Source organism: Vigna umbellata, chromosome 3 (genome assembly GCF_029865625.1).
Source record: "Vigna umbellata cultivar VRB3 chromosome 3, Vumbellata_1.0, whole genome shotgun sequence".
NCBI lineage: Eukaryota > Viridiplantae > Streptophyta > Magnoliopsida > Fabales > Fabaceae > Vigna > Vigna umbellata.
The window spans coordinates 12,091,278-12,163,366 of NC_142167.1; the positions used below are offsets into that span (position 1 = coordinate 12,091,278).

Here is a 72,089-nt window from a genome sequence, read left to right on the forward strand (position 1 = left end):
TGAACTGATGTTTCTTTTCAGCAGAATCTCTTATCTTATATATCTTTATTCCGTAGCAATGATAAATTTGCTAGTATGCAGTAGGTTGATGTTGCGCATATTAGGTTCGAATCTAGGTGTATGTGGACATCTCAATCATCTCACAATAAATGAAACACTATCCGTGTAACAGAACTTATAGAATATATAAATTAATGCAAAGTTCTGGTCATATTCCCATAAATAGAAAAATAAAAGCCATCTTTCCCCTGAACACAGATATTTTATGTATTGGAAAAAATAATACTGAAGCTTTATTACTACGATTTCTTGATGTTAAATTTAAGTTGCTTAAAATATTAGCAAGTCTGTTTATGATTTTTTTTCTTGACCGTTATCTTTTAACATTTTATGTGAGTGTGGCAAAACTATCCTTAAAAACATGGTCAATTGAAGTCATTGTATGTTAGAAGTACAATCGTTACACTTTTTTGACTCTGGACCACCAATTTGAATATCGTATGGCTAATGCTATGAAGCATGGAATCATGCTCTCTTACTAGAAATTTTGTGAAATGTTATGCGTATTGTTACGTCGAAAGGAAAAAGGAATTATTTCCTTTAATGAAAATTACATGTTTGGATAATGACTACTGATGTGAAAAAATTTCCCAGTTTGTTATTAGAATTCAAAGATCTAAGTTTGTGTAACCTTGCATCTAGTGTTATGAGTTATTCCGTTGATTTATTTTTTTATTTTTATTTTTTTTTAATCCTTCTATGGATGGTTCTATTTCGGCAGTTTTGCTCAAGCCGCTGCTGCAGCTCAAGCTGGTGCATCTGTTATTCAAATTTTTGTTGGTCGTATAAGGGTAATTTCTTTCGTTATTTGTGTCATAAGAGTGTTTAACAGGTTAAGTTTTAGGGTATTCTTTTTAAACTTCGTAATTTTTCAGGATTGGGCACGTAATCATTCTGGTGACGCAGAGATAGAATCTGCCCAGCTAAGAGGAGAGGATCCAGGGTTGGCATTAGTATGTTCTTCAATAATACTCTTTTGTTAATTGCCTATTGCTCTATTCTTAGAATTGAAATTTGTTTATTTTTGTGAATACTAACTTAGAGCTTTTGATCAAATAAAAATTAACTTATAAAACTCCTGGTGAAAATGTAGATATAGAGGTAATTTATTTTTTCACAGTTTAAGTCAGTAATACTGGTATATGATTTGTGGAAAACAGCTTGGCTATTGCAAGAATCAAATCTTTACTAAAAATAGTTATGATGATCACCAACAAAACCTTTGCTTGAAATCATTATTATTGTTTCAGGTGACAAAAGCTTACAATTATATTCACAAATATCGACATAAGTCAAAGTTGATGGCAGCCGCTGTTCGCAACAAACAGGATCTATTTAGTCTTCTGGGGTATTCGAAGACTTCCTTTCAGTCAGATCCAATTTAATACCTGATCGAAGTTTTATTTGTATGATATACTATCAATTTATTTTCTTTTTCCTCCTTGTCTAGGGTTGACTATATCATCGCTCCATTAAAGGTATTGCAATCTCTCAAAGAGTCTGTTGCTTCTCCTGATGAGAAGTACTCTTTTGTTAGGAGGTTATCCCCTCAGTCTGCTGCAACGTACCAATTTCGTGAGGAAGAGGTATGGTTTCAGCTTCTGATTTCATTTGCTTTTCACCTTTACAAAGTAGAAATTTAGTTGAAACTGCAAAATTAAGTTGGCGTCGATATATGTCCGCCCACCTCATAATTTCAAAAACATGGTGGCATGCCCATTGCTCCTTTTACTCAAATGGAAAATAAAAAACCAATTACACGAAGAGCAACTTCAAACTGCATGTTGTCTGTTCTCTAATGTTGTTATTTCAACAAGGTGTTATGTCTCCCATCAAGAGGCTCAGGAAAATCGAAATCAACCGACCCTAACTTCGGTCACTTTATTGGCTTGAAAGTTTGATTTCTATCAGTGCCAATGTAATACGAAATGTGAGCGTACTGCCATCCACAATAACGCTATTTCCAGTTTCCTTTCTCACCTCAATCATCAGCCGGATAGTTTAAATAAAATCTCATTTTTGTTCTGAAGTTTGTCATATTTGCTAATTAATCGGACAGCTTTACTAATAATTTTTCATTCTTTTATATTCAGCTTGTTCAATGGGACCATGATAGCATGGTAAATGCCATGGGGCCTGCAGCTGTGCAGCTTTTGGCTGCTGGACTGGATGGCCATGCTGATCAAGCAAAGCGGGTGGAAGATCTATTTGAGAAAATTTGGCCACCACCAAATGTATGATTTGACGTCTGTCTTTTTGTCGAAAGAGTGTTTTTCCTGATGGAATAAACGTAGTAGCGAACAGATGAAGGGGATATTCCGTTTTTCTCTTTCCCTCTGACCTTTGAACCCTTAAACAATTTCCTTAATATAAAGCACGCGATTCCTAAATGCACTTCTGGTTATCTTTTCAGTTTTGTTGCAGTTGCATATGACTTGTTTTATTTCAAGAGAGATATTTTTATACTGTTTATCTTTCGTGTACCATTCACTTAAATTTCCGGAACTTCAATTCAGTTTTAACTTGAAATAATACCGGATACTCCTATAAAGTAAGGTGCAAGAACCCACCCTCCAAGGGTGCCAAGATCTGACTTCTTGAACTTCGAAAATTTCTTAGACTACATTTTATTCATTCAGAAATGAGTTTCTCACAATGTAAAACATTCTGAAAATTTACTTTTAAGTGAACGGGAGGTAATCAAGAAAATTATGGGGTGTAGGAAGAAACACCTGCTGCTTAGTAACCACGCTTGAGCCACAGCAAATTGGGCCACATTTAAGATGCCTTTGTTGAATCATATAAAAATGTTGAGTGTTTCATCCTCCACCTCCAACATATCATCTTTCATCTCCAAAAATTCCATTTTTAATCTTCTGACATCTCAATCTGCACCTTCAACCTTTTCAAAAGATTTATTTTTTAATTTTAATAAAAATATTTTTATTTCCTTCTCTTTCTTATTAAAGACACCTTAATAAATATCTTTTTATTTTCTTTTCTTTCTTACCAAAGCCACTCTACACCACCTTAATAATAATTTAATTTAATTTAAAATTTAAATATTATTTAATATAATTTTATATTTTAATGATTATCAAAATATGATTTATATTATAATAATAGTTATATTAAAAAATAAAAATAAAATAATTAAAATAAAAAATAAAAAAGTGAAATAATAATAATATAAAATTTGATTTGATATGTTAAAATATATTAAAATAAATTAAACAATTATTAAATTTTAAATAGAAAAAAAAAATATGCTAACGATCATTCAATTGAATATGCTTTAGACACTTATTAATTCAACAACACTTCTATATTCTTAAACAATCATTCAATTGAATATGTGTTAATATAAACTTTTCTTTCTCGAAGGTAGCATGCCTATTAATAAATTTCTCTTTTGATTATGCAACAGGGTTTCTTTTTCAACTATTGAATCTTACAATAGTAGCATCTTCTATTTAGAAAAAAATCAAAAATAAAAAGAATAAAATACAAAATCAATAATTTGATTGATTAGATTTAATCATCACTTTGTTACCTTTTCAAATATGTAATGTTACTACGCAACAATATTTTAATTATTTTATAAAATTAAGAAAATAAAAAAGAAATAGAGTCTCTAATGAGATATAACTCTTTAATGAAATAAAAAACAAACATTTATATTTTATTTGTGAATAATTTATTATTTATCCATTCAAATAAAGCTGAAATAGTAGTGTTGTATATTTAAAATTTGCAGTCAGTCATCTTCTTGAACGGTTCGATATTAATCAAATTCATCCATTTTTTTTAAATGTTGTGAACATACTAAATTATAAAATTTGACATCTAATATTAATTATTTTTATTTTCACTTATGTATAATTAAAGTATCATACTTACCCTTTTTTCTTTCAAATTTATTTTAATTTTTTCAAGAATAAATTTTTAATCTTTAATCATCGCGTGCATAAGTAACCTTTTATGTTATTTTAGATGTATCAACTACTTTTTTGAAAGGAAGACTTATAACAGATGATTGATTTGTGAAGCTTTGAATTTTAATTCAGCTCTTAAATTTTGAATTTTCAGCAACTTTCAACAATTTGTTTCGTTATTATCGACTAGTTTATTGAGCAGCAAGTCCAAAAACTGTGATTCTATGTAACACTCATGATGATGTAAATTCTAAAAAAATAAAATCATGATTTCTATTAAATGTTAATTAGTTGGCACTCTGAATCATCCCATGTTGATGTTGGTTCAGTGTGGTGGCCATACATTGTTAATTTAATTGACACCGGTGTCCCTTAGTGAACATTATCTGTATATATACTGAAACACAAACAAAAGGTTATGTGCTTAGAAATTGTCGTGATTAGCTTGCCCTAGGACAGGTTCATATGATCAAAATTAATTAGTCATTCACTCATTGGTTGCATCAAACATTATTGAATAAATGTAATCATACCAAATAGTAATTCCCGAGAGGCATGTGGAAGCTGCAACACCACCCATTTGCTCCACGTGGATTGTGGAAACATGCAACAAAATTTATGTCAAAGTATAACTGGGTTGGTTGGTAGGGCATATCAATTACATCATTAATTGTAACGCAGGGAGAGCCAAACCTTAAGATCTGCCTCTGCTTTTGTCTGCTTAATTTCTTTGGTGGCTTCGTGAACAATGAAAATTATTGTTGACCATGATAATGAGAAACATTATTTGAGGGGAAAAGAATGTCAGCCACAAGCAGAAAATACAAGAAAGAGAAAATGAAAGAATAATGTGAATGTGGATTAATCAGGAGCTAATTGATGATCCTTCACGTATGGCCTAAAACTGTCACCAAAATGTTTGGTAAATAGAAAAGCCACGGTAATGTGTGTTGACAGTTGCATTATTGATGGACCATCTGACTCAGCAATGACTCACACTTGTCATTCAGCTATTAATCACAATCATAGGGAAAACTCTTTTTCAACCTCAGATTATGAATCAATATATAGTTTTTTTGGTTGTTGTTTAGTGATGCAAATTATTGGTAAACTCCAAACTTCAACCCACCTCTCTCACTGAACTGTAATAATGCATTTAATTAAATTTGTTAAGCTTAACTTTCTCATTACAAAAAAATAAACTGTTCTTGTACAACATTAACTCATCATTTAATGCTTGTTTATTTACATTATTAAAATATGTTTCAATCAAAATCAACTCTTATATGCAAGACCAAGTAATAAAAACTATGATCTTGAATGCCTCAATCCAAATAAAACTGATTCATCTGTTAAATAAGATATCGAGGTTTTTGCAATAATTAAGTGGTATAAACACACTATGTTATAGTAATAGTATCATGCCTATATACAAGATCAAACTCAAACTTTTAGTTAAAGAAAAGTGTTGGACAAGATATGAAGTTTGAATATTTCATACAAGTAAAATGAAGTTAAAAATGAAATAAAATAAATTATTTAATAAAGATTATTGTTGACAAATTTATAAGTATTACATCATTTTATTTATATAATTATAAAAATATACTTCTCATATGTGCTGATGAAGCTTAATAACATTACAGGTAAATATGAATATAGCATTTTTAAAATTTTAATTCAAGTTTAATATAAATCTAAATAATTGGATTGAAAAGAAATTTAAGTTATATTAAAAACACTTTGTTGTTAGCATAAAGCTAAAGAGCAGAAATTTTGATGTCTCAAAGTCAAGTCTCAAGTGCTCTTATTGCAGGAAGATCTTCATGAAGACTTGTTTTTATATTAAAGTTTTTATAGTTCACGTGGTTTATATTTGATTCTATGTATTGTTTGCCTTATGTTGCGTTAAAATTTATCTTGAATCAGAAAATCTCATTTTATAGTTTACTGTTGTGTATTCATTAAATGCATAATTAATTACCATAATTGGATAATTGATTATCACACGTTAATTAGATGTATCCTTGAGTGAGATATCTATAAATCAGATTGGAACTCTCATTTTAAAATACGAAATACAAAATACGAAATAAGTGTATTTTGAAAAATCTTATCTGCAGTATGCGGTGATAAGTGTTATAACGTTTGTTGAACCCTTGTGTTGTGGCTTTGAGACTTGGTGTGTTGGCATAGAGCGAGAACTTTCACAGGGAGTGTGATTGAGTGCTATTGTTGTTGCTGAGTTAAAAGTCTATCATCCTTTGTGAAACATTCAGAGGAGGTGTTCATCCTTTGTGAAGATTCAGAGGAGGTGTTCATCCCTTGTGGGTTATAGGGGAAGTGACTTTCATCTCTTGGGGTAACAAGAGAGGTGGTTTCTAAACTTTTACAAATTGCTTCTTTGTGATTGTAATTTGTAATTGTTTTGTGAGTGGTGAAATTGTTTATCTTGATTTGAGATAAGCAACTGGATATAGGATTGGTAAGATCCGAACCAGGATAAAATCATTTGTGCAAATTTCTCTCAACCTTACTCTCTTTATTTGTTATTTTTATTTGCTTGGTAAGTTTAATTGAGTAGAAATTAAAAGACACACGTTCGTATTAAAAATCCTCTTGGTTTGTTATTCCACGTTAACCATTCCGCTGCAGCCGCTCTGACAATTGGCATCAGAGCTTGATTTGATAGTTATTCAAATGGCAGGATCATATCAAACTTTTGCAAAGGGTGCTTCTATCAATATACCACCTCTATTCACAGGTGAAAATTATGCATTCTTGAAGGTAAAAATGTAAATATTTATTGAGTCTATTGATTGTGATATTTGGGAAGTTATTGCATTTGGTCCGTCTATTCCTACTGACAATATGCAGGAACCAAAGCCCTGTGTTTAGTGGATTGCTGAAGAAAAGAAAAGGTTTCAAAATGATGTGAAAGCTCGAAACATTATTTCATCTGCTTTAACCGTTGACGAGTTTTACAGGATCTGTGTTTGTAAGACCACTCAAGAGATGTGGGAAGTGCTGAGAGTGACCCACGAAGGTACATATGACGTAAAGAGAGCGAGAAAGAATACTTAATCCAAGAATGTGAAATGTTCAGGATGAAGCAAGGAGAAACAATCTCAGACGTTCAGAAATGCTTCACCAACATCGTTAAGCATCTCATTGGACTAGGTAAGTCTTTCGAAAATGATGAGCTTAACATAAAAATATTGAAATCTTTAGACAGGTCGTGGCAACCAAAAGTGACTGCAATTTCTGAGTCACAAAATCTCAACGTAATGACTATATGGCGGTATTATTTGGGAAATTGAGAGAGCATAAACTTGACCTTGGAAGACTAGATGAAGAAGAAGCAAAAACTAAGAAAAAAATGACTCTAGCCTTAAAATCTGAGGTAGAAAGGAGCAAGAACAAAATAGAAAATGAAGACCCAGATGAGGAAGAAATTTTGAAACTCATGATAAAAAGGCTCAACAGGTTCATGAAATCAAAAGACAAAGGAAGATTCAAATACGGAAAGATAGAAAATCAAGGATCTTCCTCAAACTATAGATGCTATGATTGCGGAGAAAGGGGGCATTTAAAAGCTGACTGCCCAAATCAAAATAAGGGTGAAGAAAAGAAAAACTTCAAAAAGAAGGTCTACATTGCATGGGAGGATGACAATGAAACAATTTCTGATCTGAGCGAATCTGATGAAGAAGCAAACATTTGTTTGATGGCAGACGATGACATTATTGGAAACCAAGTAAGTACATCTAGCGATTCTGATAATTATAGTCAATATAGTGAAGATGAATTGCATGAAACTTATGCTGCTTTAATAGTAGAATCTGAAAAGTTAGATAAAGCTCATAAGAAATTGAAAAAGGATTTCAAAAATTTAAAATTAAATTTTGAAAATATTTTTGAAGAAAATAAAAATTTAAAATTAAATTTTGAAAATATTTTTGAAGAAAATAAAAATTTAAAATTAAACTTTGAAAATATTTTTGAAGAAAAAAAAGATTTAAAAAATAAAATTTTCTATTTAGAAAATGAATTTGTTTTAGTAATGATGAATGCATATCTTGCATAAATATAAATAAATTACAAGAAACAACTCATGCTAAAAGTAAAAGTAATTCAAATGTTAAAACGGTTGATAAAAATGTTCCTAAATACAATTATAATTACTATAATTATGATTATGGTAATAAAATTGAAAATGTTCCTAAATATAATTATAATGATTATAATTATAAAAATAAAATCAAGTATGTTCCAAACTATAATCAAAATTATTATGATTATAATTATAAAAATAAAAATTATACGAACCCAAATGATGTTACTTGATTTTATTGCATGAAAAATGACCATACATCAAATAAATGTAGAATAAAACATTATGGTGTTCCAAATGGAATATATGCATGGATTCCAATTATAAAATAATCTTTCTCTAACTTTAAAGGACCCAAATAAGTATTTTTGGGTACCAAAATATTATTTTTTTCTATTTTGCAGGTTATTTCAAAATTAAGGAAGAAGTTTTTGGGTGTGACCAAAATTTGGTAAAGTGTGGTTTGTCAAATTAAGGGGGAGTTTTTAACTTGAAAAGAAAATTTTGATAATTTTTTTTAACTAGTTCTGTTTCTTCCTTAAAGAATCAAATGCAATTTAATTCTGTTTAAGTTACTCAATAAAGAGGAGTATTTCTTTATCTTGTTTTTATTTATTTATTATGATTTCTAAATTTATTGTATTTTCTATGTTTTGAATTATGTCTTTTGTTTCCCTTTAATAAAAATTATGATAATTGTTATTTATTTGTTTATGACTTATATTCAAGGGGAGTTCTTATATTTAAGGGGAGAAATTTTTTATATCAAACATGGCGTCTTTTTAATAATGATAAAAAAGGGGAGAAATATGTTTAAGGGCTTAATTATATTTATCTTTTGTCTACTAATCCCTCTTCTTTATGTTATGTATGAGTTACATATCAGTACAGGTTACAAAAAACTTTAAATTAAAATATTTTTTATCATCATCAAAAAGAGGAGATTGTTAGCATAAAGCTAAAGTGCAGAAATTTTGATTGCACGAAGATTTTTGAGAAGACTTGTTTTTATATTAAAGCTTTTATAGTTTAGTATATTTATGTATAGGATGTGATTTATATTTGATTCTATGTATTGTTTGCCTTATATTGAGTTAAAATTTATTTTGAATCAGAAAACCTCATTTTATACTCAAGTTGATTATCAATTTATAATAATCGATTATCAATAATCAATTATGACAGTCATAATTGATTATAATGAGCAATTATAAGAATTTTCAGACTGGGACTCTCATTGTAAAATACTAAATACAAAATATGAAATAAGTGTATTTTGAAAAATCTTATCTGCAGTGTGCGGTTATAGGGTTTGTTGAACCCTTGTGCTGTGGCTTTGAGAACTTGGTGTGTTGGCATAGAGCGAGAACTTTCACATGAAGTGTGATTGAGTGTTGTTGTTGTTCCTGAGTTAAAAGCCTATCATCCTTCGTGAAACATTCGGAAGAGGTGTTCATCCTTTGTGAAGATTCAGAGAAGGTGTTCATCCCTTGTGGGTTATAGGGGAAGTGACTTTCATCTCTTGGGGTAACAAGAGAGGTGGTTTCTAAACTTTTACAAATTGTTTCTTTGTGTTTGTAATTTGTAATTGTTTTGTGAATAGTGAACTGTTTATCTTGATTTGACATAAACGACTGGATGTGGGATTGGTAAGATCCAAACCAGTATAAAATTATCTATGCAAATTTCCCTCAACCTTACTCTCTTTATTTGTTATTTTTATTTGCTTGGTAAGTTTAATTGAGTAGAAATTAAAAGGGACACGTTCGTATTAAAAACCTTCTTGGTTTGGTTTGTTATTCTACGCTAACCATTCCGCTGCAGCCACATTTGTAATTGAAATTTAAATATTTATATTAAATTTTAAATTTAATTTCATATTTTCTAAAATAAATGAGTTTTGATAGATATAAATCAACATAATATCAATTTATAAGTGGGATTTAATATAAAATGATTTAAAATTAGCATACTTTTTTTACCAAAACTTTTGAAATTAAAAAATTGTTGGAATCTCTATATTTAAAAAATGTGCAAATATTCATAATTTTAAAAAATAAACCAATTTGTGATATTTAGTATATGCTTAGGGTAGAGGTATAATGTTTCTATATGTCTTGAATGTAATTGCATGTCATTTACTAGCAGCAACAAACGTCAGCGTAACTTAAAAGTTAGTGTATCTGTTCAAATCTAAGATATTTTTTAAAATTAAAGACATTTATAGTTGGAAAGGCTAACATAGGTTTTCCTTTTATAAGAAATGGTATGCATTTATTAAGAGTTGAAAAACAAAAGGACGTGAAATATAATGTAGTAAATCAAATAAATATTATATAATAGTTAGTTAAGTTGAGCGTACTACTTAATGCTATACACTTCTAGGTATGCACTTTTATCTTTAGACTATTAAAAACTATGAAATTGAATTATGTAAAATATATATGATTAAAATAAATTATACATTGTGTCAAACTATATTTTATATTTTAATTAATGTTTATTCATCTATGCATTTATCTATCTCTACATATAAAAATGATATCTCTTTCTTGTTGTGTAAACAAATTTTATTATCATTTTACTTTTTATGATATAATTATTAACCGATTTTTTAAAACATATAATTATTAATTGATTTTTTTAGAAATAATTGTTAATTTGAAATGTTCTCTATAAAACTATCATATTTTTCTTCTCTTTTATTTCTTTATTATAATTCATATTTAGTTATTTCTTACTTTTGTTATTATTGTTTTTTCTTATAACTTAATCAATTTACATATATTATTAACCTATAATATAATATGAATATTTAAAAAATGTGGATACAAAACATCTACATTTACGCTAGTTTCATATAAAAAGATTAGATACTAAATATATTTTTGTATTTATAGTATTACTTATTATTATGTTGAATAGAAATTGCAATCCACTAAAACTTGAGTGTAATTTTCACATAATGTGATGTGTAATATCTCAATATATATTTGTTATCTATGATTTTAAATTATTTGGGATTTAAAATCTATTTTAAAATTGATATAGAAACTTATTTACAAATATAAAATTATTTTATTTTTAAAAAGTGAGAATTTCACTTTCAACCCAATTATTTTGGTTTAGAATAACTCAAGTTGATTTTTTTTTAGAAAATTCAATTAATTGGGTCCATAATTATTATGAGTGGAATAAACACGAAGAAAGTTAAAAGAAAAAAAGATCTGAAAAAGAAAAAAAAAATCTGAAAAAGAAAAAAAAAGGTGAGACTCAATTATTTCATAAGCATATTGATGTGAAAGTATTAAGATTAGATACCTAAACTATATATTGAGAAAAAGAAGACAATGTGGAAGTTTATTTAAAACATCGGATAGTAGTTATATGTTTAAATGAAAATTATCCATCGAGATAAACATTATGCATCACGGTGGAGGTTATTATTTGAAACTCTACAAGGAGAATGTCGAAAAAGTAATATAAGTATATCTTATCATAATATCTTAAACTCTTATTTAAAAAAAAAAAAAGACAGTTAAGTTAAATAAGTTTATTTACGTTTATTATATTGAAGCAGAGTAGATCTAAAGTTTTTGTAGTCATACAGAAGATCATGCCTTCATATACATTAAAACACACCTACGCCCCTCCAATAAACTATTGCTAGTTCAAATATTCTTATATGTAGATTTGGAATGCTCATCACACTTTTGCTTAGTTTCTCACGTCTTCTTTTCTTTTCATAATTATGTTTAAAATAATCTGACGGTGCATTTTCTGGAATTTAATATAACATTTATATAAAATGTTAAAATAGATACCTCTTATATATATATATATATATATATATATATATATATATATATAATATTAGTTATGGATCTAGACGTTGGAGTATGTATATAACTAAAGTATATATTTATTATATTTTGAAAAAGAAAAGTATGATTTTGCATTCGTAATATAAGTATATTATTGATTAAAGATTTAAATATATTTTTAAGTCTTAAATATATTTAAAGTTTAAAATTAAAATGTAGCATTGTGTTTAAATTTAAAAACTAAAATAATATTTAATGGTTGATTAAATCTTACAAACAAACAGCTAATATAATAATAAGAAAAGAGAAAGGAAAGAAGAAAAAAACTGTTGGTTTTTGACAAAACTAAAACTTGAGATAGACTAATTCTTATTGAATGATTTGGTTAGATTTCAATTCCAACACGGTTAACACGTAAGTTCCTGTTATCTTTCTTTTTCAGTTCTTTATACCTATTATTTCTTAGTACTTTTTCATTGCCTTAATTGTCTCAGCCACCTTTCCATAAACAACATAATTTGGATTCGTGATTCGGTGAGATTTAGCATTGAAGAAAAAATATTATTGAAAAACAAGTTAGATTTTTTTAAACTGTTAAATAAATTATTTTACTTTTTCAAAATTAAGTTTTTAGTCAATTTTTTTTTCATGTCAAAATTTAATAAGATTTTTTACTCATAAGTTGTAAACTTTTATGTATTTGCAAGGAGATTTTATAAATCTTTCTACAATCATTAAACTTTGTTTGATCTATATGTTCACTCGTCAACTGATGAATATAATGATAATTTCTTTTATTCAATTTAATATATGAATATTTATTAATTTTTATGAGTTTCAAGATTTGTTGAGAATGGCTTTTCTGAGATCAAAAGTAAAGGCAATTATAATAAGATGAAATCAGTTGATTCTTTGATTATTTCAAAAGCACTGATAAAACTGAATTCAATTTTACTAGTATATGAGTTATGTTTACTCTTACATTATTAAAAGTTACATATAAAATTGTCTATTTAGTTTATTCAATCAACCAATTATAATCCTATATTATATAGATTATTCGTATTAGATATTATTATTATAAAAAATATTCTTATTTCTGAGCATTTTAAGAAAAATAGATATTATAGACTTATTATAGATTTTAATATCAATAGAAAATTTCGGAATAAAACCATGCAATAAAATATATTAATTAACTAAAAATATAAACAAATTATATCAGTTTAAATCTATCCTTCCACCTCATATAACTTCACATATTTCCAAACAAAACTCTGAAAGCTTTCAAGTTTTATTAGATATCAACTGAATGTCTTAAGTTTTTCCCTCGAATGATTATTTAATTAGTTTACTTTTATTATTTTATTCCTCTAAATAAAGTCTTTTACTAATATGATTAATTTTATTTTTTAAATTTAATTGAATTTTGGTCTTTCCATTTAAGGAACGTTTGATGGAAGAAAATATTTTAGTTTTTCCACAATCAAAATTCAGAAGAAGAAAAAACACGTTTATCTTGTTTATTTATAGAAAATGACATTTGCATTAAAAATAACATTTAAGTTACTTTTTAAAAAATATTTGTATGTTTTTCAGTTGTAATAAAAGTTTCATTAGAAAAATGTTATTCCTGGTAAATTATATCTTATAGAAAATTAAATATTTTAGTAGAAATGATATTTTGTTATTTTTGTTTATAGAAAGACTTGTACAAACAATTCGGTAATAGTTTTTATCAATTAACTATTTTTAGCGGTTATAACTCTCATGATACACGTTGTACATGTGAAAAAAATTTAATTGTCCCAAATAATTTCTTACATTTTTGGTATTAAGCTGACAGCAAGAAAGTGTCAAATTTGGGATGAGAGAGGATGGACTATAATTTGAAGAGGTCTAGCTGATTTCAATTTTTTTTAATTTCTGCTCTATTATGATATTTATTTAGCACATACATATAATATATTGTAAATCACTTATAATATTTCATTATAGGTGTTTATTATTATTACTATTATTATTATTATTATTTAAAATTGATAATTTAAAAGCTAAAAAATAATAAAAAGAGCATTTCACTTTCTAATTATTTTTAATCTTTGACATTTAATTAAGTAATTTTATTTCTCTTTCTTGTATTTTATTCTCTCTCACGTTTTTCCGTCCATAGAAGCAAATATTTAGTGTGAAGATAATTTTAATAATATAGTTTTAATTAATCAATTTTGGTAAAAAAAAGTTAACAAATTTAGCATTGTAGAAACATCTCTGCGATATTATTATTTACCTTTTACAAATTCTATCATGTAAATATTAATTTATGAAATGTCTTGAAAGAAAAGTAAAATAACGAAAAATAAGCTCTTAACTACCAATCTTGAATAAAGTCCTTTTATCTTTTATCGTTTATCGTTTGTTTTTACACATCAGTTTATCTTTTTCTTTCGTTAATCAAAATGTAAGAGACGAGTACAATGTAGGTATATAATTAAACTCTTAAACAAAAAAATACTCCTATTAAAACAATTACCACCTAAATATGAATCCAAATGCAGAAAGTTTTCGAAACACATTAACCAAACCAAAGTGTACAAAAATTTGCCGAATTACCATCCTTAACCACAGCCTTAATTTTCAACTAAGAACGAAACAAAAGACAACGAAGAATCATTGCATTGGAAAATTGTAGGACCTTGAACTCCAATTATGCATGTGATGTCCCCGACATAGATGTCTGAGTCCGAACCTCCACCTGGGGGCCCCATCCCATCCACCTCATCCACTCATCACAATTCATGTGTTTCATGTCACAGACATTCTGAGAAAATACTTTTTCAAATTATAAGAAACCAAAATTTTATAAAAACATACATTTTTCTGATTAAAAAATGTTTTGAAATTATTTTTTTTAGTGTTCAAATCTGTCTTTGATATCCCTATCAGTGCTGGTTTTCTTCAGACTCTGGGATCCGAGTCCTATAAAATGTTGCAACGTGAGGAAAAGCCTCTCTCATCCCATTCACTTCTGAACCCACCTTCTGCACACTTCCAACCCAAACCAATCCCCACACACATGCATGCTGTCTCTCCCAACAACTCATAACACACCATACCCGATTACTCCTTCTCTCTTTCTTTCTTTTCTTTCTTTCATTCACAGCCACTTCCTCTGTCCCTCATCTTTTCTTTCTCACCATGGAACATCATAAACCGTTGTTACCTACTTCCTCTCACGCCGCTCCAACCCCAACCACTCGCAAGGACCTTCTTTTCATCGTTTGCGGCTTGCTCTTCCTCTCTTCCCTCGTCGCCTATGGGGGTTACAGGGCCTCCGGCGTGCCTCATACTCACGTTTCATCACCTACATCCAACCATCAACAAGATCACCAAAGTCCCACATCGCTGCTTTCTTCCCAATGGTACCCTGTTTCAAGGGGTGTTTCTTCCGGGGTGTCGGAGAAGTCATCGAACTTGTTATTCGCCAGTGAAGGAGGAGCTTCCGAAGCGTTTCCTTGGGACAATAGCATGTTGTCTTGGCAGAGAACTTCTTTTCATTTCCAGCCAGAGAAAAACTGGATGAACGGTAATTCTTTTGGTTTTCTTGCTTCGTCTCTAACCCAACTAAAATTCTACGATTTGAAATCAACACGTTTTTCTTGTCTTCAACTTCTACCTAACCAATATCCAGGTGACACTTTATTGTATTTTATTAAGATGGAACGTTTTGATTATGTGTGATATTGGATTAGCCTGAATAGTTTTCTCGTATCGTGTAATAATTTGTCTCTACAGTAGAAATTATTTACGATCGAAACGTCTGTTTGTTTTATGTAATTCACTTTTTAGAGATACCATTTTGTGGTTAAACGAAAAGGGAATATGAATTAGGATTCCGTGGGTCTTTCTACTTGGAAAAAGGTCATGTCAAAAGTGAGAAGGACAATAATTAATCAAGGTTTAGCCAATAAAGAGTCATCTTTTTTTTCAAAAAAGAGTTTTTGATGGGGTCAAATCCCGTTTTGTCGGAATGTTTTCTTTGAATAAAAAAAAAATTGTGAATACTGGTGTGGATGTTTGTACCATTTGTATATGTATTTTATCTCATGCTAACTATTGTCCCTGTTATTTTATCTTTTTTTGTTGGATGACTGTGGCTTGGACTGGGGAACCTGATTTGCTCTGCTTCAGATCCTAATGGTAAGAACTCTTCCACCTTGCAAAGTTTGCGTAATTCGATTTAATTCGTTGCTATTTTTTTTTTTCCGATTTGAATATTTTGGGTTGAATTGTCACCATTTTCATTTATAAAGAATTGTCTCCTTGAACGGAACGCACTGATTAATAGCAGCCACATAAATACTGGGACCGAGTTAAAGTTTAGCGGGGTCTAGGGAGTTCGATTGGATTTTGACATCCTATTGTAATGGTTTAACAATCAGTCTCACAAAATTATCCATTACTACTAATATAGAAGCAATTAACTTTCCAAACGCAACACAACGTGGCAAATTGGCATTGCCAGAGGGCCCACATAAGGTTGAATATATGAAATGGAGTTAAATAACATAAAATGAAATAAGATGACGTGAGATTTATAAAAAAAATGGAAATAAAATAAAATCATTAGTTTAAAATATTTATAATAAAATAAATAAATAAAACCTGGTGCCTTTTTATTTTAGGAGAAGTAAAAGTATATTTAAAAAAGAAATCTAATTTGACTTGGTTTTATTCCTCCCCTGAATTCGTCTCAGGTCCTATGTACTACAAGGGATGGTATCACTTTTTCTACCAATACAATCCGAACGGTGCAGTTTGGGGTGACATAGTTTGGGGACACGCGGTGTCAAGGGACATGATCCATTGGCTTCACCTTCCATTGGCAATGGTGGCTGATCAATGGTATGACAAGCAAGGCGTGTGGACAGGCTCAGCCACCATCTTACCAAATGGTGAAATCATCATGTTATACACAGGTTCGACCAATGAGTCAGTGCAAGTTCAAAACCTGGCATACCCTGCTGACCCCTCTGACCCTCTGCTTCTGGATTGGATCAAACACACCGGGAACCCGGTTTTGGTCCCACCACCAGGCATTGGTGCCAAGGACTTTCGTGACCCTACAACTGCATGGCTCACCTCTGAAGGAAAGTGGCGCATAACCATAGGATCCAAGCTTAATAAAACTGGCATTGCTTTGGTTTATGACACTGAGGACTTCAAGACCTTTGAGCTTAAGGAGGGGCTGCTTCGAGCTGTCCCTGGCACTGGCATGTGGGAGTGTGTCGACTTCTTCCCTGTGTCCAAGAAAAATGGAAATGGATTGGATACCTCTGTTAATGGGGCTGAGGTCAAGCATGTCATGAAGGTCAGCTTGGATGATGATAGACATGATTACTACGCCATAGGGACTTACGATGATAACAAAGTTCTGTTCACACCAGATGATGTTAAGAATGATGTTGGTGTTGGTTTAAGGTATGACTATGGAATATTCTATGCATCCAAGACATTTTTTGATCAGAACAAGAACAGGAGAATTTTGTGGGGTTGGATTGGAGAATCTGACAGTGAATATGCAGATGTTACCAAAGGCTGGGCTTCAGTTCAGGTACATTTATATATGATATAAAAGTTTAATTTTTATATAATACACCTAAGAATTTCCGATTATTGATCAATATAAAATCATAAGTATGGTTTTTAGGATAAATATTGTAAAAACGAGTTAACTTATCGTATATGATAGTTTGTTACTGAACTTTTACTCATTTAAAAAACTGTGTTATTTTAGTTCAATGTGTACATGTGTTTTTAACTTTATAATTAGTTGGTAATAGCATTGTTAAATTTTGATTGTACAGAGTATTCCAAGAACTGTGAGGCTTGATACGAAGACTGGCAGCAACTTACTTCAGTGGCCTGTTGCTGAGGTGGAGAGTTTGAGATTGAGAAGTGATAAATTCAAAAGTTTGAAGGCAAAACCAGGGTCAGTGTTGTCACTAGATATTGAAACAGCCACACAGGTTTGTGTTCATGATATATAACAAGTTTCTAAAGCTGTCGAATTTTTAGCTATACATGAACAAAGTTGAATCTGAGTTAAGTGACATTGTGTGTACCAATGCAACAGTTGGACGTTGTTGCGGAGTTTGAGATAGACACGGAATCCCTACAGAAAACAGCTGAATCCAATGAGGAGTTCACATGCAGTAGCAGCGGTGGAGCTGCACAACGTGGTGCCTTGGGACCTTTTGGTCTTCTGGTTTTGGCTGATGAGGGGCTTTCTGAGTATACTCCTGTGTATTTCTATGTCATTAAAGGAAGAAATGGAAATCTTAGGACTTCCTTTTGCTCTGATCAATCAAGGTATTAGACTACTATCTGTTAATTCTGAACTTGAAAGTTATCCATACTAGACTGTCAAAAAATCAATATTGAAGAATCTGGTACATTGTTTTGGTAGGTCTTCTCAGGCAAATGACGTTCGCAAGCAAATCTTTGGGAGCGTTGTTCCAGTACTTAAAGGCGAAAAGTTTTCCATACGGATGCTGGTAATTGAGTTATTCCTTTAAGTTTTCTGTTGTTTTCTTGCTCAAAAAAGCTCATAGCTTATGCATGTTAACCGGATTAACTAATGAATCGGCGTTATATTATAATTTAGGTGGACCATTCTATTGTTGAAAGCTTTGCTCAAGGTGGAAGAACGTGTGTAACATCTCGGGTTTATCCAACAAAGGCAATCTATGGAGCTGCTAGATTGTTCTTGTTCAACAATGCTACTGAGGCCACTGTGACAGCCTCACTCAAAGTTTGGCAAATGAATTCTGCATTTATACGCCCATTCCCATTCAACCCAGATCAGAAGAGCTAAAGTTCAATTTGGAGATGAAAGATTTATAGTCACAAAGGATTGGAAAACATCTTGGGTTGGCAATATGTGCTTATCAACAACTGTAATGACCTTCCCTTAAACCCAGATAAAGTTATGGGTTCTTCTTCAACGCCGATTCTTTCATTTTTGCCCAGTTATGTTCATCACATGTTTATTGTAATTTGATCTCTTATCATATGCAATTTTAGCTTACTTGAGAATATGTTCCTCAAAGAAATATGATGTTAATGTTCTCCAATTCTCTGTAAATTCTTTTTCACCTTATTTTTTTGAGTTTTGAGACCAGGTATAGTAACAATTATTTATTGTATTTTCTTAAAGGTAAAATCATACTTTTGGTCATTCACCTTATTCTTTTTTATTTAATCTGGTTTTAATTTTTTAAACTTTTTTATCTGTTGAATATGATTGAAGTGACCCTTCTTTTCGTTTCAATATTATTTTCCTCATTCTATACATATTATAGGCTGCATTTAGTTAAATTAAAAATATCTTTTCCAACTAATTATATATGAAATAAAATATATGAATAAATATATATCAGATTTTCTATTTAAACAATAAAATGACTGCTTACGCTTAAATATCAAAATTGTTTTCATAACAATATTTATATTTTATTTTATGTGTAAAAGTTAAAATAACTTTTATGTAATTAATATATTTTAATTACTTATAAAATATTTAAGTCAAAGTTAGTTTTTTAAAATTAATGTCTAGAAATAATTTTAGAAAATAATTATATATTTCTCGCTGTTGATTACGAATAATTTAATATTTTATTTTACAAAATTAAATTTTGGTCAGCGTCATTTTAAATGAATATATTAAAATTAAAATTATATAATATGTACATTATAATTTTCTTATAAAACTTAGAAAATATGATGAACCACATTGATTTCTAAAAAAATACAAATGATTTTGCTGTTAAAAGTTATAAATAAATATGGATTAAATATTGATAAAAAAAATACTTTTTTTTTTTCTAAAAGCAGTAATTGTTGAAAATCAAGATTATATTTTTGAATAATTAGAATTTTTAAATATTATGTTGTAAATTTTTAGTCCATTCAAATTACACAACTACTATTGCAAACTACACTCTAGTGTGTGTGTATATATATATATATATATATATATATATATATATATATATATATATATATATATATATATATATATATATAGGTTGTTGCTAAATTTATTTTAAATCTGTGAAATTTATTTTTTATTTACTAAAATAAAATACTTTATTAATTATTCTCAAAATATATTATTGTCAGACCCCATTAAAATGCACCCAAAATCCTAAGTAGTGGGATCCATGTGCCAAGAAGAGAGTGAGCGTCTCAGTTAGTGAAAAACAGGTGGCTGCAGGAGAGTGGTCGTTCGTTTTGGGTGACGGCAGTATTTAAAGCCAAATTTCAAATGACGTGCCACTTCTCTGCATACCTTCCTTCTTCCTCACACTGCTGAAACCATTTTCTCCTCCTTCTCTCTAAGAAAACCTCACCATTTCCTCTTCCGATCACCTCTCAGGCACCGTCTGAACACTCCCGGCGACAAGAGCTTTCGTTTAAACTGATCGATTTATGATTCTGAGCCGGTGAGTTTCTTTCTCTCTAGTAGGTTCGTTTAAGTCTTGCATGCAACCCTCTATTTCTGGTCGCCTGAGTAGATAGTATAATTCTGAGTGTTTCTGGTTATTCTGTTTGGTCCAGTGCTCCTAAAACGGAAGTGTCGAACGTTAGTTCTTTGGTAGAGGGGAGCTCTATTCTGCTTCATTGAGCGTTCGGTTACGTATAAAGGTAAGGGAAACTTATATAATTTGATTAATATTCTTGTTTGAACGTTGGTATGTTTGCATGATATGTTGTTTGAATTATTGGATGAGTATGAAATATGTACGTACTGCTTATTTGGATGTTTGTGTGGATGACTGATATATGTTGTGAATTGAGTTGAGATAGGACTTGATATTCAAACTGTGGTATTCTGAGTAAAGGTGGTAGTATGGTCGAGAGTGGTTAACGAGCGTTCATATAGGATTAGTTAAACTTTGACCGAGAGTTTGTATTAACCATTTTGTTCCCCTTTGAGCGTCCGTCTATATTAAGTTCTTCTTCTACAAGGAATTCCGTTAGTGGAGATCGTGTTATAATAATATATATGTGTAATGAGTGTTCGGCCTAAGTGTAGTCCTTCTTTAGGTTTCATAAACAATTTAGTTCATGTATTATATACTACTTAAGGTCGTAGACATTATCGTTCTTTTTCAGTAAGACTAAGTGTGGAGTAATTGTTTATATATATATATATATATATATATATATATATATATATATATATATATTCATTCATATCTTTCTATGTAAATTATCAATGATCGGTCTTGGACCAAGCGTTCAGTCTTAGTAACGCTCGTTCCTGATAAGCACTTGGTCTTGGGTCATTGCTCGTTTTATAGCATTCGATTATACAGGGCTTGGTCTTAAACCAAGAGCTGGGTCTTGTTTTCTGTAATATATATTATTACCGTTCTTAGAATGAGAGTCTTCATTCAAATTCAATAGCGTCTGTTACTTCATAGTTTCTCATCAGTATTAGTATTGTGTGTCAAACAGTGTTGGTCTTTAAAAGGTGGTTGGCCTAGAGTCTTAGTACTCGGCCTAGGCTTCGTGACGTCCGTTTTGAACTCTTAGTGGTCTGTTTATTTAAGTTAATAAGTAACGCTCAATCATGTTAGTTTCTAAGAAGTGTTATTCCAGTCAAATTTATGCCATGATGGAGAGTACGATTGTATTTAAGTTGAATGTATTAATGATGAAGTGTAAGGGAATTTGAAATGTGATGTGAATGAAATAATGTCATTATGAACGAGTATTCCAGGGAGGAATATCTCAGGAAGTGGTTATTGATTGGTAAAGTATGAATGTGAGCAAAGCTTAGCGGGCGTTTATCCTAATATTCCATGATTAACATGGACGAAACGGATCAACCTCGAGTGACAACTGTTGAGGGTATCCCAGTTACTATTTTGTATGTACATTATGAAAATTCAATTTCGTTACATTCATATAAATGTCTCTTTTTTAAATAAATGTGTCACCATATTACGTTAAGAAAGATTTACTTGTTTTTAGTTGATTAGTATGCAAATTTTAATCAACATTTCATATATTTAATGTATTTTGAATTGGTATTTAGGTGACAAATAAAAGTGGAGATATGAAGTCATCCATAATTAAATATGCATAAAAAAGTCAACATAAAGTACAATCAATAGAAATTTCATTAAATATATAAAATTTTAATTAAAATATATATACTAATGATTAGTGATCCCAAAATACTTAATTGATCAATTGAAGATTCAATTCAAGAAGTGTAACTATTTTTTCATTTTGTTTTTATAGAAAATAAATAATTGGAGTAATTCAAAATGAATGTAATACTTACATTTTATATTAAATTTGAAAGGAAAAACAAATACTTGAGAAAATTATCATTTATGGAGAATCATAAAATCCAGAACTTGATTCTGATATCACTTGTAAGCATTTTTTATAATTTCAATTAAATGAAAATATGGATCTTGAATTTCATGTTTCTCCGTAAAACTTACTTGTATATATTGTATAATTATTTTCTATTAATTGTTCTTCCTTTTCTTACTCATCTTTAATGCTTCCTTAATGATATAAAAATTGTCAAGAATGTTTTTTCTCTGTCAAAGTCATAATTTCTTTTTCTTTATAAAAACGTTACTTTTTCTCTTTCACTTTTCATATACTTAATGTGTAAACAGAAGTAAAAATATATTGTCAAGTTTAAAAATTAAGATTTTTATTATTTTGAAGGGGAACAAAGAGGGAAAATAATGATAGACCGAATCCGAATAAACAAAAATGACATTGTAATAACTCAAATGTGCAATCATTATCGGTAAGCAAGAAGGTAAGAAAAGAAAGAAACCCTACAAAATGAAATCTAAGCGAAAAGGACTTTCGATGTTATGCGGATTGGTGTTGGTCTTGATGAGTGCATTTAGCAAAGGGAAAAGGGTATGTTGGGAAGAAAGGTGTGGAAGCATTGGTGGTAGGTGTGGTGGAAAGTAGGTACTTTGGGTTTGAAGGTGAAGAAAATGAACGTGAAAAAGAGTTGGATTCAAGAGGTAGAAAGGGATGTGACTACCTTCTAATATTGTTAGTATTAATTTAATAAAGAAAGACCACATTGACTTATTTACAAAATATAAAATAAATAATCATAAACCTAAATATATGATCAAATTATTAATTAAACATAAAAAAGAGTTTGTAAAGTGGTAAAGAAAAGATTAATAGCACATAAATGCAAAATTGTATCAATTAGAAGATATACGATAATAATTCTATGACTAATCGTTGTTGTAGGTTAATATAACAACAATTTTATAAGAAATTGTAATTTATTTTCCATTTCAACTATAATTACAAGACAATTATTATAAAAAAGTTAACATTAACTATAATATTGTTATTACCTTTCGGTAACAATCACCAAATAATCGTTGTCAAGTGTTATTAATGATCTATTTTACACTAACATCAACTTGATTAAAAATATTACATTTAATTATAAATTTGATTAAAACATGAAATGACATTTATTAAACAATTTAAAAATAATTTTAATTCCGAATATCAAAGTTAATACCTACTTATCTTTATTTTAATGTTCTTAAACTAAAAGCGTGATTTTCTTAATAATTAAAATATTAATTTTTAAATTCCAAAGTATGTGATTAACTAGGAAGATGATAATATGCATATAAAGTTTAACAGTCAAGTCTCAAACCATCAAAGCTCGGGAAACTTGGATCCATAAAAGAATTTTGCAAATTCCGTAGGCATGTTAGACTTGAGTTTGGTTAGTAGAGACATAAGTTCTTCATTTTAAAGTCCCAATGGATCATAACATTAATTGATTAGCAGAAAAATTACAAACTTCTGTCTAAGACATTTGACTAACATCTTCAAGTACTTGCAACTGTGCTTATTTATTTGGCTTCATTATTTCTAGTTAGACATTGTTTGATGACTTTTTGTTATTGCCCTCCTTTGAGAATATCCACGGAAGACAAGTAATACATTAAATATAAACTTAAATTAAGAAGATTTTATATGTAAAAAATAAAATTAAAAAAAATATTCTATGATAGTCTAATTAATTTATGACTAGACCGTTTACACAATAAAAAATGTTCATTAAATCATTTAGAAATTAAGAGACTGTATCCTACAAACTAAACAATTATTTTTAAACAACGATTAAGTTTGATAGTGATTAGCTTACACCAAAATATGATTAATATAAGTTGGACCATTATTAGATTGTTTATAATTTGAAACACATCCCAAGATCTATAAACACAAATTTGATGTAATAAAGTAGATAAATTTATTTATTATGCATTAATGGTTGAAGTAGCATAATCTTTACTTACTTTAACATCAGAGAGTACTTTCAGAGAACACTTTCAGAAAGTATTTTCTGCAAGTATCATCTTAATTTAATTAAACAGTACGAAAAATAAATGATAACAAAGACAACAATAAAGACACTCAAAACTTAATGAATATATAACCTTAACCCATAAATAAAAGAATATCAAAACATAAAAATGAAAAGAATCTTAATTATTTATATAAAAAGCAATTAGGTTTTTGACTTAGGAATTTAACTAAGAATTGGTGAGACATAGGTGATTAAATTATAATATATTTTAAGGTTGATATAAGGAAGAGTCCTTGAGGATTGGGTAAGTGTCCTTGAATGATGAGTAGAATAGCATTATAATTTCTTCAACCACCACCTTTACAGTCTGTTGTCCCATCTCAATGCGCTTTTAATAGCATTTCAATCCCATGACCCTTCAGTTGCCATGCTGGTGTTTCAAAACTTGTACGCAATTTCCTTTCATTTATTTATTTTACTCCAAGATAACTTACTCATTTTATTTTAATCTTCAAATAATAATTCCTTTCTTTTACTTTTTTGGCGTGCTTAATTCTCCAAAGGACACAACATGGAATTATCCTAATCCATTACTAATTATTTTCCTTCCCTCTTCACACCCACCTGCCTAGGAAAAGCATAAGCAAAATTATGCCACACCTCACCATCAATTACTTACCTTCCCGCAATAACAACTCTAATTTTTTTTTTTATCAATAATTTGAGTTATTTCTCGACAAAATCTTCTTACTTTTTTTAATGAACAGTTGAAACCTCTAAAGTTTCTCACACAGTATTAATCAGATTTATATTTATTTCCTTTTAGTGTCTCAATTCTAATTTTTGCATCATTTTAATGTTAATGTTTATAATTGAATCGAGTCCATTTTTTTTCTTTTTAATGTTTATATGTTAGAATAAACGTTGAGTTACTGATCATTTTAAACCGATGTAATCGTTTTATTAAACAACAAAAAATTAAATACTTTATCTAAAAAAAACGATAGAACACATTATTTATAATAACTACGAAGCTTATTAATAAAAAAATAGAATAAAGTTTTTTATTTATTTTGCAAACAACCTTTACTGAAAATTGAAAAAAAAAATTCAAATTAGGTTTTGAAGAGCGAAACTTTGGCCCGAAAAATATAATAATATCTCGATTAGTGCAATTAGAAAGGGAAAGGGGTTTTTGAAAAGTTTCATGCTTTAACACTTGATTTAAATAAAACAATAATTGAAGGATTTTAGGTAAAGACAAATGATAAGAAAAAACTAGATTCTAACAATTAAAAAGAAAAAAAAAGGATTTAATTCAGTTATAAACATTGTGTGCATATTCTAACCTTTCATTTTAACAGTATTCAACTATTTAAAATAACATGTAACTAAAAAATATATATACATAATGTAGTGTTATTATAATTAACTCAAATATAATTATAACACACACCAAAATATATGCAAGGGTCATATACGATTAAAATTAATATTACGCAGGTTTAAAAAGTATAATAGAATTTAACAAAAATTAACATAACTGGAAACAAACATCCTAAATCCATGCTTTAGCACCACTCCTGACCTGGATCTACGGAAACATTCACCTTTGCTTACACTATTAAGATGATCATTACAAACAAAAAGAACATAGACAAACACACACACAAAATATTAACACATGAATTCATATTAACAAATCCTAAAACCTAGAATAATTCATTCTAGACTTGACCATCCAGATATATGTATTAATATTAGACTCTAGCGAGTTATGAACATGTGGTGACCTCTACTGCTCTACAAAGTTATTGTCGATGAGTTTCATCCTACCACATTCAAAGTTAGTTTGTTAATGTCTTTGACAAAGGTAAAGTTCCTATACTAAGACCTTCCACTCATCTCTCCACATACCTCATCCTTCTCTACTTGAGATTGAATGGTTATTAAAGTGTCAGGATAACTCTCAATATAGAATCCATATATAAATACACATATTACTTTAACCACTAGTAATTGTCCTTGGATTAGTACTAATCATTCACATATCATATTATAAACTAAACCTTGTTTTAACATTCACATAATCACACATATTAAACACATCATAAGATATATATGCAAAGTAAGTTAAAATTATGATATTTTCACTCAACCATCAGACCTACTTGCTCAGTGAGTAGTGCCTGATATCACACTCGCTCAACCACTAGATCTGCTGGTTCAACAAGTAGTTATTAACAGCACACTCGTCCAATGATCAAATAGTTCACTTAGTGAATAATTCCTGACAGCACACTCGTATAGTGACCAAATAGCTCACTCAACGAGAATAACACCAAAACTTATAAATTTAAATTCTTCCAAAAGTCACCCAACGAGCATATTCTTGCCCAGTGACTGTCAAGTTAATGAACTCTAACTTTAGTCTCGTCTAGCGAGATTTTTCTCACCCAATGAGTACCAAGTTAGTAGCTCTCTGACTTTGACTTTGTGCAACGAATTTATGCTCACCCAACGAGTCTGAATAATTCTGCATAACAGAATTATGCAAATTTATGTCATTTTATTTCTACAAAATCAGTCTAACACTAACCACAAATGCTAAATCAATCAACCATCATAGTATACACAATTCAATTACTCAATTCACCTCAAATTCGATCTCAACCATACAACCTATCAACATTTCAACATATGATCACTAAAGACAATTCAAAACTCCTAACTCAACTCAACAAGTCATATTTCATCAAACAACTCAATCACACAAATCAACTATCATACAAACATACAATAAGTAATTATAAGTTACCTATCAATTAAAATCAATGTAATTAGTTTCCCTTAACCGATAGATAATCAAACCACTATAATGATCCTATAATAGCTTCAAAAGTACAAGAAGTTCTATCTACTCCTACCAATAACATAAACACAATCAGGATATACTGTTAAAACCAGTTATCAGTAAAAAGTCCTATAGAAGACTCATACCCAACATGCAAGCTAGAACCATCTACATGCACACAAAAAAACACATATACTAAGAAAATAGTAGAAATCATTTTACTCTTTTGTAGAAACTAATTAGATAAAGTTGAAAATCTCGTCTCAAGGATTAGTCTAACAATCTCCAATCTTTAAATAAATGAACAAATGGTTAGAAAGTTTTGCGAAAAGATAAAAAATTGAAGTTTTTAGAGATATTATATGATTTAGAATAATAAAACTCGTTTATAAAAATTTATTTATATATTAAACTTTTATTATAAATAATCGACTTTTATTATTCTAAATATACTATCAATTTTAAAACATGATGTTTTAAACTCCTACATATATACTGATACAATATTCAAACATTCAGATTGATTTTGTTGGAGAAGTAACATAAATATATAAAGTAAATATAATGTGTATTTAAAATTTATAAATAAGTGTAAAATTTCAATCCTATAAATTGATTTTATAAAATTAAATTAGACTTAATATTATAATCATACAAAATCTATTAAATAAAATATTTAATTTTATAAAATTGATTTAAATTTAATATTAAAACTATTTAAAATTTATCCTTACTAAATATTTCATTTTATAGTATTAAATTAGATTGATTTTATATAATTAAATTAGATTTGAAGTTACTTTTTAGAAGATTTTAACGAAAAGACAAACACAAAATCTTTTACCAGCTTTGCAATACAAAGTTTATTTTATTTATGTTTGGTGGATGGACCAGTTCATAAATTCAGGCTAATTTTCCTGAATTATTGTCAGTCAGATTTATTCTTCTCAAATTGTTTTTGCTAAATGTCCCTGATTAGGGTAGACAAGTGACAGTGTTGGTTGAAATGTCACCTTTATCACTAAAATTAAATCGAATCATATGAATCATGGTGGCTTGCTTATTCTTTATAATACTTGTACGTTTGTGTTTTTGGACAAGTAACTCAAGATTTCCCGACTTCGCATTTTTGCGTGTATCAATGATGTTTAACTCTGTCAGATGTTACTAGAAAAAAGATAAGGCCACGTCAGGTAATCATCATGTTATATATATCACATGAAAATAAATTTATTCGAATTGAAGAAATATTTTTTTTTAAATATTTACTATCTATTAAATTAAAACAATTTTACGGGAATTGATTCACAGAGTTCATACATTTTTATTTTCATTTTGGACCACAGGTATTTATTTTCATTTTTTTATATCTATTGTATTCTGACACATTTTCCAAACCTTTATTTATCACTTTCGGAGCACAGAATCACCGTTTTTGTTTCATCATCCAAAAAAGACAGTTGGATTGTGCAAGCTTAAACTTGTGTGATAAAATTTGTGCCGACTAATTAAAACAATAATATATATGGTGATATATTTTTACGTTTATTTATTTGACACAGTGTAAAAATAAAATAATTATAAACAAAGAAAATTATGTTTTTTTTAAAAAATAAAAGTGTTAAAATGAATATAAAAATGTATATCAAATTATTAATTTTTCGATGAGTTAAATTTGTTGTAATAACAGGTGAATTATAATGTGATAAATTTGAGTGAAGAAGTGTAAAATACTGATTTTAAGGAGAATTTGAATCAATAAATCTGGAACCAGTGAATGACAGAAAAGATATTATTACTTTTACTTGTAATACCGGTATTCTTTGCTGCAAAACCGTTTTCAGCTTTAACTAATTAACTGACATAAGAAGAATAAGAGTTGTAATGTGGTGAAAATAAAAATCTGTATTAAGAAAAGGAAAATGGTTGAGAGGCATAGAGGTGTGATTGAACACTTTACATGGCTGGACTCACGTGGTCTGCATCATGATGATGATCAGGGACCGTTGTGGTAAGTCAAAACGAGAAAGCGAGGATTAAACGGTAATTACGCTGAACAGAGTGTTGGCCCCACTCCCTCGAGTAGTGGGCCCACTAGAAGAATGGCTCCCGGCTGGCAAGCATGTGGCGCTTTTTGCAGAGATCCGACCGTTGCAACGCAATTTACGGCGTTGCCACTAGCAAACCAAAACGGAAAGTGACCCCTCCATCAAACACCAAAATTAATTAATTATTATTTAATTCATAATCGAATAAAACAAATTGCCGATGCATATATACTGTGTCCCTTTCTTAATTTATAGAAAAACAACACATCACAAAGAACGCTACGGTCCCAACAACGGCTAGATGCACAATTTTATTATATGCCTTTGTATGTTTTTGTTAAATAATTCAAATTCTCATATTTTGCAAATATATTATTTTATATTAAATAAAAGGTATGTGATGATTAAGTTAAAATTAAAATTGTAAAATAAAGTTTTGTACAGTGAAGAAAGAAATTGAGAAGGTGTGAACTGGCTACTGGCTGTCATATTAGGTTGAGGTTGATCGGGTGTATGTCTCCTACGTACTTACCCTTTTTCACACCACACCTCACATTGCTGCTGGATTAGAGTCCTTCTTCTTCTTCTTCTTCTCCTCCCACTACCCTCTTATTTCTTCTCTGTCTCTACTCTCTACCACTCTCAAACTCTTCTTTCTAAGTTCCTTTTGATAATGTAAAATCAGAGGAAAGGAAAAAGCTACGCTGCTAACTTGCCTCTAAATCCTTTTTGAGGGAAAGAAAACCCTGAAAGTTCCACACAATGTCTTCTTCTACGGCTTTCTTCTTCTTTCTCGTCAACGTCTCCTTACTTCTCACCCTCTCTTCCGCTGCGGATCCATTTGTTTCCTACAATTTTGAGGTCTCTTACATCACTGCCTCTCCACTTGGAGTTCCTCAGCAGGTTCTCTTCTCTCTCTTGCTCTATGTTTAAAATCTCCAGCTTTACTTCCAGATCTGCTTCATGGGACGCTTCTAGATAGTAATGTCGTACTTTAATACTTTGCTTAGTGAAGGGTTGTTGTTATGTGAGTGCGGTTACCAGGTGTTTGTTTGTTTGACTCAGTCACGGTTTGGTAGGTGGGTGGAGCTACGGGATTTTGGTGCTGCCTCTCATGTCTTGTCTGCATTGTTTTTGCAGGTCATTGCTATCAACAACAAATTCCCGGGTCCTACTATCAATGTGACCACAAACAACAATGTTGCCGTCAATGTTCGGAACAAATTGGATGAAAGCCTCCTCATTCATTGGTATGTTGACTTCTTGTTCAGCTTCAAATCTTCATAAGGAGCTTAGATTTGTTTACTGAGCTCAACTTTATGGAACTTTCTCGAGACAGGTCTGGGATTCAGCAGAGGAGGAGTTCGTGGCAAGATGGTGTTCTTGGCACGAATTGTCCCATTCCTTCTAAGTGGAACTGGACTTACCAGTTTCAGGTCAAGGATCAAATTGGAAGCTTTTTCTACTTCCCTTCCCTTCATCTTCAGAGGGCTGCTGGTGGATTTGGGGGTTTCATTATAAACAACCGACCCATCATTTCTCTTCCTTTTGATACCCCATATGGGGACATTGTCCTTTTTATTGGAGATTGGTACACCCGCAACCATACGGTTAGTGTGATAGTTGAATTTTTTTTGGAAACTCCTATTTTTACGAACATTACTACAATTCAGTTCATACTGGTCAAGTAAATCATAACACGGGTTAAACTATTTGTTACTGGTTCTGCGTTGGAATGTAGGACATGAGGAAGGCCCTAGACGATGGAAAAGATCTTGGCATGCCGGATGGTGTTCTCATCAATGGGAAAGGCCCATACCGATATAACGATACACTTGTTCCTGATGGCATCGATTATGAAACAATTGAAGTCCATCCTGGTAGGTTCTTAGAAAATTTAAATTTAAATTTGTTTTGTAGTTTCTCTAATGTTATGCTTCTTTAGGAGTATAAACGAGGAATCCTTGACTAATACGCATGTCTGCCTTGTGAGAAAAACAATGGGCAGAAAGTTAGGAAAAAGCAAGCAAAGTCTGTCTTATTATAGTGGCGTATATAAGTTTTGTTTGGATAAATTTTTCTACAATAAAAGAAAAATGTAAAATGAATGGATTTTTTCTCATAAGCTACAATAAACTCACACACTCAACTTTTCCAGACACTTCTCTAACTTTCCAAAAGATGAAATGTACAAGTTAATTTTAGCTTATAAGAGAAACATTTTATTTTACTTGCTTTTTCTTTTTCTTAAGAAGTGCATAGGAAGAAGTTTATCCAACGCAACTTGGTACGTTGATTATATCTGTTGTGTATATGTTTATGATATTTGAAAGGAAAGGTTCTTGTGGTTGTCACCGCTCTAGCCATTATAATTTGTTTCCTTGGATGACTTTGGCTCCAGTGTTATGTCATTTTTTATAATGATTTTGATGGTCATCACATGATGCACAACAGGAAAAACTTACCGACTTCGTGTACATAATGTTGGAGTATCAACAAGTCTGAATTTCAGGATCCAGAGTCATAACTTACTTCTAGCAGAGACAGAGGGGTCTTACACAGTGCAACAGAACTACACTAGCTTAGATATTCATGTTGGGCAATCTTATTCTTTTCTGGTAACCACGGACCAAAATGCAAGTTCAGATTACTACATCGTAGCAAGTGCCAGGTTTGTGAATGAATCACGTTGGCAAAAAGTTACTGGAGTTGCTATCTTGCGCTATACAAATTCCAAGGGGAAGGCGCATGGTCCTCTTCCACCGGCTCCTGATGATCAATTTGACAAAACTTACTCAATGAACCAAGCAAGATCCATCAGGTCTGTGCTGCAATTTTATGTACTCGTTTGTTTGTGCTTCAAACTTCAATCTTTAGGAATACTGTCAAATGAAAAATCAATTATTCTTGGTATTAAGTTTTTCTTTCTCTATTGTTTTTGGAAGTTTAAGTGGTTAAGAAATTTTCAGACGTGTTGAGCCTCTAAATATTGAATGCTTTGTAAATGAAAATATGAGACTTTCATATATTATTATTAGTGAATGATTCCACTAGAACATATGTAGATTAGATTCTGAAATTTCTTTTTGTTAACTGTGCAGATGGAATGTATCAGCAAGTGGTGCTCGTCCTAACCCACAAGGGTCTTTCAGATATGGTTCCATCAATGTGACTGAGATTTATGTATTAAAAAATAAGCTACCTGAGAAAATTAATGGGAAGAGGCGAGCAACTGTCAGTGGAATATCTTTTGTCAATCCTTCGACTCCAATCAGGCTTGCTGACCAGTACAAATTGAAGGGAGTATACAATCTAAATTTTCCCACCAAGCCTATTACTGGACCACCTCGTGCAGAAACATCAATCATTAATGGAACCTATAGAGGATTTATGGAAGTTATATTGCAGAACAATGATACCAAGATGCATACCTATCACATGAGTGGATATGCATTTTTTGTAGTCGGGTACAAACTAATTCCATATCTTTTAAAGTTCGATTCCATGTTTCAGGAACCAATAACGCAACTCAATTTGTTGCTTGCAGGATGGATTTTGGTGATTGGTCTGAGAATAGCAGGGGCACATATAACAAGTGGGATGGAATAGCTCGCAGTACAGCTCAGGTATAGTTTTATCTTAGATTGTGTGTCTGACTCCTCCTGAACACTAAAATCATTGAAACTTTCATATTTTCAAAAGCTGTCAAATGCTTCACTAGAACTTCTGTGCTGTTCATACCACGAGTTCATAGTTAGTAGTTTCACATTCTCACTCAGGCTCCTGGAGAAGTCTTTGATTCATGGAATTTGAAAAATTGGAACTTTTTGCTGCAACTGTAAATTTAATAACTCTTGTTTATCCTGTAGCTAACTCACGTACTAGTTTGGTCATGCAGAACTCATAACCTAGGATGAAATGTAGAATTGAATTGTGCCATTAATATATGTAATCTGTGTTCTCTACCATTAAAATTTCAGAACTGATGTCTTTATCGTAGCTTCCACAATTGGTTGTATTTTCAAAGTTTGTTTTTCACATACGTACCTTAAAATTAACTGGTGCTATATCATTCAGCATCATGATTCGTAAAAGTTATAATCTAACATTTGTTTGTTTCCAATGTCTCTCATTCAGGTTTACCCTGGAGCATGGACTGCAATTTTGGTTTCCCTTGACAACGTAGGAGTATGGAATCTCAGAACAGAAAACCTTGATTCATGGTACCTTGGTCAGGAAACATATGTCAGGGTTGTCAACCCAGAGGTTACCAACAAGACTGAGCTGCCCATTCCAGATAACGCCCTCTTCTGTGGCGCCTTAAGTAAATTGCAGAAGTATGTTACAAATCCTTCTCCTCCAACTACCACCATTAACTTTGATTATGAATGGTTCTAATTTTGAGTCCAACTGCTTTGTTTTTGTTTTGTTTTCTTTTAGGCCTCAAGTTATTGCTTCTGCGGCATCACCAATCAATGGGAATACGCTGAAGCTGTTTTTCACCTGGCTGATTGTATGCGCCTGGATCCATGTATTCCAGTAAAGAAGCACATTCCGGGTCATCCTCTCTTAGTTGCTTGCCGGTGGACCTTTTGGCTTGTTGGTGAGGTTTGTGGTTGAGTTCTTAGTTTTGTAAGTCTTGTTTATATTATTGATCTTGCAGTGGTTTTGACTTGTATTCTTCCTATTAGCTTTTAATGCTTGTGGTTCCGAGTTTAATTTATTGGGACTTGTGATTCTTTTAATGCCTATAGTTGATGTAGTAATGACAATTAATCACACTCTCTCCATACATGTAACTTACCTGCCGACGAGATTTCCATCGTGGTCACTCCTCCTTTCATCTTTATGTTTGTGTAATTTTGTAGCCATGCAAGGGTCAAAGATGCATGGACCCAACGGAAGATTCTTCTCTAGTTGTTTTACAGATATGATCTAGCTAGCATTTCTTTAAAAAACAGAAGCGAAAAGGGAAACAACAAATTGACATAATGACACGACCAAACCGAACATTTTTCTCTTGTACGTTTGCATGGTCATTTAGCTGGATTTTAGCCTTACTGAGCTTGGTAGATGCTATATTTTTGCCTTACTGAGCTTGGTAGATGCTATATTTTAGCTTTGAAATTATTGTCCTGCACTCTTCTCTATATTCTTCATTTTTGTTATGACTATTTTTTGTCCATGAGTGGCCGTTACAACTTGTTATCTTGCCCCCAGGTTGAAAGTGACAGTCCATAAATTTTCAATCACAATTTCATCTCTCCACAGATAAAGCTTAAAAAGTCCATGACTTTTCTCAAGGGAAAAAAAAGTGAAAGAAAAAGCCCGTGCTTGACATGCATGAAAATTAACTAAAATGTGCACAATATTTGCGGATCTTGTAAGCAGTACAGTAATACAATAAATCACAAGGTCCAATATGCACATTTACTTTCTTACTTGAATATGAAAGTTTTTAAGATTTCGAAAAGTAGAAATATAATATGTAAGTGAAACATTTTTTAGAATGTAAATAATGTTGAAAACATATTTTCTATTACTTTAACATTTATTATTTAGTTAGTTGCTTGTAGACCTTTATTGTTAAGAAATAATATTCAAAATATAATTTTTTAATCAAATTATAGTTAAAAATCACATATAATGAAACAATTAATTAATTTGTGATAATTTATAATTTTACTATTCTTAAATTTTGAAGAGAGTAATTTCTCTAAAATATTGCGAATTTTAAACCCAACTCATTCTACCCATCATATATATATATATATATATATATATATAAATCCTTCCAGATAATTCCTGAAATCTTACTTGACAATTTTAGAAATAAAAATAAAATATACAGAATTTAAACCCAATATATACTTAATTATTATCAATAAGAATATCTTGACACTATCAATGTGTTTTTCTTTCTCAGCTTGGATGTAACTGTTTTAAAGTTTATTGTCACTTGAATATTATTTTTGCTTACTTGAGTAACATATATGTCACTAATTTTTGGAACCATTGGATTCTATAACGATGTTATGATTTTGAATTTAAGATTATATTTCACAGGTTAGTTGTGTAGAATTGAGTTAAATTTAAAGTTTACTTTTTAACATGGTATCAAAATCATGAATTTGATGAATATTTAAGATTATTCTCTTTTCGTTATTAAATCATCCTTTAATATCTAGTTTCATGCTCAATATATATGTTTTGACATAAGAATGTGTCCTAGAGATTTCACATTACCTAAAGATAAAATAAATTTATAATATATAAAATAGATGCAAATCTTATCTTCTAGTTTAATTTTATAAGATTGAGTTAGATTTAATATTTACTTCTTAATATAATACGATATAATTCATGTCGTATTGATTACTCTTTCACTAATGACAAATAACAGTGAACAATATTTTGCTAACGTTGTTCTCAATAATATATAACACTATTAATTACTGAAGTATAAACATGTTTAATATATCAAGAAGTTCTAACATTATTTTACAAAATTTTAATGAGAGTCCTAAACTAAAAGAATTATTACTGTATATTTGATTTTTCAATATTTTTTTTTATTATTGCCTTTCTAGATTAAGTAAAGTTGTCCAAATTTTTATTTATTTCAAGTTACCATAAACTGATTCCAGGAAACAAGTACACATATTGCATAATTGTAAGGACTGAATTACAATTATTTTTTTAGTTCAGCTAATTTTTTTAAAAATTAAAGTAGCTGCTGATGTTAATCCTTAGGTGTTAGTTTGACTGTCAATGTAAATCTAGAATAATTGTATAAATTAACCATTACTATTTGTTTGTTAACAATTTTACTAAAAGAAAAAATATCCTATTATTCACTATGCCTTATTTCTAAATAGAAGTATTTATGGACTTTTGAAATGCGTTCATAAGATCAAAATTATTTTAACAGCTATTAATATGATAGATGAAAACATAAAAATATAATTAACATTTCTTTAGTTATATTAAATAAATGTTTTGTCAATTATGGTAAAAAAAGAGAGTATATTTGTTTTCTTGAAACTATAATAATTTTTTTTATCACCCTAAATTACTATTTTCATTAACATTATTATTATTATTATTATTATTATTATTATTATTATTATTATTATTATCACTTCAATGTTCATTTTAGAAAATATATTTTGAAATAAGTAGAATATATTTTTAAATGTTTTATCTGAATTAAAGAAGAAAATAATTTTTAGAAATCTTATTCTTAAGAGCCTCGTTTAAAAAAAGAAAACAGTTTAAAAGGAAAAGAAATATCTCATACGCGAAGATTTGGAGAAAGCGTCCCATATGTGAACAAATACTGCTCCGACTATCAACACGTTACATCCTTAGCTCCCAACATTTTAAACTATTTTTTCAACTTATCAAACAACAAACCAAAACGTCAAAACCACATCATATACATACACTATCATTATCTTAAATATTCTTCTCAAATAAACCAATTTGATAGATTTTTTATTTTTAAAAGAAAAGTTTTTAGGTTTTAATTAAATTTCTTATTTACTTTTTATTAATCAGATGATGTAATTTTAATTGTGCTTATTATTGAAAATACTTAAATACCTATATATATATATATATATATATATATATATATATATATATATATATATATATTGAAATTGATGTATGTCTTTGTCAAATCTTTCAAGTTAATAATAATAAATTTGTGTCTTTTATTATTTATTTCTTTGTCATATTTATTTATTTATTGATTTCATTTGATATAGTTCTTATTAAAATTAAAAATTTATTGTTATAATAAAAATTGTAATAATTTTAATTTTAATTATAATTATTTTTTATAAGATGATTGAAGATAGAAATCATTAATTAATCCAGATAGACTCAAAAGAAAATTCATGAGATTAATTGTTTATTAGTACAATTGTTCATTGTTTCCAATTTTTAATTTTAGAAAAGTAATACACCTCAGCACGAGGCATGATGTTTATTTAAGAAAGGCTGATTATAGATTAGCATCTCCATTTTAAAATAACAACTCTTTTATTTCTTGATATAATAATAAATATAAATAATTTTGTATTGTTAATATTTTAATAAACGGGGTCGTAACATGATTAAGTTTTGGATTAAATATGTTTTTAGTCACTGAACTATCAGACGATTTTGTTTTTAGTCCCTGCTCAGAACTTTGATGGTTTTTAGTCCTTATAGTTTTGAAACTCTGAGTATTAGTCCTTAAAAATGGACGGTGTTAAGTTTTTGTGGATGTGGCAAACGGCGATGCCACGTGATCACTGATCTCTGCCTTCACTCTCTGCCATGTGGGATGTTTAACTATACTCAGAGTTTCAAAACTATAAGGACTAAAAACCATCAAAGTTCTGAGCAGGGACCAAAAACAAAATCGTCTGATAGTTTAGGGACTAAAAACATATTTAACCCTTAAGTTTTTTAAAGAGAGTCTCAATATATATATTACAATCTTGGAAAAAGAGCATTAAGTATTTAGGAAAATCTTGTAATTTAAAATCGAGGATTTGAAAAAAAAAAGTTTTGATTGTGATTCCAAATTCTACGTTCAAAATATATATATATATATATATATATATATATATATATATATATATATATATATATATATATATATATATATATATATATATAATATTTTCTAACAAATTTATATGTTGAATACGAGGTGATAAAATAAGATTTAACTCGTTAATTAGTCAAAATGTTGGATTAAATTTTTCAATTTCTCAATTCATTTTGACTATCACCCAGTCGTCAAATTAGTGAATAAAAAATGGAACGAGTAAATTGATATAATAGTTCATTATTTTTTAAATTAAATATTAAATTTTATATTATTTTATTTAAAAGATGTATAATATAATTTAAATAACATAGTATAATTTATTTTTTAATTGTAAGAACCTAGAAAATATAATATTAGAATTCATAGATGTATTAAAATAATGAGACCAAATATTTTATTATAAAATAATTTTATAATATAAATTAAATTTTCTAAACTCGTCTCATTACTTAAAACACACTCTATTTCTTTAGAACTTTTTCTCTTTACTTCTTCTTACATCTCTCTAAGTGTTCTTGCTCCTAAGTCATTTGTTTAATGATCAGGAGGTGTTTAAATGATCACAATGTCAAGGTCTAAAAACCTAATCGACCAGTCTAAAGAATAAAACACATAAGTTTCAACTCTTTTTTCCTCTTTCGTTTTTAAATATGTTTTAGAAGAATATAGTATTGTTGCATGTGTAATCATGTCTCTCCTACACATTCTTGGTTCATCTAGAATTCTAAGGATTTTGTTTGTTTGTAATTTGGTGTTTCATAGGTTTGTCTAGGTATTTATTGCGTTTCAAGCGATCAACGGAAGGTTTCTTTGAGTTAAGCGGTTATTTAGTATTAAGGGAAACTAGGGCTTGTCTTAGTTGTGATTGTAGAGTAAGTATTTCTATAACTTATAGACGTTTTAGTAAATATTGGTGTGTTTGGGTAAATTTGATGTATGCTAAATTGATGTTTTGATGATATGGTGTTATTGTAATTGGTATGATAACATGATTGTTGATGTATACTGTTATAACTGTGGGTGATAAAGATATTTTATTGTTTGAAACAAAGTTCTATTAGTTGTGAAAGTATTAACCAAGTTACTTAGATTTCAAGTTTAAAAAGGAGAGATTTTGGGGGGTGAAATTTAGAAATAAGTATAAGAATGTTCTGGGAACTGTTTTGATAATGATTTGAAACTTGTTTGGAGGGTTAGGTGGTTAAAAACTGTGTGCAGCAAAAGGAGTGGTCTATAGTAGTTGTTGTCTAGTGTTTTTAGTGTAAAAGAAGGGTTTTGAGTAGTAAAATGTTTAGGTAAGTGGTATATTCTATTTTGGAAGGTTAGAAGTATTTTATTATAATTATTAGGACTCTTCTAAGTACTAAAACAAGTAAAATCTATTATATAAGTGTAAATAGCTTCATTAGGTTGAGTTTTTGGTCTAATTTAGGGGTTTTAAGGGTTGGAAATGGAAAATAGGATATTTGGGACGAATCTGAGGTTTTGGAGAGTGCTAGTAAGTATATTTAGACTTGTTTATGCAGGTTGTAAACTGGTTTGAAAGTTTAAAAGTGTAGAATTGAAATTGGGTAGCCTGTAGGAGTGAATTTAGGTTTTAAAGGATCAAGTTGAGTTACACTAGGCTTCTCTAAGTTTTCTCAAGGTTTGTAGGGTCCAAGGGGTCTTTAGAAGTTGGGAGTGAAGTGTCAAAGGTCTGGTTTTTCATGTTTGTGCTACTGTCATGGTGTTGAGCGCCAACTCTCCAGCGTCTATGTACTACCTTACTGTCTCGGGGACGCTGAGCGACAGGCAATAGGGATGGCAAAAAACTCGTACCCGCAAGTATTCAGGGATAAAATCCATTACGGGTATTTATTATCCATGGGTAAGAGGTACCCGTAGGTAGTGAATATTAACCCGCTTGTTAACGGGTCGAGTTCAGGTATCACACTATCCGTACCCGCGGGCACCCGCTACTTGTTTGAAAAATGAAATTACAATTTTATCTCATTAGATTTTCTTTTCTAACTATTCAATCTTTTGAAAAAATGGGTCAAAGCCCAAATCCCTATTTATGGTTTTCTTTTTCAAATCAGAATAAGAAAAAAAGGAGCTGCCTCATTCCTTCCCTTTTGGTTAGTCGCGATAGTCAAAGAGCAAACCCTAAATCTTACTTCTTTTATACATTCCTTTCATTAATATTATCGTCATAAAAAAAGAAAAGAAAATGAAGTTCAACCCTAGGTGAACGACTCCACTGTCAATGTCAGCATTCATGGCAAGAGGTGGCGGCATGGTGTGTCAAACGTCTAGCATGAGTAGTTGGCGAAGGGCTACCTGCTTGGATCATGTTGGTGGGAGGACGTCCCATGGAACAACGAAGCTTCTCTTGTGCGTGCGAACATGAGAACGAAGGACTGAGTTGCTGCAACCAGCGAGGGCGACGTCGTCAGCAACGGTCTCGGCCGGCCAGAGGAGGACGTGACGCTGCTAGGGGGATGAAGGATAGTCGGCTACCGCTAGTGAAGAGACGACTGCTCTCTTTGAATTGAAGACCTTAAGGTTTGTGAGTTCTGAATAAGAAAGAAGAATATAGTCTTGGGCCAGAATTTGGGCTTGGTAATGCACAAATTGTTGGAAAAAATCGGCAAATGTTTTTTATGCGAGTATCCGCGGGGTAGCGGGATGGGTAACGAGTACAGTTTTTTACATGTGGGTCGGGTTGCGAGTAGACATTATCTGTGTCCGATTCGACCCGTTGTCATTCCTACCAGGCAAATAGAGGCTGGGACGCTGAGCGCTAAATTCTGAGCATTGAGCACTACCACACCAATTTTGGTTTTTTTTTCAGGTTTTAGAAATATCAAAATTCGGAGTTTTGGGTATCAGTTTTGGACGTATTTTAGGTCGTTTTGAGGGTTTTTTATCCTTATGGAGCTATTGGTGAGGGTTTCAAAGCTGTTTTCCTTACCTAAATATGAGTATTAAGGTGCCATAAAGAAATTGTGTTGTTGTGTGATTTTTGATGACTTGTAAGAATGCTTCTAATTATTTAATGTATGATCAGTACTCTCATGTATTGGTATACTAAGTGAATGTGAAGTAATTGAAATGATTTCAAAGGTATGGAAAGGAGTTCCAAGGAGGAACTACTTGGTGTTGGTTTCAAGTATCATTAGTATGAATGCAAGGAGCTCAATCTTGGAGGTTATCTTGACACTCTAATGGTCTTTCATTGTCAAGTAGAGAAGATTGACACATGTGGTGAGAGTAGCGGAAGGTCTTAGTCTTGGATGCTTCTAGTATGATCCAAGATGTGGAACAGACTAATCTTGTGAGTATGGTAGGGTGAAACCCATTAACAATGATTTTGCAAAGCAGTAGAAGCCACCACAAGTGCACAAACCGCCATATCTTGACATTCATTTTAAGTCTGGACAGTCCATTCATATTAATGTTATGCATAAAGTGTTTAATGATGGTATATTAATATGTTTGTTGTATGTAATGTGTTTAAATGAGTTTATGTGTATCATTCTTTAATTGTAAACTAGCTTACCTTTTTATTTGTGTTTGTGTTTGTATGTTGTTGTGTTCTTTTCTTTGCTATGATCATTATGTGGATGTGAACAAAGAGAGATAAGACTTCCCTAAAACAGGTACTTGATGGAGGAGATACTGCTCTTTAGTTTTTTAAAATTAGTTTTGTAAATAGTTTTGGTTAGCCTAGTTATATACAAAGTTTAAACTTTATCTTATTTCTGAATGACTTTAAATTCTACTTTATATTTCTGTTAACAACTGATTATCTTATTATATGTGTAATGAATATATACTTATTATATAGTTAAATACAATATTTTTGGATATTATATTAATTATAAATTATAATAGAATAAATAATTAAATTAATTTATGAAAAATATTAATTAATTAAAAATATTTTTATAATTAAATTTTTAATATATATTTATAAATACATATAACAAACTTTAAAAATAAAAAATAGAAAAAGAAAATTTAAAACGTAAAGAACTGATAGTTAAACCTAATAAATCAAGATTTTCAACTTATTTTAGTATAATAAATTAATCCTTTACACACAAATAACAAATTAAATTAAATTAACCGACTTATGTTACATGGTTCGGAGTTGATGAAAGAGGGAAAACGCGTGAAAAGAAATAATTGAAATGTCGGGTCAATCTTGCATAATTAACAGGTTTACTACGTTTCATTGTTGGAAACAGTGTTCTGAGGGAAAAATTGCAGAGTACAGTCTGACAATTGAAGACAATATGTGAGTGGTACTGTGACGGGACATGTGATTTATGGGTTTTCTTTCATCTTCAAAATATCAAATCTTTACTTTATATTATTCATGTATTCACTATAAAATACAAATAAAATAAGATGACTTTTGAAGTTTCATAAAACTATTCTTTTAATCATAAGAAAGTACCACTATAAAAATGCTATATTTTCGCATATATTTCATAATGAAAAATCAATCTTATGCTTTATTTTTCTAACCGAGAAAAAAATAAAATTTTCATAGATCTTGAGGATTTATAAAGATAGTGCATTTTGTATTAGTACTATAATTAATACATCAAATATTAATTGTTTTAAAAAGTAAATAATACATATTAATGAATTGTAATATCGTAAATTTAAGAGTTTAATAAATAAAATAAAATATTATAAAATTGATAAATAAACCCTATAGTCTAATCATACAAAATACATGATATTAATATAATTAATTTAAAAAGTAAAAATAATAATAATAAATATTTAAAGTAGTTAAGAAAAATTATTAGACTAAAAAAAATTATCAATGTGAAATCATCATTCATCATATATGCTTCCTGTCTTTCTTATTCTCACACCAATAAGATAGTCATAACAAAAGAAAGAAACATACCAAGAAAAACAACAAAGAAAAAAGGATAAACTAATATTTACATAAAACAAACATAAAATATTATCACATCTCACTCATTCATAAAGTCAATAATATATGAAAACTCCTACCAGACTCGATTATTTTAATAGATGTATTGATATCAGACTTTGATTAGTTATGCACTTGTGATAACTTCTACTGCTCTGCAAAGTCATTGCTAATGAATTTCACAAATACATAAGGTTAGTCATTTAACATCTTTGATCAAGATAAAGTTTCTAAACTAGAACCTCTTGCATATATCACATCTTTTTTACTTGAGATCGAATAGTTATTAAAACGACATGATAATTCCCAATACTTATTCTAGATATCAATACATACACTAATAAACAAAATTCCAAAAACAAAAATTTCATATTTTAAGTACAACTCACTGTTTAAAGGCAGGTAAGGATACCAGGATATGATTATGAAATCCCTTTTAAATAATTATGAAGCTTGAATTTTCTTAGACTGTTAATAGATAAAACATCGAGAATAGGTGGTAAAATACCGAATGTGTTTTCCTAAACATCACTTCAGACGGAAGAACAACGAATGTAAATAGTATATAGAATTTGGAGAGAAACATTAAGGAACATGGTGTATATAAATAGCCGAGAAAAAAAAACACTGATATGGCATTTTGTGACTAATATAAGCAGGCCACATATACAAAGCAAGAAAACAAAGAAATCTTAAACAGAAACCAATTCTTAGTACAGAAAATGTAGGTGCAAAGCCTGACATGGCACGGAGGGACAAGACATGTTCTTTGATTTGTAAAAGGAACATAAGTAGGATAAGAGCGATGAAAATATTTTTTCTATTTTATGTGTTAAGCATGGAAATGATCTTTCTGTTTGTAATTTAGGTTTTTATTTTTTTAAGTTTGTAATTTCCTATATTCAATCGTTCTCTATTATTGAAAAAAAAATTAAATAAAAGATATAAAATTAGAGTTTAGTGGTTGATTTTGTTAGTTTTCATATAACAAATAAGAAGGGATTCCTTTCTTTTCCCCATTCATTTAATTTTGTGCATTATATACATATTCCTTTCGTTGTATATTGGTACCTTTTACCCTCATTTATCAATATATCTTTATGTTTGCTGATAAAAGAACAACAATTTTTTTTTCAAATTCTTGTTTTGTTGTAAAACACCATTGTAAAATAATGAAAACACTAATATTTTACTTTTCTGCTTTTTTAGTTTGTTGTACAAACTTATATATACATGTCATATGAAAAGTACAATTGATATTGATAATGTTAAGGATCTATGGGAAGAATTGAGAAACAATTCTTCAGAGGGGATCACTTTTAAATACCAAGTTTGATACAATAAATATTCTATTAAATAAGAGGAGATAATTTTTTTTTATTTCCATAAAAATTTAAAAATTCTGTAGGAAGAACTCAAATATTTTAGGTCAATTTTCACATACGTAGGTAGTGTTAAATCCAATTTTAATTTGGTGAAAATTGTTGTTTAACACATAAAATTTTTAACACATTAGATGTTTTTCTTGAAAATTCTTGAAAAGACCTACAACATCATTAAAACACAATTCTAATAAAACCTCTTTCTTAAAGACATCATTTAAGCCTTTAATCCATGAAGTGATTGTGACTCTTTTAAAACCAAGTCTTAATTTCCTAATCTATCTAAAGGTTTTTTAAAAGTCTCAAGCTTCATATAAAGTGAGTTGGGTTTTGGTCAGGATAAGATTGACTTTCTAAAACTAAATTAATTTAATTTTGATGTATTTTTAATTTGTTTTTCCATTTTTTTACCATCTCTGTCTAATGATTTTCAAATTTCATATGATATTTTACTAATATTTTATATAAATATTGGTTTATTAAAAAACTATTTAAAATAATTTTTTAATTCTAATAATATTTTAGATACATAATTTCATTATTTTCAAAAGCTAAAAGTATAATATATTTTGAATTTGTTTAAACCTAAAAATAAGATGATTTTGAAAAAAAAAACGTTAAAATAAGTTATTATCTTTTATAAAAGAGTGCTAATATAACATAAGCATTTTTCATATATCAAAATTGAATAAAAATATATATAATTTTATAAAATTCAAAACAATAAGAAATTTTAATACAATTACATAATTTAATTAAAAAAATGTATGATTAATAAATGTGATTAAGTTACAACATTAGTTAGATTAATATATTAACTTAATAAAAAAAACTTAAAAGTATTTATATTAAAAGAAAACTTATAGACTATTCTTAATTCGTAATACTTTGTGAATATTTGATCTTATAAACTTTTTAATAAAAAATATTTTTGTCTAATAAACTTTTTTTTTCTCAATGTGAATTGTGGATTACGTCAAGTTGTATGACATGGGTTAATGTGAGAAGTCTGCCCTCCATAAAATTGATTTAGCGTGTGTTTCCAATGTTTTACTGTTTATGCGGAAAGAAAGACGAGTGTTATTGTGTTTGATTCCGATAATCAAAGCATATTTGTAAGGGGCGATTTGGAGGGAAAGATGAAAAAATATATTCGCTGCAACGAAGAGATTTGTAATGAAAGACAATAAAAATTTACATAATTTTCCTTGTTTTTAAATGTGTTTTTACGTATTGCTGTGACTGCCTGGATTCAATTTTACATAATTGTAAAATCTATTTATTAAAATGCACTTCAACTTTGAAACCCAGTTGAAAAAGATTGAGAAACGTTTTCATAAAACCTGCTTGAAAAGCCATATGAATTAAGAACAAAGATATTCCTTGGGAGTGATGATGGTGGGTTTCATAGATTGTTGAAAATATAGATGTTGGAAAACTGGGAGAAAATAAGAGTTAATTTGCGTTCTCTTCTTTTGATATAATTATATTGCAATTGCACTTGCACTTGGTTGGTTTGCTTTAGGGTGAAAAAAAGGTTGAGATGCATGCGCAAAGAGATGAGAGATGAGCGTGTTAAGATGTTGGAGGTAAAGTGTTTTGTTAGGAAAATATGGGAAGGAATGGCTGAGAAAAAGTGAAAAACAGTGTTAGCAGTCATTCGTGGGAATGTGGAATGTGGGGCTATGCATCTGCCTTTTCTTCATTGCAATACCAAGTCTGTGCTATGTAATTATTCTCTTGCTGAGGATCAACGTTCACTACTCTTTTGCTTATGCTACGTAGAATCCAATGCATAGTATACCATTCTCTCCCAATTGCCACATGCCCCACTAACATCAATTATATTGCTAAAGGTTTTGTCAAAAATGTAACAGATCAAACAGTTGCTATTCTGTTCTTTATCAGTTCTTTCACATTCTTTGCTTTGGATCATTGTTTTATCTGGCAGCTATAGAACCGGCACCTCGAAATTCAGTACCGACATACTACCAAGCTCGTGCAAACAGATTCTTCTGTACCAACTTTTGGACCTTTTTGTAACAAACAAATAACGGAAACAGTTCTTCATGTACAACCACAGTCTTCACTGCAAAATTTTAAAAAACGAGTAAATTACAAAATTGAAATGATTGACTTAAAATTTACATATAAAATTAAGTCCTTATGAGCTATAATAAGAATAATGATCCTTGTCACAATATTTTTTTAACAACATTTTAATATCATTTACGTGTCATTATGTAATTGGTCCATGTTGATATTTATGATTATTATTATTATTATTATTGTGGATTGAGGAATAATTTTGGACCAATCACACATGTAAATAATGTTAAAATGTTGTTAAAAAATGTTGTCAAAATATTATTATCTTATAATAACTTTTCAATTAAAATTGTCATGAATTTTAACAATTTTCCGATTAAAATCGGTTGGAATACGTGGAAAGAAAATCATTAAAAGAAATGAACACTTTAATTTATAAGATGTTGGTGACTATTTTCAACTAAATCAAAGTTATCCACTTATAATATAAATTGAAATTCCTCATCTCTCTTAACAACTTTCATTTAACATATTTATAAAAAAAATCATCATAACTAATAACAGTTTCACCTTTTCATAATTTTATAAAAAAATTATCAATACTTATGATAACTTCAATTAAAAAGGTTATTAAGACTTTTAAAAACTTACTCTTGAACTACAAATTTTAAATTAATTATCTCATTTTTATAATTTACGGAATAAATTATTCCATTTTTGAAAATTTTCTTAGTCACGAGACCAATTTGGATTATTCATTATAAATGCATTCATCTCATTTTTCTATTGCAAAAGAAAATAATAATAATTATGACGAAGGAGATTTTACAAACAAGATGACCAAAAACTTGATGGAACAAGAATCAAAATGATGTTCTCAATTATAAAGGCAACTAATTTCTCTTTTAGAACATGGTTATGAGCGGAGATAACAAATAAACTTGTAGACAAATGTGTTGGAAATGATCATTTCAATGTATGGTAGTGCGTCTTGGTCATTGAAAGATAGAAGATTGAAAAACAAATCCTTAAAAGGACGGCTCACGAGACAAGTTAGTCTTTGTCATTCCTTTCTGTTATTCTTTGTTAGAAATTTCATGAATAGATGAACAGTATGCTGTATAGAAAAGAAGTCAAGTCTTTGAAATAAGAAACAAAATTTAGCAAGGTATTTAAGGTCATCTGGCCTTTTCTTTTACCAAGACAAGGCAGCTCAAGATTTACAAGTTACTAACTCTTACATATTATGACAAACATATTCATTAGTTAAATCTTTTTACGAAGAAAAAAAAAACTTAAGGCAATTAAATTGAAAGACTTTTCCAAAATTAAAATTAAGTTAACCCATATTTTAAAAGGGTTTCTTTCGCTAAAAGAAACATTTTAGAATTACAATTAATTACATATTTTTCGTAATAAAATACATACGAGTTTGCTAAAAGAAAAGGGTTACTTTATCGGTATTAATTATTGATTATTGGGTCTGATTCCCAAAAAATATACTGATAACTAATCAATGGACTTGACTACCACAAACTCTATAAATAATACAACTAAGTACAATGATCTTTTTCTATCGTAATAAAATATAGACATTTTTATGAAACATATCCGATTTGAGCGTCGGAGTGACTCCTGCAAGTCAACAAACCATTGGAGTGGATCGCGTTCTTGGAAAGGAGTGAAGATCAAAAGAGAGCATAACAACGAAGGATGACCGACTCTCGAACCAATCAATTCAACAGAAAAAGTTATAATTGATTACATGTGAGGACAATCAATTACAGAACAAATTCTAAACTTGTCAAAAGTATATATTGCAATAAAATAAAAATAACGAATAAATCAATCGCATAATCTAATATTGGATTTCTTGGAAAGCCTACCCTTTGGAGTAATAGATCATAAAGAAAATCTAAAAAATTAAAAGGATAGAAACTAATTTATTACATTTAAATCATAATTGCTTACATAACATAAAAAGTAACTTCATAAGGTGGGAGTAAGGTGATGGAAGAGGTGAAAAACAATAGACAAGTTCTAATATAAATAAGATTTTAATATATTTACACTTTCAAAACGATATTCACGTTAATCTAAGAGAAGAATTATTGATTCTATTTAATAAATATGAAAATTCAATTGAATAAAAAAAATAAGACAACAAATAATGAATTTATATATAAAGATTAAATTATTAATTAAGTCTTAATATGATTAATTATTTTGATATTAAATTTAAAATTGTAAAATATTATTTCCTAATCTGTTTTTTTTATTTTTTTTAAAAGAGAGGTCTCTCTTCCACAAATTTATCTTCTTATTTTTTTACATATCGTTTTAACATAATGACCATAAAAATATAATATCAATATAGAAAGGTATTGTTTTTTCCTAATTTTTTACCTTTTTTTCATCTTTAAATAATAAAGTATAGATTTGTTTTAATTCTTGAAACTGTCTTTAAATATTCGTTGACTGAGAAATCTAATCTTGTAAATGAAATTCTTTGAGAAATATCATAGTTTTTAATATATTTTCCTATTTTTTAAATATAAATATATAAAATAATTCAAAAGTATAAATTAGTAAAATTTACAAAGTTTTTATAAAATTTTTGACAAATATATTTTAAATTTACATTTTAATCATTCACTACAAGAAAATAAATGTTTAACTTTAACAAAAGTTTAAGCTTACCGTGGATTTTCATTTCTAAAACTATAAACATTAATTTATTAGTGTCGAGCTTTTACAAATTGAATACTATCGACTTAGTACATTAATTTATATAATAAAATTTTAAATTAATTTTTAATTAAAATAATTTAACGTAGAATCAAGTCGACATTAATATATTTTGTTTTAAAAATTATTTAATGTAGCCTCAGTTAAACCAATGTTAAATAAAATTTATTTTTAATTTAATTTTCATTAATTTAGTTGAGATTAATGACAATATATTTTTAATTTTTTTTCACATAATGCCTCCAACTTTTAACAAATATAAAATACAAAAAAAAGTTATAGGAATAAAGAAAATAAATGTGAATGAAAGAGATGTGTATAATATAAGAAATCATTATAAGTGAAAGAGATTAATATGAATCAATCAAATATGGTGGATGAAGAAAATAAATATAAGAATTTATATATAAAATGAGAGAAAAATTGTCAATAGAGATATTTATAAGCCTTAAATTTAAATACATTTTATATTATTGTTAAAAAATACATAAATTATTAATATATAAGTTAACGTCAACTTAATAGTAATTTAAATAAATATTAAAAATTAAAAATAAACAATATTAATGTTAACTATATCAATACTGATCTTATTTATTTTAATTATAGTCTAACATTAATACAAATATTTATTTACTAAAAATAATTAATATCAACATAAATTTAGCCACACTAATTATATCAACGACTAAATTATTTAGTTAATTTTACATTTTAATTTTTTTTACAAAATAATTGCAAAAAATAGTTTAAAATTTTAACAATAATGTTTCAATTTTAGCACCTTATAAATGATGAAATAAGATGTTATAAGATTGATAAAGCAAAACATATTATCTCAAACATATTATATGATATTAATAAAATTGTATATAAAAAATAAACATATTAATAATATATATAAAAAACAACTAAATAAAATTACTAAATTGATAAAGAAAAATATCTTGTAGCATTAGTGGCATCATGCTTCAATACTTGCTACGTCTAATAGTGGAAAAAAAAAAACCAATAAACGAAGACTAAAATGTATTCACTTTGGTGATAGATATGAGAGATAAGAAATAGATGAATTTTGAGGATTTGAGAATAATTTGAGTCTTTTTCATATAAGGGATTAGGAGGTAATTTAAAATGATTTTGGAGATGAAATTTGTAAAAGACAATTTGATGGTCATTCATGATTATCAGGTATTAATAGGTCAAATTACCTTACGCTTTACAAATATACGGTATTAATTATTGATTATTGGGTTTGATTCCCAAAAATATACTGATAACTAATCAATGGACTTGACTCTCACAAACTCTAATGTCAAGTACAATGATCTTTTTTCTATCCTAATAAAATTTTTATGAAACATATCTGATTTGAGCGTCGGAGTGTCTTCTGCAAGTCAACAACCCTTTGGAGTGGATCGCGTTCTCGAAGAGGATTGAAGATCAAAAGAGAGCGTAACAATGAAGACAATGAAGGACGACCGACCCTCGAACCAATTCAACTGAAACAGTTATAATTGATTGCATGAGGACAATCAATTACATAACAAATTCTAAACTTGTCAAAAGTATTATTGCAATAAAATAAAAATAACGAATAAATCAATCGCATAATCTAATATTGGATTTCTTGGAAAGCATACCCTAAAGAAAATCTAAAAAATTAAAAGGATACAAACTAATTTATTACATTTAAATCATAATTGCTTACATAACATAAATTGTATATAAAAAGTAAACATAATAATAATATATATCTAAAACAACTAAATAAAATTACTAAATTGATAAAGAAAAATATCTTGTAGCATCAGTGGCATCATGCTTCAATACTTGCTTCCATGCTCGGCAAAAGAAAAAAAAACAACAAACGAACACTAAAATGTATTCACTTTGGTGATAGATTTGAGAGATGAGAAATAGATGAATTTAAGAGGATTCGAGAATAATTTGAGTATTTTTCATTTAAGGGATTAGGAGGTAATTTAAAATGATTTTGGAGATGAAATTTGTAAAAGTTTGAGTATAATTTGATGGAGGTGACAAATACAAAAGTTGTTTTAATTGATAGAAAATAAAGATAATATTTATTAATAATCTAAATATTTGTTAAAATTTTACAAGAGTAAAAGAATAAAAATTAATTATGAAAATAAAATACATTTGTATTTAAATAAAGTGAAATGATTATGGATAAAATTTAATTTCTTAAAAGATAATATTTGTAAAAGTTAATATAAGAGGAAATAAAATAAAAATTAATTACGAAAATAAAATAATTTTTTTATTTAAATAACGCTAAAGGAGGATTTAATATGTTTCTCTATATTCAGATATAACTTCGTGGTTTTTGTCTTCAACCTCACGTCACGATATTCATATTCAAACTTTGATTACTCGGAATCGATTACCTTAAAACTTAGATTGATAACTATCAAATGGGATGAGGACAAACATATCAATTAATTAGAAATCATTCTAAATCTTGATACGATGATTCAAAAGAATTTATTAAAAATAATAAAATTCTATACAAAAAAGTTATTTATATTAATATATTTTAATATTAAAGTAATTAAAATTTACTATTAAAGATAGTAAAAATTATGTATGAGATTAATGTCTCTTGTGTTGAATATACAAATAGGGTCCTCTATTTATAATAGGAGTGTTTCATCCTAAACTTCCAACATCTCATCCTGCACCTGAAAAAATTTCATTTTTAACCTTCTGACATCTCAATATACACCTCCAACCTTTTCAAAAGATTTATTTTTTAACTTTAATAAAAATATTTTTATTTCTTTTCTTTCTTACTAAAGACACCTTAATAAATATATTTTTATTTTCTTCTCTTCCTTACTAAAATCACTCTGTATCACCTTAATAATAATTTAATTTAATTTAAAATTTAAATATAATTTAATATAATTTTATATTTTAATAATTATCAAAATATGATTTATATTATAATAATAGTTTTATTAAAAAAATAAAAAATAACAATAAAAATAAAAAATAAAAAATAAAAAATAAAAAGTGAAATAATAATAATAATATAAAATTTGATTTGATATGTTAAAATATATTAAAATATTAAAATAAATTAAACAATTATTAAATTTTAAATAAAAACAAAAATTTTAAATATGCTAACGGTTTTGTTTTTATTTAAAATTTAATTAAAAATAATAATTTTATTTATTAAATTTAATAATTTAATAATTATTAAAATATGATTTAAACTTTTATAATATTTTATTCAAAAATAAAAATAAAAATAACTAAAATAAAAGTAATAATAATAAAAATGAAAATAGTGTTTAAAATGATATTAAAAATATTTAAATATATTATATTATATTAAAATATTAAATTAAATTAAATAATTATTAAAATTTAAATAAAAAATAAATAAAATTTGTTAATCGGATAAGGAAATCCGATAATATATTATACGGATATGAACATCCAATTAAAAATCTTCTTAAAATTTTGTTTCTTATTTAATTTTAATAATTATTTAATTTAATTTAATATTTTAATATAATTTAATAAATTCAAATATATTAAATGTGATCTTAAATATTATTTTTATTATTATTATTATTATTTGAATTATTTTTATTTTTATTTTTTAATAAAAATATTATAAAAATATAAATCATATTTTAATAATTACTAAAATATAAAAGTATAATAAATAATATTATAATTTTCATTTAAATGAAATATTTATTAAATTTAAAAAATAAACAAAACCGTTAGCATATTTAATTTTTTTTCTATTTAAAATTTAGTAATTTTTTAATTTATTTTGATATTTTAATATATTTTTACATATCCAATCAAATTTTATATTATTATTATTATTTCATTTTATTTTTATTTTTATTATTATTTTTATTTTAATTATTTTATTTTTATTTTCTAATATAACTATTATTATAATATAAATCATATTTTGATAATTATTAAAATATAAAATTATATTAAATAATATTTAAATTTTAAATTAAATTAAATTATTATTATTAAGGTGGTGTAGAGTGGCTTTGGTAAGAAACAAAGAAAATAAAAAGATATTTATTAAGGTAAGAAAATAAAAATATTTTTATTAAAGTTAAAAAATAAATCTTTTAAAAAGGTTGGAGGTGCATATTGAGATGTCAAAAAGTTAAAAATAGAATTTTTGGAGGTGTAGGATGATATGTTGGAGGTGTAGGATGAAACACTCTTATAATAGAAAAAAATATGGACTAAGCCCAAAATACAAATAAGAAATAATAACAAACTAACTAAAGATAAATATAAAATAAAGAAAATATATTTAACACTCTCCCTCAAGCTAGTACATACATATGTACCAAGCTTGTCACTAATATAATTCATGAAGTCTTAGTGAAAATATCAACTTTTTGCACTGGAATGACACCAAATTGCTAATGATTTGCAAGACGACATAGAAGACGAAATACCAACTCAAAAGACTCATCTGAGCAACAAATTTGGGAGATTGCTCCATATAAATCTCTTATTGCAAATCACTGTTGAGGATGTCACCAGTGGATAAAAAGGTAATTGTTTGAGAGCCACCACAACTATAAATAAACTAACGAAAAACATATTTTCCATGAAAAAAAAAACATATATAAACGGGTCAAACACAATGGTGACAAAAGAGAGGTCAAAAGAGACAATATTGGAAGAAGTCATGGATGAATAAGAGAGAAATCTTAAAAAAAAATCATCAATCAAGACACATGAAAAAGGAAAAAGAGCAACATCGATGCTCTAAATAGCTGCCTGGAGGAGATGAGACGTGTGACAACACACATTGACCTAAAAGAAGAATAAAAGCGAACTCGACGATCTAAATCGCTGTGAGACGTGCCAACATGCATGACGAAAAAAGGAGTAGATCTATAACTTTAAAAGGCGCTAAAAGCGCGTAGGAGCTCCGATGAAGGTATCGTTGATGGCATGATGGTCGTCTGGCCGAGACAATCAAAACCATGTGATCGTCGGTCGAAACTAGAACTCCATTAGTGACAACAATAGACGATAGCACCGCTCCCAACAATGACTAATGTAGTAATAAAGAAAACAAAAAATTTTCTATTTTTAAATCATTATTATTTTCTAAAATTAACTATTATTTTATTATATAAAAATCTCGGTCTCTTGGCATACACGTGTCTAACATAACATATAAATGTAAATAAGATTCATTCATTCACAAAAATATTAATAATGGTTAAAGGAAGGGATAACTTTCCTTACATGTTGATCCAAAGGTGAGGATTTTTTTATCTTCCTAAGGAGATTTAATGTTATTTCAAATTATTGGTGGGCTTCATAAGGTTTTATAGGTTTCAATTTTGGTTGGAAAATATAAGGGAAAAAGGGTTATAATAATTGACAATTAATTGATGTAAAATAAATATAAACAATTATCAATAGATTGAGTATTAATTAATCCATAGGAGTAAAATGTGAAAAAAGTTTGTCTGTCCCATTCCATCATCATGTAATTGGAGGGAAAAAAAGAAGTAATAAAACATTATATGACAAGTTGTATTTGCATGGGTGGTCTTCATGAGTAAATAATTCATTTAGTGTGGAAAGAAACTGTAGATAGTGCGATTAAACCCGATATTCTGGATAACAAAATAGCCACTGCTTAATTTTTCGCTTTTTAAAAATAAATAGGTTTTGAATTTATTATCCGTAATATTAACATTTTTTTCTGTGAATCAGAAATTTATATTATGACTTTCAAAACTAGTTCCTCTTTTTTTTTTTCTTCTCCATTGTTAAAAAAGGAAAATAAAAAATAAAAAATAAAAAATGGATTATAATATATTTTTTTAATACTTATGATTCTTGTCTTCAAACTAAATCCTTATACATTAAACTTTTCACTTTATTCTAATAATCTTAATTTTCATTTATTCCTTATCTGTTTCTTAAAAAAATATATTTTGCTTTACTTCTTCAAAATGTTTTCTAGCAATAAAAACTAGACAATAAAAGGAAGAAGAAAAATAGAAATTAGCTGAAGTAGGTGACTTGGTTGATTTGATTGTCAGCTGTAGACTGACATTGATCTTTTGAACTTGAAAAAACAATTCTGAGGAACTGAGAAAAGTGATAGGTGTGAGTGCTTGACTAAACCTAGGTTATAATATAACAATAAAGACTTTTAGAGATTTTGGATAATTTTTAAATAAATATTATTTAAGAAAATTATAAATATAAATAAACTGTTTTGAATATGATTTATAATAAGTCTCGTTTTAAAATATGACTACCAATAAAAAGAACATTAAAATATGATATTAAATTTTAATTATTTTTCAAAAAAAATAAAAATAAAACGAGTGTTTCAAAGATAACTCTAGCTTAAACTTGAAAATATTATATTTTTTTCACGTTTTCTTTGATAGAAAGGAAAAATAAAAAATTAAAAACATAAGCAAAAGGGATGATAAAAATGAGCGAATATACATCCTTTGATTTTGATTGAAATGAAATAAATATATAATAAAAAAATTTATTGGAGAAAAATATTTATTATTTTTTATTTTATTATTAATATCAATATTATTTATCATTAATAATTTTTTATTTTTAGTATTTATTCATTAATATTATAACAAAAAACCAATGTATTATAAACAAGTTATTATAAGGCAATAAAAACCATGTTTTAATTCTCTACTTGAAAAGATGTATATGTATTTCTATCTATAATTTTAAGTATATATATATATATATACATTTTAATTATTATTATCTTTTCAATTACTTATTATTATTATTATTATTATTATTATTATTATAATAGTAAAGAGTAAAACAATCATAAATTATTATAACTGATTATAAATCAGGTACCTGCTCTTCCTGTGTCATTCTCTATTTTTTCACCTTTTCTCATACATTTATATATTCCAATAGTCGTTCCTTTTTTTATTTTTTCACATATTCATTTACTTTCTGTAAAATATTTCGGATCTTACTCAAAATTTGACTGTAGATCTAGAGTGGTGGTTGAATATTTTTAATGATTAGAATTCAATCACTTGAAAGAAATTCATTTACAAAAGCCTTTTCGACATTCAGAATAGTAAAAGAGTTTTTACTTTTATAAAATTAGTAGTAAGTATTAATAACTTTAAATCAGTATTCTTTATAATTATTAGTTATATTTATAGAATCGAAGGTTGTGTATCTATGTTATCAAATTATCCATATTGATTATAATATATGAATATTGTCTTAATAAATTTAAATTTGAATTGTTATAAAATAAAGAAGGATAATGAATTTTTTAGTGTTGTGCTTCTTAATATGTTTATTAGATTGAGTAAGAACAATTTTTAATTTTATATTGTTATAATTTTTATTTTATTAAAATAACCTATTATTTATTATTTTTATTCAAATAAAATTATTTACTATTACCAGCTATTGTAGTTCAGTTTATTTTATTACTGTCATAAAAAAATTAGTTCCAAATTACTTAAAAAACTGAAATTGTGAGAAGTTTTACTTTTTTCAATTATTTAATGGATAAATTTTAAATAAATAATATACTATATTAATTAAATATCTAATATGCGTTTATTAATAATAAATTCATGAATTTGTATGTCTATGGTGTACTTATTGCTCACTCGTTCTCTAATTTCAATATATGAGTTCTTTTTATCGTCGTAATGAATAATATTTATATTTTTAATATTCATTTCAAAATTAAAGCTCAATATATTCCAATACCAAAAAACTAATTTCTAATATTTATTAAAAAATAATATATATTTACAATATTAACTTACAAGTTTAATTTATATAACACATTATTTTTTATTAAACATTGTTTCACCATTAAACAGCTTAGTATTATTTATCTAAAATCACAAATTTTCATCACAGCATATTAAAAAAAAATACCATACAAAAATAATTGTAACACACATTTTATTATCAATCACATTACAACATAATTTAATATATTATTATCTATATTAAATAAATAATTTAACTAATTTATTTAACTCATTACAATATCTTTTATTTTATAAAGGTTTTCATTGTAATGTCCTATACAACTACAATCATACTAATACTAATCATAATAAAATTATATATATATATATATATATATATATATATATATATATATATATATATATATATATATATATATATATATATATATATATATATATATATATATATATGGGTTTGCTAACGTGCTTACGCCTGTTTTTCAGTTGGTACATTTTAGCAATGTGTACCGGATTTTAGTAGACAAAAATACCCTTATATATCATGGATTCTAAGTGTGAAGGTTAAGGGTATTTTAATAATTTTGATTTTCAAAACTTAAAAAAAAAAAAAAAAAAAACCCCCAACCCTTACTCACCTCTCTCATTCCTCTCAATCCTTTCTCTTTCATCTTTCTCACTCCAACCTTTTCTCTGTCATCCTACTGTAGCTCCAATTGAAAAAATCAGAAACACTTGCCTTTAAACAATTTGTCTTTCTATAGAGTTGAGTCATTGACATATTCACCTTGAGGCAAAGGTTCATTCAAGATCTCTTTAATTTCACCATCTTCACTAATTTCTCTAATTTCATCATCTGCATATGTTGAATCATCATCTCTAAAAAAAACCCTCCAGGCCAATTACCAATTCTTTCGGATGTCATTATGCTTGTGAAAATTAGATAAAATTAGATAAGACAAAAATTATAAAATAAAAACTTATTATAAAATCATTTTTTGTAAGACATTGTTTAACAACGAGTATTTCTGATTTTTTTCAGGTCAATTACCAATTCCTTTATGCTTGTGAAAATTGGATAAAATTAGATAAGACAAAAATTATAAGATCAAAACTCATTATAAAATCATTTTTTTTGTTAAGATTGTTTAACGGCAAGTGTTTCTGATTTTTTCAATTGGGGCTACAGTAGGGTGTTTTTGATTTTTTCAATTGGGGCTACAGTAGGAATGACAGAGAAAAGATTGGAGTGAGAAAGATGAAAGGGTTGAGAGGAATGAGAGAGGTGAGTAAGGGTTTGGGAGGTTTTTTAAAATTATTAAAATACCCTTAACCTTAAAACTTAGAATCCATGGTATATAAGGATATTTTTGTCTACTAAAACTCGGTACACATTGCTAAAATGTACCAACTGAAAAACAGGCGTACGCGCGTTAGCAAACCCCATATATATATATATATATATATATATATGTAATATAATTAATAATAATGGGAATTTCTCTTTATTATCATTTTATAACCTTATTTTAATTTACAAAATATCTTATAATTATCACAATAATTATGCACAATAGACAACGATGAACTTCTTGAAAATAAGAAATAACTTCATATAATTATGATCAACAATATAATAATCATAAACAATTTTTAGTTTCTTTCAAAATGAAACTGAAATACGTTTTCACTTAAGTCTAAAATATTTTATAAGAATTTTCAAAATAAAATAAATAAAATGTAAATTTAATTTTTAATTTTAAAAAATATAAGCTTTTATAACTTTTTTAATGATTTTTCTTGTAATAGTACTTGTCAACACCTTTTTACAGCTATCATTCTCGTTAGTACAATGTCTTAAATTATTATTATATTTAATATTATTATGACTTTACTATCTTTAGAATGATTTTAGAATAAGAAATTTATAAACTAATATATTTTACAAATAAAAATTAAAAATATTTTCAAAGAGTAAAAAATATATGAAATTAAAAGTCATTTTGAAAATTTATATTTAAAAACCATTCTGAATGGAACCTTGGCCAGCTGGGCATGAGGCTACATTGGCCACTGACTCACAGGAACATATTATGAGCAGATTGGACCAAAATATGCTCTGATCAATCAACATCAAACAATTTTAATTATCTAGCCGTGAACCTGTAAAAGTCCAAAAAAAACAATTATCTTACAAGGTATGTGCTATGCTGGAATGATTTAAATAATATTATTTTTCTAATATAAATGGTAATTAATCGAATGAAATTTCATTGGGACCAATAAATGTTCCAGGAGATGGTCTTTTTGTAAACATAATGCATTATGCATTCTTGAAATATCTTTTTAGTACTTCGCGTACTCTTTTAATAGATAATTTCGCTTTTGCTGATTAAAATAAATCCGATGATATTACAAAAATTGTTCTTCATTATCTTTTTCACGCATGTTGTTTGTTTTAAAATTTTGGTAGTGAATTTAATCTTACGAACACAACAAACCTACTATCAAATTTTAGAAGACTAATTTTGTTGTTTTATTAAACATATGTCTTATGTTGGATTTAACTACGTTAGAATTAATTTTTTAAACGATGCTAAACTTTTTTGCTTATCTCAGTAATAGCAAAGCAGTGGTCCTTTGGAAAAGAAATATTACAGGAAATACCCCAAAACAGGTTGTGTCATAGACCTTTTGGTCGTTAAAATCCTGAGATGAAGACTATTTCAATAGAAAGAATTTTCGAGAGGGAAACATACAATGACAACAAAAACATAACCCAAATGTACGTTACGTTTGACCGCGTGCAACTTGTGTCTTCAATTAACTTTTCTTCCACGTGCTGCTTCTGTGTCTCCGTAATAATCTACTTACAGGTTAATCTAATCGTTATTTTCAAGTTAACGATCCAAGTGACACACTTCATCCGAAATGTTCTATATACGATCAACATAAAAAGACAAACGGCATAGCTTATATCTTCCATCCAAATTTTAACTAGATTTAGAACATATCTAAGAATCTAAAGATAACACGACGTACTATACTCGTACATACATACATACACTCAATTAACTCAGTTTCATCTCTTTCTCTCTCTATAAAATCTTTTCCTTTATTTTTAGGAATAATAGTAGGATTACAGAGTTACACTCATTTGACCTGCTTGCTTTTGTAATAGGAAAGTGAAAAATAGTATGTCAAATAAGTATAAAAATGTATCAAAGTATTTTTTTTTTCCTTTTTTGAGTGACTTTAGAATTTATGAATTAACAAGTTGACTTACAGGAAAAAAAATACGAAAGTGTACCCGTGAGAAAAGAAACAAGGGAGTATAGTTTGTCGGTAGAAAGCTTGGCTAATTAATTATTGATTAGAGATAAGCAATCAACTGCAGTAGTACTGGGAAATTGAAGAACATGAAAGTTAATAATTAAGGTCTAATGATAAGAGAACTACATGCATGGATAATCCCAAGAGCTAGTCAAAGTGTAATAGTAGTTCTTAGTTATATCAACATAATCACTCTTGAGCCAGAAATAGATGCATATTTAAGTTAAGGAATCAGAGTTCCTGAGTTGAAAGGTTGGTGAACTCGGAAAACTTTTGTTCTTGCATTTCTTGAAAAGAAAACAGACTGCTGAATTAGTAGGGTGAGACACCAACATTAGCTGAAGCATAAAACCCATCTTTCATGAGAACCTCTTCTCCTTCCTGGACAAAAGAGAAAAACACACCCACACACTCAGAAATCAAAGTCAGGGTTATGTATTATTTTGTCTGCAACATTTTGCTAGAAGAGGGTGCATGATAATTTACCTGCTGGCACACATTTGTCTTCTTCACAGTCTGATCAGGCATGAGACCAAAGTGGATGTGTGGGAAGTGGGCCCACTGACACACAAAGCACGTCATACATCAGAAGAAGTTCAAAGTGAGCCAGAAAACCTTTTCATTAATTTATTTCATTGTAGAACTAGGAGGAGGAAATACTAGCCAGTACTTGAAAAAAGTATTTGAAAACATGTGTTCTGGTGTAAGGAAATGTATTCTTTTCTTGTGAAAAATGTTAACAAATCTATGAATAATTAATGGTATATATTAGATATTTAGATAAATAATAAAACTTTGCTTATAAAAAACTATGCAACATTTGGAAAGAAAACATATATGCGACTAACTGTTTAATTTATGGAAACCCTAGTACGTAACCCCATTGTTGTATTTGTTTATTTATTTATTCAAGAGGAGGAAAAAGGATGATACATTCTTGGCAGCTGCACTGAAGGCTTCCCTGTGAGTTATATCGGGATTGACAGACTTGATGCGTTGGATCTCGTCCCTGCAGAAATATACATGGACCATTCAAATTTGCTTCAACTTTAAAAGCCTTTCATAAGAACAAAGTACAATTTTAATCAATAAATATGAAGTTGTTAAAAATTTAAATAAAATAATAAAATATGAATGCTTTAAAATGAATACTCACTTGATAAAGCGGTTGTACGCGGAGGGGACTCTCTGTCTCTTCTCAGGAGCTGGACAATGGCACACAGTCATATATCAAAATCATTTCCTTTGACTTTGCAGATGCAACATTTATTTTATCTAGCTATTTAAATTCCCTATTTTCCGTGGCAAGGGGCATCACTGCCTCTGTCTGTATACACATCCATGCTTCCGATTCTGATGATACTCAGTGTTAAGGGTTTTAAGCAACTATAATTCCGGGGGAGAACAAGCTGCCCCTACATGTTTTTCTCTTTCTACCAACTATTTTCCTTCCTGCCACATATGAACGCCAAAGTAACCTATGTTTTTCTTCATCTCTGTCGGTGCTTATAACAAAAAACTAATCGAAGGCAAACTAAAATATTATTGATAAAAGTGAAAGTGAAACAACACCGCCTCACAGACTGTGCCCTAGAATCAGAAATACTAGTAGGTAATACTTGCAGTTCTTTTACATTAATTACTCTTCCCAGATATTAAAAGTCTCTTCTAGGCTTAATTAGGGTCATGATGTCTATATAGACCTTGTCATTATTTAGTTATTAGGATCATTGATAAGTTTTTAGGGAATGTGCGGTTGGAAACAAGGAAGGGTTTTAGGTACTGTCGCGATGAAACCTTTAAAAGACCTTTTTTTTTCTACCAAAGGAACTGGTCCTGTCAATATTGACCATAAAAGCAACGACATGATTTATTTTCCTTTGAAAAACAACAGTGTATTTTACTACGCGAATGCTGCTTTCATCTAAAAGATAACTTCATTATTGGGGTGAATACAAGATCATGGGTGAACACGAAAGGGAACCTTAATTTTGAACGAGAGAAATCCGAGTTATTTTTCAGTCATATAAATGTAAAAAAATAAATAAATAGAAGAGTATATTTTATCTCACGTCTGTTTATGATCGGTGGCCGTGGAAGCTCATCAGCTGCAGTCCTGGCAGGCAGAGAGAACTCATTTGAAGCACTTAAATTTGCTTGGTTCATAAGAAAATTTGGAGATGGGTTTGGTATCTCCTCCTGCAGAAATGGAACATGTCATCCACCAAGCAATAAATAAATTATACTGAGAATGAACCCAACACCTCTTTAACTCCTAGTTCATATAAATAAGAAGAGGGTAACAGTGTACTAGCACCGATAGAGTAATTTATTAAAAAGACGAGGAGTAAATTGAGAATAAAAGAGAAGTATGGTGATGTATAGAAACACATAATTAGTACCAGAAGGTTATGGGATGGGGAGAAGAAAGAGTGACCCAAATGAAATTGAGTAGGAGATGGCACAAGCAGGCCGCGCATGTTCACTGGCAGGAGGTTAGTGCAATGGCCGCATCGGACAGTAACTGTCTTGAACAAGCTTGTGCAGGGAACACTTACCTGAAACATGGAAGGGGAGAAACATGAATGGAAAAAGTGATAGATAATTTGGTGAGAGAGAAAGAAAAAAATTAAAGAGGAGTAGCGTGTTGGGGATGAGGTAGGCATTAGGTGAAGAAAAACCCTAGTGTCGGAAAAGTGGGGGAAAGAGGTTTGGGGGTAAGAAAATGTAAAATGTGTTCATACAGCGAGGACGGTGTCACAAATATTGCAGTGAACATAACAAAGCTGTTCGGAAGGAGGGAGGTGGTCCAGTGATATTGTGGTGGAAGAGGATGACATTTTGGGTAGCCCCCTTTTTTCGTTCTCTTATATTCGGTTGATGATTGGTCTCTTGATTGATTGATTGATAGATGGACAGCTTAACCACCACACCTTGGATATGCTTTTTTTGATTATGAGTTGTGAAAGAAAGGTGCAGAGAGACAGAGAAAGAGTGAGAGGGAAAGAGGCTGATCTATTTGGTCTGGTCTGGTTGATAGATATATACTACGAGAGGGAAAGACACAGAATTCACCCCTTCTCTTTCTCTGTTTATTGCTCTTGTTTATAGAGCACACAAGAGCTTCCCATGGATGCTATCCATGCATGCATGCATGTATCATGTATGCATTCATGAGGTATTCACACATTCATCATCATCATCATGATGATCTGTGTACAGGGAAGAGGGCTTAGTTTGTTTGTACATGAACATGGTGAAGTTATTATATAATTAACATGGGAACATATGTGGTTGGCATTTCGATGTGTATGTGTGAGAGAGAGAGAGAGAGAGAGAGAGAGAGAGAGAGAGAAGCGGCAGATGTGGGGGAGAGGAGCCAGAAAGGGACGTGTGCATGGAGTGATATAGCTTTCACACACTCACCTGTTGTTTTCAATAGTTAAAGAGGGTCTTGTCTTGTGGTGCGTTCTCAAAAAAACACTTTCATTTTAAAATCAATTTTCCTAAATTTCCGAACAAAGGAGAATGAAACCCCACTACTCCACCACCCAGTGAACCCTAACACTTATTTCTCACTTTCTCTTCCTCTTCCGCTTCCTTAGGGCTCCTCACTCAAAGCGTGATTCAAGCTACAGCCAGTGAAACTAGAGAAACTCCATAATAATAATAATAATAATAATAATAACATCATTATTGTTATTACTATTATTTATGAAAAAGAGATAAACAAGTTTACTTTTGGTGATTTGACAACTCCCTCTCGCTGGCCTTACACAGACTGATACGCATTTAAGTCAGTAAAAAAAACATCTCAGCGAGCAGACTTTCCTCTTGCTACTTACCACCTTTGTCCTTTCCTATATTTCTATTTCTTTTGACTTATGTTAGCTAATTGAGTTAGAATCTTGTCATGTAAGTGATTTCAATTTCACATCAAAGCCCCCAAACCAACTCTGCCTTGCATCTTTATAAAAAATAAAACAAAACAATAAAGTAAAATGTGAGTGAAATAGATAGTGTAATGGAATGAAATATATAGGGAAAAAAATTGTGTAAATTGTATATGTATGCATAATTTTGGTGCTATATATATATAAGATCTAGCTATTTGAAAATTTGGTGAAATTGATGGTTGTTAACTCCTAACTTGATCCATTGATCTGAGAAAGATCCGATCAGAAGCGTCGCCATCCATGCTCATGTAAGCCCTGTGGGATTCCCTCATCCCAAAAAAGACAACCGTGTCATCATCCATTGTATATGGCAAGGGTCAAGTGCTTTCTATGTGCAAGATTATTAAATGTGTTCCTAACAGGGAAGTTGAGAACTTTATTCGCCCCTTACAATCAGATATCATTAAGATGATTCCATATATTCAAATCCACCAGAACAGTTAGTCTTTTTTATAAAAAATAAAATAAAAAACAATATTCTACCCAGTTTTGTTCATTACAGAATGTAATTTATTCCAAACTTTTATCTCTTTTATATTTCTTTCATGATTATCTTAAAAGTAGAAGATATCTTTGTAAACAACTTTTCAAACAGGAAGCAATATCAAACATATCGAGAGGGAAACAACAATTCTTTTTTCAAAAATCAAAGGAGGATATATGAAAGTTGTCTCGCTTTAATAGCAGAAGAAGTATTTTCTTAATATAAAACAACGTTAAAGCCATACATGCACACTGGTTTAACTTTTTGGTTACTTATTGAATCATAAAACTGCGTCTTTTCCTTATCTCCTCCGACTGGAAACTGCAGAAGAACCAAATGAAAACGGAAGACACGTCGATATCAACAGTGTGTGCAGCAAAAAATGAGTAAAATCTTGGAAGGAGGTATTGTTTGGAAGAAAAAAAGATGATAATTGAAATGGCAGTGGGCTTAATGTTGAAGAAGTGTGTTATTGGTATATAGCTCCACTTGTTTATTCCTTTTACTATTATTTGGAATCTGACTGTTAGTACTCGCGGTGATAACTGATAACTGGTGGCAATAGGTAGTCAAGTTGAAATTGTACTTGCATGTTTTGTCAACATTTGGGCTGTTCCCAACTTTCCATTGAGTTAGAAGTCATTCTTGTTGCCTCTTCATCATACGACATTACTAAAGCAGCCAAGGGATGGGAGAGCAAAACCTCGAAACATTTTTCTATAAAAATGCAATAACTATAGTAAAAACCCACCCTTTCTTTGGAAATTTTTCCCACATTACTAAATATATCTCAATTCTTACTTTTCACTTCAGTTTCTGTTTTTCAAATAACATTAATATCAATAATGGTTAACGTAACTTTATTTATTAAATTATATTTAAATTAAACTTTAATTGATAATATTAATTATTAATACGAATAATGGTTAAATCTTTGAAAACAAAAAAAAATTATTAACATTGAAATTATCTATTAACTATTTAATTACTGTTTCCTTATTTATTTCAAAAGTTTATTTAAAAAAGTTTTGAAAATAATTTTAATTTTATTTCAATTTCTACTTTTAAAAAAGAAGGAAAATCAAGTTAGAATTATAAAACAAATTTTCGTCACATGTAAATTGGACATAATAAAGGTCATAATTCAAAGATATGACTAGAGGTCATATCTTTGACTATTCAAAGACTGAATCCGAACCATACATGTTTCTTTTAAATAAAAAGGATCATATATATATATATATATATATATATATTTTATAAACAGTACTATCCGGGAAAAATCCCATCCTTTGAATAATTGAGGTACATTGTAATTTCAATTCATATAAATATTAAGGTATACTATATATGTTTAGGTAATCATTGTGTTTGTGAAAAAGAACCTAAAAAAAGTGAAATGAAGGACCAATATATATATATATATATATATATATATATATATATATATATATATAAATATATATTCATAAGTTGTGTTATACGGACAACAAAAAAAATTGAAACAATTGTTTTCTTTACATTCAGAAAATGTATGTTGCATTAATGGTTGAAAGAAATGTCAACAACCGAGCTTTTTTAATATTAAAGGAAATTTACGAGTGATATAGAAATAATAAAATAAGGAATGTGAAATTGTTGAGGTAGAAGGGTGGAATGAGAAGAGGAGAAGGAAGTGAGTTGAATAGGAAGTGGAAATGCAGAAGAAGAAAAGAGATTGAGGATTTAATTGAATGTTAGAGAGGGGGAGAGAAAGATGAAGGGAGGGTAGGAGGTAGGTGGCGAAAAGTTGGTATAAAGTTGGAATTATTTGTACCAAATGCAGAATTAAGTAGAGGGAGAAAAGTGTAGTGAGGAGGCTAGTGGAGTAGAGTAAGATTAGGGGCTTGTGAGCAATATTAAACCTGAATAGAAAGAGTACAGAGTTCAGAAGTTTAGAGGCAGTGGGCACATTTGGCAGTAAAAATGAGCAGAAAGCTACTTAATTAATCTCTTGCAAGGTCTAGTCTCTTCACCTTTCACTCCTAACTAAGCATGCATGACACATGACACATGACACCAACTGTACTTAAAACAAACCTTTATACTCTTTTGTTTATCCATCTTTTTTAAACTCAATGAAACGTCACCACCATCACCCTTTTATATTTTCATCTTCATTTTTCACTCTTCCAGATCAATCAATCAATATAAATCTCATCTTATTCCAGTTTTTTTTAGTTTCGGAAAGCACAACCCTACTGCTATCTCACCATCTAAATTATCTATGCTCTTAATTCATCTCTTCTAAACTGCTCTGAATGTACCGTACGCGCATGTACCGGAGAAAATCTTCTATGCTCCTCAACAAAATTTACCTCTTTCAACATCCTTCTTTCAACCTCCACAAAAATTAAATCAAAAGTAATCAAGACAAGGGTATAAAGAGTCAATGAAGAAGATCAGAAAAAAATATATATAAATAAAAGAGATTAATGTAGCTGAAGGAAACAATTCATACAAATTTATATAAAAAATGGGAGAAAAAAATTGAATATTACAGATTTATCATATTTAAATACGTATTTTAGATTAAAATTAATCTATTATTTTTATTTGTTATCATAAAAACACACAAAATCAAAAACATGTAATACAGTGTTAAATAAGCTTCAGTATAATTTTTACTAACTTAAATAAATAGTGAAGTAAAAAACAATGTCAATTTTGTTAATAATAACTTAAATAAATATACATATTATAAATAAATAAAATTTGGATCCATTAAAATTATATTAATATTATTTTTTAGTTAATATCGACTTAATATGTGTTAGTCTCACATTAACATAAATTTTTCACTTATTAAAAATAAATTAGTTAGGTATGACTTAAAGTTTGCTAAGCTAATTTTATTAACATTTAATATTAAGGAGATTTATTAGAATCCACTAAGCCCATTTTAATATGACATTCACTTGACATTAATACAAACGTATATTTAATAAAAAAAACTAAATTATCCGTAGCTAAATCATTTAAAAATTATTTCACATCTTTTATTTTATTTTAAAAAATAATAATATTTTGCAACACGTTAAAATTAATTAATTCCACCCTAATATTTGAAAGCTAATTTATTTTTCTGTGGATTCTTTTCCTTTATAAAAGATAAATAAATTTTGTCATTTAAATAAACACGCCATTTTTTTTATTAAAATAGAGAAAGTTGTTCTGTAATTTATATTTGGTTGTTTTTATTATTTTCTCTTAAATTAAAGAGTTAAAAGTACATTTTCCAATTTATTATTATTGTTTTTTTTTCACATATACATGTGTACCCTATACCAAGAAAGGCTTAAATACCAAATCCTAAGTTTAGATAAAAAGCATAAATAATGAAAGGTGTGGATACGAGAAGAAGTGGAACTAAAAGAGGTAAGAAAAGATTAAAATGAAAGCAAAAGGAAAACAGAAGTGAAAACAAATTAAGTTTATTTTGTGTTTAATTATTTTGTTAAAAAGAAAACTAGGTACAAATAAATGCATAAATGATAGTGTTTAGTTCAAGGGATGTATAATCACACTTACCTAACTATCTTTAAATAATAAAAAAAAAAGGTTAAATTACCTATTATTTAAAGTAATATACCATTATGATTCTGTTTAAAAGTTCATTTCACAAATTCATCAACATTAAATAGTTAGTTTAGTTATAACATTAATTCACTTTTCATTTATATATACGTGTGTGTGTATATATATATATATATATATATATATATATATATATATATATATATATATATATATATATGTATGTATGTATCGATTGATTAAATTACTCCAAGAGAGACACAACTTTTTTCCAATATAATTGTTGCTCTTTGAAAAAGTAAAATTACATGTCCAAAATTTTGTATCTATTTCAGTTACCATTTATTAAATTAAGAAAAATAACTTATAATTATTGGTGAAATAAGAGAGACAAGATAATAATATAGAGGACATAGCATAGATTGAACAAATATAATTAAAAAAAAAAAGATGTTTGAGAATGTGCATGGATGGATGTGATGGATGTGTTGATGAGTGTAAAGAAGGAGGAAGGAAGAAAAGGCAGTGTCTGAAAAAGCCTGGTAAGAGGTGTTTGTTGGTGTGTTTTGTGGGGATTTGAGGATCTTTCAAATCTCTTGTTCTCAATCTATTGTGTAGAAACCGATAAAGTAGAAAATTCAATGTGCATGCCATGCTATTCCTATTATTTTATTTTATTTCATTTCCCCTTTTATTTCTCGCAATTACTAGTGCCCTCTGCCTCCATCCTTCCCTCAGACACAAGTACATTACAGTTTAAACAGAGGACGCTGCTCACAGTACCTTCTTTTTTTTCTATAAAAGTAATAAATACTCGTTTTCGTTTCTCAATATTAAAAGCTATTTCTTTTTAAATATGCCTATTTTCTTTTCAATCATTTTCCAGAGTCCAAGTTTCTGAGTCTGTTTGACTTGTCAAATATTAATTCACTTAAAAAATTTTAACTGGGTACCAATCAAATTACTAAAAATACGACTTATCCGTTGGTAAAAAATTAACACTTTAACTCAAAAAAAAAATGGCTCAACACAATTAAAAGAAAAATGGAGTTGGAAAAATATATACCACTGGGTTGATTTTATTATCTTTTTCGAATCTCGTTAAATTAATAATTTGATGGTAGATAATAATTGTTTTGTGATGAATGATGGAGGTTAGCAATCTAACCTTAATTTTAAAGGAAGTTATTTAAGTGTGAAAATTATCTTATAGTCTAAATTATTTCTTAATTGCTTGTTAAAATTGTTCAAAAAGTCTAAAGTCAACTCTTTTAAGTATTAATGGTGTAATCCATTCAAATAATCTATTTTCTTATCTTAACACCGTGTTTATAAATTTTGGAGTGAATTTTTGTTAACATCGACTTAAATACAATCTAATTGTGAGTAATTACATTTTATCTCCAAGTTAATCAAGATTAATGTTAATTGTTTTTATTCAGTTCACTTTTTTTTACAGTCTTATCCTAATGATGGATCATTCACAAATCCAAATGAACATTGACTATATGATATGTAATTGATGGAACCGTCACACATTACAAAAATTTTATTTTTTGGTTTTAAATTGTGTTTTGAGTTTAAGATAATTTTTAATTGTGTTTTCTTATTAGTGTTTAAGTTTTAAGATGAATATTTAGTATTTAACACTTTAACTCAAATAAAAAAGATGGCTCGACACAATTAAAACAAAAATGGAGTTGGGAAAATATGTCCAATTTGGTGATTTTGTTCTCCTTTTTGAGTCTTGTTAAATCAATAATGTAATTTAATAGGGATAATAATTATTTTGAGAAATGGGATTTAGGTCAACAATTTATAAACATTAAGTGAGTTATTTAAGATTTGAAAGTCAATTGAATACATGTAGTTCAAGTATTAATGGTGTAATCAATTCAAATCACTTACTTTCTTATTTCATATTTATAAATTTTTGAGTTGATTTTTAATAAATATGAGCTTAAATACAATTTGATTGTGAGTAATTATATTTTATCTCTAACTTTGTTAGTATTAAAGTTAATTGTTCTTATTCATGACTGAGTGGTTCACTTTTTTTTTACTGTCCAATCCTGACGATGACTCACTCACAAATCTAAATGAAAGTTGATTGTCTGATATATGGCTGACGGAACGGTCATACCATACAATAATTTTTATTTTATGATTTTAAATTGTGTTTTGAGTTTAAAATAGTTTTTAGATGTGTTTTTTATTTGGTGTTTAAGTTTTAAGATGAATATTTTGGATTAACTTAAAAATTATTTAGATTTTATTTCAATGTTAGATAAAATTATCATTTCGTATTTATACAGTATGTATATTAATATAATGTTTAGAGCTGTCATTTACATGTATTATTTTATAAATATTAAAATAATTTATGGTCATTATATCTATTAATATGATAATTTGTTTTTGTTATGGCTCATTAATTTAAAATTTGGTTCCACCTTTTAATTTTACACAACAATTAAATAAAATTATTGGTTTTATTTATTTTTATGTAGTAAACGACATGAATTTAAGCTTACTGTATATAGATTAAAAAAAATTACAAAGTTAAGATATGGATATATTTAATTGGAAGTACCTTATTTGATATAAATTATTACAATATAGTTTATTGTTAAAAGGGTAGCATTCATCTCGAAAAGAATAAATCTACTTATTTTAAATAGAGTGATATGAAAAAATTAACTACATTAAAATTTGTAAAACATATTGATTTTATAATTTAAAAATGGCCAACCATATCAATAAATTTAGAACTAACGAAGTACACAGAACTTAGCATAGAGTTGAATAAAGGTAATTTTAGTAAAATTAATTTTAAATAACTAAGTATAGTAATATTTAAAATTATTTTAAATATGTAGTTTTATGAAACAGTAAAAGAAATTAACTTAAAAGTAGTAGAACCTAAGTAAGAAGAGACCCATTTTTTATGTGTTAGAGGATACCTAACAAATCGTCATAGTCAATATATGATTATATTATATCAAATATTGACATATTAATGTTAAGAGGTGGATTTTAAACTTAATTCAATTCTACAAAATGGACTTATAAGGTGAGGTTTGCATTAATCTATATATTATAAATTAGGTTTATTTCTAGTCAATACACTCCCTCACACCGAGGTATAGATATCATCTCGAGCGTGAGACTAGACACTAATGGGTGGTTTGATAACAATCCGATAACGGATGAAACAAGATACCCAACAAATAACAAATATTGCTAGGATAGACTCTAACCATAGTTCTGATACCATGTTAAGAAGTGAACTTTAAGCCTAACTCAATCTTACAAAATCGTCTTATAAGATGAAGTTTGAACCCACTTATATATTATAAATTGACCTTATCTTTAGTCGAAGTGGGACTTCCAACCATTAACGTTGATTATAATCTATTTAATTAGTTTATAATCATCTATTCAGTTATTTGTCAAAATATTATTTATTTAGTTTAAATATTATTATTATTTTATTACTAACGAAAAGAGAGACACTATTTATTTTAAGGAAACCAAATATTAATAATAGTGGTTAAAAAAATAGTGAGTGATTATACTATAGTTATTTTTAATATATGATACATTTTTTAAAAATATAATTAAGAATAAATTAAAAATATTAAATGTGTATCTCCTTTAATTATTATCACATTTTTTTTTATTTTTGAAGTTTAAAATATAATTAAAGATAAAATAAAATATAGAACCTATATATATTATATATATATATATATATATATATATATATATTATTGTTATGATTACAACATAATTGTGAATTGCCTAGATAAAGAAAAAACAAGTTTTCATATAATCATTTTTCTATATATTTTGCCCACTTCATACAAACATGGAGTTGAAAGAAAAAGAAAAAGAAAATAAAATTCGAAGACACCAACATTAGCCGCAAATATTTGGGTGTAATACAAGAACTTTCAAACCTACTTATACTACACGACCAC

The 72,089-nt window shown here is 28.4% G+C and overlaps 5 protein-coding genes across 7 annotated transcripts in view; 3 read left to right on the forward strand and 2 right to left on the reverse strand.

The window, feature by feature from the left end:
• Nucleotides 1–2,472, forward strand: part of LOC148201657 (uncharacterized) — a 4,513-nt gene extending 2,041 nt beyond the window's left edge. Inside the window, exons 8-12 of one of the 2 annotated variants that reach the window (XM_088108299.1) lie at nucleotides 782–851; nucleotides 936–1,013; nucleotides 1,311–1,408; nucleotides 1,511–1,646; nucleotides 1,878–2,114. In XM_088108299.1, the coding sequence (XP_087964425.1) occupies nucleotides 782–851; nucleotides 936–1,013; nucleotides 1,311–1,408; nucleotides 1,511–1,646; nucleotides 1,878–1,961 (466 nt within the window). In that variant the 3' untranslated portion in view covers nucleotides 1,962–2,114. Of the gene's footprint in view, nucleotides 1–781; nucleotides 852–935; nucleotides 1,014–1,310; nucleotides 1,409–1,510; nucleotides 1,647–1,877; nucleotides 2,115–2,153 lie in introns of those variants that run through there. The other variant, XM_088108298.1, reaches the window with a different exon arrangement.
• A 12,446-nt stretch (nucleotides 2,473–14,918) lies between these two features.
• On the forward strand, nucleotides 14,919–19,069 carry LOC124841370 (acid beta-fructofuranosidase). The gene is made up of 7 exons (XM_047317630.2): nucleotides 14,919–15,519; nucleotides 16,125–16,133; nucleotides 16,691–17,547; nucleotides 17,801–17,962; nucleotides 18,070–18,305; nucleotides 18,403–18,490; nucleotides 18,601–19,069. The coding sequence occupies exons 1-7, from the start codon at nucleotides 15,132–15,134 to the stop codon at nucleotides 18,808–18,810; spliced, it is 1,950 nt and encodes a 649-aa protein (XP_047173586.1). The 5' UTR covers nucleotides 14,919–15,131; the 3' UTR covers nucleotides 18,811–19,069.
• A 10,668-nt stretch (nucleotides 19,070–29,737) lies between these two features.
• Nucleotides 29,738–34,066, forward strand: LOC124820604 (monocopper oxidase-like protein SKU5). Its single transcript, XM_088109829.1, has 9 exons — nucleotides 29,738–30,138; nucleotides 30,376–30,485; nucleotides 30,575–30,845; nucleotides 30,977–31,115; nucleotides 31,690–32,056; nucleotides 32,337–32,702; nucleotides 32,783–32,861; nucleotides 33,373–33,572; nucleotides 33,676–34,066. The coding sequence occupies exons 1-9, from the start codon at nucleotides 29,998–30,000 to the stop codon at nucleotides 33,776–33,778; spliced, it is 1,776 nt and encodes a 591-aa protein (XP_087965955.1). The 5' UTR covers nucleotides 29,738–29,997; the 3' UTR covers nucleotides 33,779–34,066.
• Nucleotides 34,067–60,167: 26,101 nt separating this feature from the next.
• On the reverse strand, nucleotides 60,168–63,164 carry LOC124841371 (protein YABBY 4-like). 2 transcript variants are annotated; one of them, XM_047317631.2, is made up of 7 exons: nucleotides 62,835–63,164; nucleotides 62,493–62,648; nucleotides 62,163–62,289; nucleotides 61,247–61,295; nucleotides 61,024–61,099; nucleotides 60,577–60,651; nucleotides 60,168–60,471 (listed from the first exon to the last, which is right to left on the reverse strand). In XM_047317631.2, exons 1-7 carry the CDS (start codon nucleotides 62,928–62,930, stop codon nucleotides 60,403–60,405), a joined length of 648 nt encoding a protein of 215 aa, XP_047173587.1. In that variant the 5' UTR covers nucleotides 62,931–63,164; the 3' UTR covers nucleotides 60,168–60,402. The 2 variants fall into 2 exon arrangements, with proteins under 2 accessions (XP_047173587.1, XP_087966597.1); XM_088110471.1 differs by lacking the exon at nucleotides 62,835–63,164 and having other exon boundaries at nucleotides 62,493–62,828.
• A 7,894-nt stretch (nucleotides 63,165–71,058) lies between these two features.
• LOC148201658 (uncharacterized) overlaps nucleotides 71,059–72,089 on the reverse strand; it is a 2,643-nt gene continuing 1,612 nt past the window's right edge. The window contains exon 2 of the mRNA XM_088109457.1: nucleotides 71,059–71,069. Within this exon, the coding sequence (XP_087965583.1) occupies nucleotides 71,059–71,069 (11 nt within the window). The remainder of the gene's footprint in view (nucleotides 71,070–72,089) is intronic.

Bases quoted from the DNA above. Each gene is read 5' to 3' on its own strand.
- LOC124841370 (XM_047317630.2), top strand. From the start codon at position 15,132: ATGGAACATCATAAACCGTTGTTACCTACTTCCTCTCACGCCGCTCCA. The intron at 17,548-17,800 runs GTACATTTATAT...TTGATTGTACAG, and splicing joins AAGGCTGGGCTTCAGTTCAG to AGTATTCCAAGAACTGTGAG. The intron at 18,306-18,402 runs GTATTAGACTAC...TTGTTTTGGTAG, and splicing joins TTTTGCTCTGATCAATCAAG to GTCTTCTCAGGCAAATGACG.
- LOC124841371 (XM_088110471.1), bottom strand. From the start codon at position 62,756: ATGCCTACCTCATCCCCAACACGCTACTCCTCTTTAATTTTTTTCTTT. The intron at 61,296-62,162 runs GTGAGATAAAAT...GCCATTGTCCAG, and splicing joins GCCACCGATCATAAACAGAC to CTCCTGAGAAGAGACAGAGA. The intron at 60,652-61,023 runs GTATCATCCTTT...TTTGTGTGTCAG, and splicing joins TCAGTGCAGCTGCCAAGAAT to TGGGCCCACTTCCCACACAT.
- LOC124820604 (XM_088109829.1), top strand. From the start codon at position 29,998: ATGTCTTCTTCTACGGCTTTCTTCTTCTTTCTCGTCAACGTCTCCTTA. The intron at 32,862-33,372 runs GTATAGTTTTAT...TCTCTCATTCAG, and splicing joins TAGCTCGCAGTACAGCTCAG to GTTTACCCTGGAGCATGGAC. The intron at 33,573-33,675 runs GTATGTTACAAA...GTTTTCTTTTAG, and splicing joins GCCTTAAGTAAATTGCAGAA to GCCTCAAGTTATTGCTTCTG.